Here is a 72089-nt window from a genome sequence, read left to right as displayed (position 1 = left end):
GTCACCGGTGGCACCCGCAAAAGGAACGTAACCAAGCTGCTCGCCTGGCACAACGCTTCCTTTCAGCCCTCGTTGCTTCCACTGAGACGACCGGCCAATGAGACAGATAAAAAATAGCTTCCGTTTCTTTGCTGCCCCCCCCCCCCCCCCCCTTCATAGAAGATTTTCTCATCACTAAGCCGCTATGGTTCTAGCGTGCTTCGCCATACTTTGTTTTTACCTTCGGCAACGTTTGATTTCTTTTCTAAAATAGAAACCACAGTATGGATTCGCGTCAGTTCAATCTTCCTTGCTTACTCCTTTCCTTGTGAAGTTCTTAGACCAGTAGAATCGCTTTTCCGGCTATTGCGTCGAGCGGTGCAGTTTATATCTTCGCTTGTTTCTGATGCACTCATGGTCCAGAGGCGATTACTGCGAAGAGTGACGCATAAAATGCAAAAATAAATTTCAACAAAAAGGAATAGTCACACTGCGAGAAAAAAATGCAATAAATTAAAATTTTTTCTGCTCAGACATTCCCTATGCTCCTAGATTACGAGAGAATAAAATGAGTAGGGTTTTATCATATTTAAAACGAGCAGACGTGCGAAAGCATGTGTTTAGCTTAACTTAGCTTAGTTTATTAATTAATTAATTTACTTAGGTTAGACTTCAGTGGTGAAGCAGCTTTTCAGCTTTGGCCGCGAAGTACAATGTTCTGAAAGACAGAATTATATGGATAAAATACATCAGTCACAACCCAAGGGACGCCAATAATACTCTCGTCAAGTGCGTAAAATAAAGTGCACTTACAGAGATTTTGCTTCGTCCCCTCGAGTGTACTTCGAGCTAAGTGGTGTTAAATTGTAAAGCAGAGTGCGCTGGTTGATGCGAAAATGGCGGCTGGCTAAAAACGATACTTTCGAAAGGGAGATAAGTAAGCGTAATTACCTTCAGAATTATGCTCGTTTAGAGAAGTAATGAACATAAAAATGAACATAACCTAACTTTTTGCCATGCTCGCTTTAAATTTGTTTTATGGTAGCAGAGCAAGAGTAGAGACAAGTTCCAGTACATCCAGAATCCGGAAAACATAAAACCCGGCGGACTACAGCAGTGCCCGTTGTGATCTGTTGTTTTGCTCGTTGCCATCGTGAAACCACTGCGGAAGTCAAAAGAATATTTATATAGCAGATAAAGTCAGCTTGTATGAGCATTTTGTTAGACATTGCGCATTTTGCTCAAAAATAACTGTCGTCGAGACTGCATAATCGGTCCCCAGATCTTGTTCGGTGAAAGCACTCTGACCTTAGAGCGAAATTCGGGGAGTGCTCTTATGTTACGCCAATTCGTTGTGCTAGACTGCACTTTTCGCAAGTGACAATCTTTGCAAGCGCACTTTATTTTGCGCGATTGGCCGATATTTAAGTTAGACTGAATAAAAATACCTAAAATGACTACGTTCACATATAGAAAAATCAAAGATAAATTTGAATAATGATATTGTTACGTAGCCGTTGGGGCTCGTAACCGAAATGCTTTAATGGTTGACGAGGACGGCACCGGAGGAAAATAACAAGAAAAATAACATTACCATTATACAAATATCAAACACGGTTGCTATGTGTGGCCCAGAAGGATACAAATATAACAAAGCGCATGCTTTCGAGGAAGGGAAATCGAAAAAAACCCCAAAAACATAACAAATTGCAAATTCTTATATTCATCTATCTCAATAAAAAGTGCAACGTCGGTTTTTAGGTGGTCCCTTTTTTTATTCCCAGTCTGGCCATGTGGCATAAGAAGTGGCAGTCGATAGGATAGTGTAGTTCGTGGGGCCTATTTTCTTCTAGAAAACATATCGCGCTCCGGCTTTCAGCGTTCTCGTTAGGCACAAAGACAGGTGTTTCTCCCTTGCAAGTCCAACTTATAGTACTCGTCTTCTCGTGTCCTGCGCTCCTGGGCAAGTCTAGAAAGCGCGGCGAAGATGACAAGTGGCATGGTGAAGAAGGTGGCGTCTGGTTGGTTTTTCTTCAGCTTTTATTAATCTCTCATTGATGAAAACCACAAATTAAAAAAAAGACGTTCTCTATGCTCCTTAGTTTCGGTGACTGTTGGCTTCCGTCGTGTATGTCATAACGAGCATATCTTTCAACTCCCTTTTCTGCTGAGTAGCTTAATGAGGGCCTCGAATCTGGCGGTCTTGATGCCATAGGCAGCATAAGAGCGTTCTCGCACAACTTCCGCTCTCACCGTTCGATCAAGATCCTACGTGTAACTCGCGGAAATACACGACGTACTATGTCCCCCGCTATGAAGGAGTATAGTGCAGATGAATACTCTGAAGGTTCGGTAAAACTACGCATAAATACCCCCGAAAGCAAAACATTGAACAGCCACCACCGAAATGCATTTGGTAGAACACTGGACGCGAAATTCAGAGGTCGTGGGTCCGGATCCCACCTGCGGAATGGGGTTGCTTTTATTATTCTCCCATTGTTGAAAACAACAAATAAAAAAAGTCTTCCCCTATGCTTCTTTGCTTCGGTGACTGTTTGCTTCCGTCATGTATACTTACAGAGGGTAATTTTTCACAAACTCCATTAAATTACGAGTAACGAACAGCTCCATACCAAGTGTGTTCGAGTGGTTAGAGACATATTCCTGGTGTGAGATTAACTCGGAATCTCCACGGCTTGTACTGGCTGTTCATTGCCCTTTCTCTGTAACCGACGCGTCCATATAAGCTATGCACATTCCTGGACTTGTATCAACCGCCTTTGCTTTTCTGGACTTTGCTTTAGGATGGAGCTTGGTCGTCTTGTTTTTGGTCATGGTCGTGTATTCCCACGTACGGGGGTCTATCATTTTCTGTGACTGTGCTGTCACCTCACTGTGTAAAGCTGCAAAGGGGTCTCTTGTTGCCTCTCGCTGTTTGTTACGTTTAGTCAGTGTGCTGAACTGTGCATATTCCTGGAGAATCTGGCTTGGCTTAGGCTTCGGCAAGGCCGTGAAGGTGAGAACTGTGTTCCCATTGATTGTTTCTACCGCAACCTGATGCCGTCTCTTGAGTCGATGTTATTGAGCCTGGTAAAGTATCCTTGCCAGAAGGACCAAACTTACAAGATGTCTGGCCACTTCATTCCGGGCTCTTTCACCCGTAGACGAGATGCATTTCATCAAGTGCAGCTTATTCCCTGCTACTATTTTTGTTCTGTGGAGCAGTTGTGTTCCTTTGCTTGACAAACGTATGTCTTGCCCAAGGACTCTCAGTTCATCCACGTGTTGCAATTTCTGGTTAAAAATATTGAGCGTGAATCCAGTAGCCTGAATTTTCTTTCCTCCTTTAATGTTACCCTCCTGAATACAGTCGCCACTTCTGTGGCGACTGTTCCAAGCGCGCTTCTCGGACTTGCTCCTCTACTGTGTTCAGGACCTCATGTAAATGTTATTACTGCGTCTGGGTTGTTTATGAGTCGACTATACCGTCATATCATCTGCCTAAATCATGAATTCTATAGGTGGTATTTCTGCTAATTTCAAGGCTAATTAGATGAAAGCTATAGAGGTGTTATGTAGCAATGGGGCTAGGACTTAGCCTTCTGGTACTCCGCTATCTGAGCTGTATTTACCAATTTCTTCCCCGAATAAATAATGACCCGAATAAATAATGTGTTGTGCTTAACCAGGTTGTGTACTAATTCAATAATCTGCGCAGGAATGCCCATATCTTCTATGTTTTAAGGAGCTACACGTGCGACACGTTATGTTATGCTCGCGCCACCTCCATAGCCACCACCGTGTGTGAGTATGGTTATGATGCGCCGATTGTACCACGTCTGAAGCCAGTATAGGCAATCGTCACTCGGTGCCGATGTTTGACCTGAACCCAGTTTTTTTCGGATGGCGCTTTTGCTCATTTCCAAGCCACCACAATAAATGCGTGGACACTACCTTCTCATAAATTTGTAATTTATCATCATTGTGAGATTAATAAAAGCAGAAAAAAAACTAGCACATGCAACCGGTGGGATTCGAAACCATGACTTCCAAATTAGGCTTGCAGTGTTCTAACACTTGACCTACTGCGACGGCTGCCCAATCTGCTGCGTTCGGTGGTATTTATGTGTAGTGCAAGCGAACCTTAAAAAATGTTCGCCAGCGCCACCCTCGTGCAGAGAGCCAGACGTAATACGTCTTGTGTTATCGCGAGTGCCACGTAGGAACGTGACCGAACGGCTAGGGCGGGAGGGTTCTCGGATAGCTCCCGCCCTCTCCTTTGGACCCCTCCCCCTCACACACACACACACACACACACACACACACACACACACACACACACACACACACACACACACACACACACACACACACACACACACACACACACACACACACACACACACACACACACACGCACGCACGCACACACACACGCACGCACGCACGCACGCACGCACACACACACGCACGCACGCACGCACGCACGCACGCGCACACACACACACACACACACACACACACGCACGCACACACACACACACGCACACACACACACGCACGCACGCATGCACGGGCACACACACATATATGTAAAGCACCGCCTGTGTCTTGGCCCCTCCCCCGTAGTGGGTGCGTGCCATTTTATTTGAGGCCAACCAACCAACCAACCCTGCCCACCGCGTCAGGCGGCAGCGCCTGCTATAGAAGGTCAGTGGCGCATTGCTCGGATGTTGCAGCACTGCGGAAGTGGTGGGGACTCCCAGGGATCTCTGGATGGAGAGAATGACCAATTCCGCATATATGAGTATTAACACACTATCGCTATCCGAGCAACTTCCATCCGTGAACAGTTGATCTGAACACCAGAACCGAAGGGAAAACCGAAGTCGTAGCGCACCCCTTAGCAAAAACTAATACATTTATAATATGATGTGGGCAATTTAAATTGTATTTTAAACATATTTTGTATTCATCAATTAACCAAAAATATGTAGAAAATACGTTCCTAAAATTTCATGCTTGGTATTCGAAATACATTCGTAAAATATGCCATAAATACCTCACTTAAAGCATACTTCGAGCACTTTTGAAATGCATGAAAAAACACTTATGCAATTTTAGCATCTTGTCATTGTATTAAAAGTGTATTTTCGGAAATATGAAATTAATTCATCCAAAAATACTTCAATTCTAAAAAACGGGCAGTCCTTGTAAACGTATGTGTATGCAGTTTTAGCATCTTGTCAATGTATTAAAAGTGTACTTTCGTAAATATGAAATTAATTCATCCGAAGTATACTTCAATTCTAACAAACGGGCAGTCTTTTTAAAAGTATTTGCAGCACACTTCTAGCTGCCGTTGAACAGTCGAGTGCTCGAAATCGCGTTTCGAGAAATGGCATTTGCGTGTTGTCAACGTATTTGAAGTGTACTTCCGTAAATATGCAATTAATTCGTCCAAAGAATATTTAAATTCCAGCAAATTGGCAGTCCGCCTTAGCATATTTGCAGCACACTTCAAGCTGCCGTTGAACAACCTAATGCTCGAAATCGACTTTCGTGAAATCGCATTTTGGGGTTGGCAATGTTTTTAAAGTCTACTTTCGTAAATACGCAATTAATCCGTCCAAGTATACTTAAATTCTAACAAATGGGCCGTGCACGTAAACATATTTGCATTACGCTTCAAGCTACCGAGGAGCAATCTAGAGCTCGAAATGACGTTTCAGGGAAGATCCCTTACCTGTCGTCCTTTCGTTGCAACACAGTAATCATAGCGCGGGAACAACGCAGGACAAAAGACGAGACGGGACGAGAACGCCTGCGTTGTTCCGGCTCTATGATTACTGTGTTGCAATGAATAACCAACCTGCACAGGCCTTTTCTGTTCTGGAGCCCTTTCGTTTATGGTAACTTCTAGCAGGAAGGTAATCACTTATTTGCACTACGTGCGGAGAACGTGACAGCATGATACCGGCAAAGGCGCCTTCGGTATTTCCGGGCCGAAATATGCCGGCGAAAAGGACCACGACTGCCAATGCCGACCGGCTCCCTTAGACGCCCGTGTATCTGTTGGTGACAGTTCGACTCCTGACCTAATCTTGACGCAAGTTTCGACGAGCACTTCGGTTGTAGACCACCCCCCGATTTGAACGCAACCAGTAGGGCACTTATGGAATAATTTGTGGGCCCACCGTATTTGCGCAAAAAGACGCTTCACCGGGCATGATAGTGCGTCGCTCTCGGTGGGTATATATAAGGCAAGCCAAGCATGGCGCTTCTAGGAGCATTTCTTGTAGTTGTGTAGGTATCTTTGCCGTTCCCATTCTGTCTCGTTATGTGCATCGTGATCAATGATAAGTGCGGTTGTATAATTTGTTCTGCAGTTGAAGCATTTGTTCTACAGTTGCAGCATTAACCTGTCTCATTCTGTGAAGCCGACCAGTAGACTTCGGCTTTTTTAAGCCGAAGTGAATATATTTTTAATGTATAAAATTTATATTTTAGTGCATTTCTAATATAAACTAATGTATTTAATGTACATTTTTAGTATATTTTTAATGTATTAAAAATATGCTAAGCGGGCAAAAATGCACTTTTCACGTATTTTAAAGAACGTTCAAAACATGATTCCTAGTATACTTCGAAAGCATTCGTATGCAGTTTAAGCATAGGGACAAAAAATGCGAAATAAATATGAAACTTACAATATGTTTGAAACGCATTTTAAGCATATCCTGTTTTTCTCTAAGGGACCTAATTCGCATTTGGCCATACTACGCAAATCAACCACAATTTATTTTTTTTTAAATATAGCGGATCAGTGAACCAACATATGATGAGAAAACGGGTCGAAAAGCGAAACTTAGATTTATCATCAAGTCCGCACGATGGGTTTTTCTATCCCAGAAGTTTGAGAAAAGCGGTTTTTTCAACTACTTGTGCTTAAACCATTAAACGCATGCATTTTGAATGGAGCAATAATTTTTAATTGAAGTTTTACAGTTGCAGTGATGGCTATATTGCGTGCTTTTTTAACATAAAGACAAAAAAATATTTTGATGGCCATGCCACTAGCACTGGAAGTGAGATCACGCTTTAAAAAGAAACTTAACGTACCTTTTTATCCCTTTCTTTCCTTGTGCGATCGAGAGCCAGACTATAATCACTATTCGCACTCCTTTCAATCACTGCCAAAAAATCTCGTTCACTTTGCCCGAGAAATAAACTAAATTATTCACTAACAGTTTTTTTCCGCCTTGAAGAGATGCAGCGGTGGCGTGTTGATAGAGTCCCCGTGTTTGCATGACGCCGGCGTCTTTCTTCCTTGCGATGTGTATTTTTGGTTCTTTCTATTGCATTTCCCGAAAAAGAAGAGCGCAGAATTTCTTGGGAGCAGCGTGATCGTGTTTTATCGATCGGTGCTCCATTTTATCATGTTTGAGGGATCCCTAGTAGTTTTTTCAGGAGTTTCGTGTCGTCGCCCATGGAGCCCTTCTATCCCCTGCTGAACTTCTTTGCGCTTCCTCGGAGCAGCGTCGATGTGATGCTGATGCAACCTGGCCTGAAGATTCTTCGAATGGTTCGAAGGAAATAGGAAACTTTTTCCAGGCTTTCACTGATCGAAAAAAAAAATTCATTGCTGAAAGTTAAAAAACAATGCGCCTGCAACCATACGACCAGCTGTGATTTACCTCGAAATCACTGCTTAAAATAAACCTTTCAAAGAATGCTCCAAGCGTATCGCCGCATCGAGTATCATGATTTGCGAAATATCTGCAACTACCTCCTGCTCGTAGGATGCAAGACGTTCCGGCAGAAAGCTCGCGCAGGTTCTCGTCCCAAATTGAATACAAGTTTTGTGATGACCGCGAAATGGTCTTTACAGCAGAGTCTATTGCTTCAAAGGTTAACCTTACGACGGCTGAAGTACACCGGCAAAAAAAAAAAATTCTTGTCATTTTGCCTCTCTTAGGTTTCTACAGTACGGGGCTCTTTAACCCGGCTTTGCACAGAGAAAAGCATAGAAGAAAGCTGTTCTTTTTTTTTACTTTCCGTTAAGATGCTGTAAGAAATAAAGTTTCAGTGTTGCATGAAAAGCTGCTGAAAGACCGCAAAAATGAGAAGGAACATAAACACACCCATTGTGAGCCGTCATATGTCCTAGGGAAGATAAGCCGCCACAGACGATGCCGAAGCCTCGACGTATACGAGTGGCGCGCGCAAGGAGTGTAGCGCAAGCTACATAGAGATACGTGTCGTTTCACTGATGCAGCACGTCGGGGCTGTCAACCTATTCACTTGGGAATCGTAGGACTTCCGGCAGTGGCCACTTGAATATGTTTCGGCCTGTCTGGCCGCCTTCGTTGTTTTTAGAGTCGGAGACATAGCCACAGCACCGAAGTAAAGGTAATGATCACGTTAGCTTTCGCTCCATAAAATCTGTTCCTTGCCAGTGATGATGACCCCGTGGCAAATAGACAGACAGGTAGGTGGCCCTGTAAGGAGAGATTATTGCGAGATACGATGATTTAGTTATGTCGGTCGATATATGACAAAAAAGAAATTGATAGTGGGTGTACTTTCAACTTACAGCGTTCAACTAACAGACAACAGGATTGAGCCGGTTAGTTCGTTCATGACTTTGGAAAGTATTCACGCTTAAGGAAGGACAACAAAGGACGGTTTTCCTGCTTGCGGCTCTTTCCGTTGTGGTCTTTACTGAAAGATAAATGTTTTCCAGAAGAGAGTTCAACACAATCTAACGCAATGCGACGCGGGCTTCAGCGGGCGCTGTATACGTAAGGACGACTTGGAACTATGTGTGTGGAAGAAGTATGTGTTCCGGTATGGAGGAATCGAAGGCTGTTGTTGGACTGTGGTCGGCAACCACCAGTTAAACGTGTCGATGCAGAGGTTTTAGTTCGCCGTCGTACTGTTACCTACCAGGGCGTACGACAGGCTCAACCGCATGTGTCATTTAAAGGGTAACGACGGGTGTTTCATTTTGAAGGGCGGTTCATTCTCTTGTGTGTGTGTTCATGTTTTAATAACAAGTCTGATGTGGTTTTCGGTAGAGCGCATATTGATGACGTCATTAAATGTGGTCGATGGCAATGACGTGAAAAGGCTGGGTCTGGCAATAATAGCTTGTGCTTTAAAACCATGCTCGGTAGAAACATTATTTGCGAGAAAACTGACAGAGCCCTTTTTGAAGAGAAAAGATGTCCGAATTGGAGCCACTAGAGCAAGCTGCAGCGAGAATACATGGTACCTAGCCTTTTTCGGTACTAGCGCGTTACATGCCGTTCCTACAGTAAGGACTTCTACAACTTAATGCTAAAACGACGTCGCAACATCAATCTAATCTCGGAACGTCAATCTGGCTCCGTCGTGACTTTCACAGGTAGACCACAAGTGTCAACCTCAAGTATGTGAGAGATGGAACTCTGAGATACAGAGAAGAAAAACTCGTTTTGATTCTGTCTTAAACCAGACTCGAAGTGAAATGGGCAAATGAAAGTTCTCTCGCTCTTTCTTTTGGGCTTTAAGTGCAGCAGCTCTGGCGGGCGGGCGCTCCACATGGAGTGGCGGGTTCGATTCTCGACTGTGCAACGGTTTTTTCTATATATACCAATGAAAATGGCACAGAGACATAACCAGATAGAATAGAGGACACCTGCCCTCCATATGAAAACGCTAATCCTGCCTTCGCCATTCACACTAGAAATATATCCGCGCTAAACAACGTAATTACTGAAAGAAATTTCTGCAAGTTACAGAACAAAGTAGAGTCGCAGAATTTAGTTAGAAACCAGATTGGCTAAAAGTAATGTTTCATTCAGAGAATTTTTCCTCTGTAATGGATTTATCTGCCCAAAACTGAGCCTACACTGTAAAAAATTTCACACCTTTAAAGGGAACATACTGACTAACACACCCTCGCACCCGACAAAATAGGAGTTTCTGTTACTCGTGCACCCGTCCTGCACCCGTCTTGCAACCTAGCATTTTAGGGGCGGGTGCATATGGCCGAAATACCCCCCAGTGCAGGCAAGGGTGTTCCTTTAAAAAATGTAAAGCTGGCTTCACCTCAGTTATGCATGCCGGACTAATTGGGGAAGGGAAATGTAAAAAAAACATAAAATATAGCTGTAGCTCGTGTGTTTTATGGGACAAAATATGTTGGCGTGGTTCCTGTGACAACAACACGTGCACGTGTGAAGCAGTAACATGCGTTTTCGGCATTTTATCCACGTTTCACTGATGCATCGACGCGATTGTTAAGGCAACATTCCACATGGCGATCCCAACTTAACTAATTTTAAAGGCTGTACAAACGCTCTGACGGGGGCGATAGTATGCACTTTTGAGGATTGCACTTTGAGGCATGGTTTACATCTTTCGCGCCCGAGAACATACATGCAGCGGCGAGAAAAATATTGGTTCACTCGCAGCTGAAAAAAAAAGGGTTATTGATTTTATTACAAATGCCAATAAAAATTGCTGGAATAATACCTATGCCACGAATGTGGGTGCTAATTGCTTGTTTTGATAATAACGTGCTCCTGTACTGAATCCATATCAAGGTGAAGCAGTTACGACTGCATCGCAGTGAATAGAGAAATCATAACGTTAAAGTGTTGCGATAATACGGGGTGTTTCACGTAACTTGAACCAAGTGTTTAGAAAAAGCGGTTAACCGCAGCCCGCTGAAACCAACGATACATTGTTCGCCATCATGGGGCGCTGCTCAGAATGTTTTCTATTGCGCTTAATTAGTTGATTAACTAAGATTAATTATGCAAAATATGCAAGATTAATTATGCAAGTGAACGGCTGCCGCGCCGGTGCGGAAAGTGCTGACGCACTGTCAAGCCGCTGCTAAGTGCGGCGGCCGTTCACTTCACCACGGTCAGCGGGCACGCTCAGTTTGCTCGAAACGCCGTTGAGAGCGTTGCAATTTGGTAGCGCACGAGCGTAGTCACGTGGTATTTTTTCATATTTCGCGGGCTTTCTTTAGATGCCGGAAAAAAGGACCCCGTAGGAGATACAATGCTACAATAAACTGGATTCGTTGTTTATAAACCTGCTCTACAACATAACGTAACGGTTTTGGTACTAAAGTGAATATATGAAAAATTGGATAATTCATCTTAGTTAATTAACTAATTAAACGCAATAAAAAATATTCTGAGGAGCGCCACATGATGGCGAACAATGCATCGTTGGTTTCAGCTGGCTGCGGTGTACCGCTTTTTTTAAATCCTTGGTTCAAGTTACGTGAAACACCCTGCATATTTTTCAAACAGAGTTCTGTCAGCGCGAAATCATTCTACTTTACGCACGAAACTACGCGCAAAAAACAAGACCAAAATTAGCAATTTCTTGAAACAACCTCTGTGTCAACTGGAAGAAAGGTAACGATGGAGACCTGAAGTTAATTAGGGTCCCAGAAGAGCTTCAGAAGCTCAAAGAGCAAAGGGAAGAAAACAAAAATTTTATTTTGCCCCGACCTACGTAGCTCTCCAAAACTGAGCGAGTAGCAGACGGTACCTGTGCAAACTCATTACAAAAAAAGTTTAATGTCTGAAAGCTAAACCTGAGCTATCGGAGACACCGTAGTGGAGGACTCCATACCATTTTAGGCAATCGTGGGTCCTTTAACGTGCACTGACATTCGCACAACACACGGACAATTTAGGCAATTAGTGCTTCCAGTTTCCGTTCTGGACAAACTACATCGTCTACGCACAGCAGCGCACAGGACAGAGAACATGAGCTAGAACTTTTAGAACCTTAAGCGAACATTTCCATCCTCCCGCTTATCCCGTAACAGGCGCGCCGCGAGTGGAAGCACACTGTGCGGGCCCATGAGAGCGCCAAGGGAGCCGAAGGTCTACTGGACCGCAGAAAACTCTGTCGCGATCAGATCTTCCAGTCCGCATTCGGCCTTATGCGTTGCTCTCAATCACCGCTGCGTTTTGTTGATTAATTTAAGATTATGAAGAGCAATGCAACAGGCCTAGTGGCATTATGCCTATCCATCATAGCATAGCGCCCTCCCGCCCATCTTCTACCTCTGAGCCACCTCACCACGAATGCCGTGGCACCGTCCCTGTGCGGCCCTTCGAAGGTGTCGCTTGACGGTGGGGGTGCCGTCCTAAATGTGCTACGCCGTGACTGCCATACATTTCATGCTCCCTCCACTTTCGACTTTTTTTACATATATTTCGCCACCATCGAAATGCAGCCGCTGGAATGAACGTAAAAAGAAAAAAACGGCAAGGGGGCCAATTCATGGTAACTTTTGAATCCGAAGAAATATATCTAATTTAATCACTTCGCATTTTCCGTAACTGGTAACGGTCGGCAATCGTTGCGTATGCTGTTCCAATGCTGCAAATACATGCATTCTAGCTTCCGTACGCACTGTAAAAAGCCCAATAAACTGAATTCAAAACTGAAAGTGAAACTACATTTCCGCCGCTAGGCGGCCACCGGTACCGTCGGGCCTTGGTTGATTTTTTCCCGCCGGTTGTGTGTGGTATGGCGTCGCGTCGTGGTGTGCGGATTTCATGGAGGAATTTCAACGGTTGACGTGAACTGCGTTTTCGACCGCATTTTTCGAGGTACCGCGTTGAACTGAAGTGTTTTTTGTGCATATATAACTGGAGTAGTGCGTAGGTTCGTTCACTGCTGTCCAAGTACGCGTATCTCACGTATCGGAACAGAAGCACTCTTTGGAGGCTCTGCCGAATGCGTTTCTTTGTTGTAGATTGGCAGAAAGGCCGGCGCTCGCTCACGTTTTAAAGGTTTGATATCAGCAATCACGGGCGAAGTTATAATGTGCGCTTGTTTATGCACCAGAATGCATTTTGTAATGTAGAAACGTCCTGAAGTCGGCGTTAATGAAAAACGAGCGTTGCCGTGATTTGGAGACGTACTTCATCAGCTCGGCACGACTACGCACCTGCCTCGCATGGTAAGCAACACTATGTCTTCATGCATGCTTGTTTGTATTATTCATAGCATATTTTATGGAAGAGCGGCCTCAAGGCTTGCCGCTTCTAGTACCAAAGTGCCAAGATCTGCAGACAGGCAGCTCTTTCCGTGTATCCAAGAAGAGAAGCAGCACTGAACAGAGTTCGCCGAGAATGATTCTACTCAGAGCTGTTTTTGTTTTGACGAAACGAATGTTGCAGAGTACTGCCTCATGCTACTTAAGAGCTCTAGTATGTGTGTTCTGTCAAATGTAAAGCCGTTTAAAGCTATTTCGTCAAATTCCTTGTCCTACGGTTTATCTGCACGTGGTAATTTTTCCTCCTGTGCGTAAGGTCTATCCGTATCTCTGCGTAAAATGCGTTGCGTCAGCGTGACGTCTGAGATAAGCTTTCAGTTTTGTGTGCTGCAGGCGCTGACCGCTGGTCGTTTTTGCATCAGGCCAGGTTTTTGCAAAAATTTGTTGACGCTGCTATCTATTTTGGTTCTTTAATTGTTTTTGTTTTTAGAACGGCATCCAGATTAAAGCATCCTGTGCTGTGCCAGCTAGGTATATTTAGCTTGCTTTTTCAAGTTTTTAAAAGCTTCATTGTTTGGCCATGGTGACCCAATTTCTGAATTTTGGCGGTCTGTAATCGTGATGGTATTAAATGGATGTCTGCAGGGGGAAACATCTACATCCACATGGGAGTCCACAGCGACAGCTTGCACCTTGTTGCCACTGGGCAATATTCATGAGCAGTATGGAAGCAAAGGTGCGTTTTAGTTCTTGCTGCAAGCTTCTTTTTATGTTGCATGCTTGGTTCTCTTTTGGGCCATTTTCCCTTCTTTCCTTCACCAAGCTGCTTCATGAAACAGGGTACATAGCCTAACCATGCCCTCATTTATTTGTACATCCTTGCTAGTTCGTTGTCAGCATAGGGTTATTGCTAACCAGTTTGAGTGTTGTTGAACGTAGTTTTCTCGTCATCATCATCATCCTGATTACACCCACTGCAGGGCAAAGGACTGCCTTTGCCAGCTGCGGCTACCATATCCCTGCGAACTTGGTACTAGCATTTGTTGATAAAAAGTGTGCTACCGCATAATGTCTTTCCCTTATCCACCCACCTAACTTCCTGCCGCCCACTGCTACGTTTGCCTTCTCTTGGAATCCACTCCGTTACACTTGAGCCCGTGTACTGTGCGATGTCAATGCACGTTAAAGAACCCCAGGTGGTCGAAATTTCCGGAGCCCTTCACTACGGCGTCTCTCATAGCCTTAGTCGCTTTGGGACGTTAAACCTCATAAGCCAACCAACCAACACTTGAGGACCAACGGAGTGGATTCCAAGAGAAGGCAAACGAAGTGCCAAATGTGTGGATGGGTTTGTTTTGTATGATGTGAATGGGATTAGGACAAAAGCTAGAGCTTCTTGGTGCATCTTTATTTGTGTGTCACGAAGTTGGGAATTTCTAAACATTGTCGTTATCAGTTGTTGATAATGGAAAATGGGTTGTTACAAAAAGTGCTGCAAAATAAAATCCTACAGAACCCCTACTCACTGGGTGCTCACTTTAAGACTTGCTTTTGTATCTAAATATATGTGGGCATATGTAAGGGTCTCAGTATGACAAATATAATGCAGGTGCACTCATTTAAATAAGCCAGTCAGAAGCCCAATGCAGAAGCAGGTATGAATACTTAGACAACGAAGAGTGATAATTAAAAAAAATACCTAGACCCTTACTGTAGCATCGCATTCAAGTTAGTTAGCTGCAGCTAGGATCAACTAAAAGCCATTGATAACGGTGGCATAGAAAGCCTAGAGGGTTAGTTTGTGGGACATCTGGCACCAAGAGCACACTTACAGATGTAGGCAAGAGCAAGCGGAATGGCTTTTTGGCTTTAATACATCTTCCATTTCCTGTACAGTCACTTATGCCAGTCCGGTCTATGTTAAAGCAGAATAGCCAACTGTGTGACTCATAACCCCACTGTTTCTTTTTTTGAGGTAGCAGTAGCTGGCATCACAATTATTTCAACTGCGCAGAGCATGGGCCGCAGTGTAATCAGTAGCAATTACTTGCTGCTCCTAATCCAGCATGTCTGTGACTTGCAAGCAGAGTAGTATATTTCACCTCACCACTTCTTGCAGTGCATTAGAAGTTGTTAGTGAAAGGCAACGTCTTCCACCTAACATGGCCAGTCACAGTTTCGGAAGCTGTTGCCTCACTAGCATAGGTTCGGCTCCATTTTACGAAGGTGTGAAATGGAACATACTAGAAGTGTAGCTAAAATGTCACTCTGGTTGTTTAAAATAAGTGTTTTCTCTCGGGTATAAGCATGCATTTGGGAGGTAGCTGCCTATCTGACTAGTGTAATGGTAGCCACTGTGTAGATTGTTTTTTTTTTTTTCAATTAATGCTGTTGTTTGTCGCTTTTGTTTCTTGTGTCTGTGTACAAAGCCTGCAGTATGATAGTGGATATAGCACTTGTGTTCATATTGCCTTGTGATTACACACATTGGCAGTAAAGTACGTGGAGCACATGTGATCATTCCCAAGGAACAGGTGGAAGTCAACAAACGGTCTCTGATCACTTTTGGGGAGCTCATGGTTAATCTTTAAGGTTTCTTTAAGCTTAGCCTTTGGTATGCAATGAATTTTCATGCTGCTGTCAGGTGCCTGCAGAACTGCATTATTTTACATTCTAGTACACTCACGTTTGTGATTCCTTAACGATTATTGATGTCTGTTTTGACTGAAGTAGTACCAAAAATGTTTCATTACATTGTGAAGCTATCACTTAAAGGTACAGTGCTGACTCACTACTGATCTTTATTGCTGTTAAGCAGTAAATAGATGAAAAACGAGCACTACCGACACGTGGCACTGCATCAAAGATTGACTACATAAAGCAAAACTAACATTGGCGAATAAAAACAAAAAGAATAAAAAATGTTGAAAAAATCACTATTCTGCCTTCTAAGCTGCTAAGGTAGCCTATAGTCGGGGACAGCTTTCTGTGGCTATGCAGTGGAAGGTACGAGCACGCACCGCCAGCTTAACCACCTCTCTCTGTCCCTCGTGACGGTGTGATAAGAGGCACGCTTGTAAAAGCCTTGCCTTCATAGCTTCCACTGCATAGCCACAGAAAGCTGACCCCAAGTATAGTTCTTTTCGTGTGAGCACAACAGAATGTTTGCTGACACACTTGTCTTGCTCCTGACGGATCAAACGCATCAACAACAATCTCGTACAACTTGAAAAGAATAGGAGCTAGGGCCGGTGTGCGAGTAGTATTCTCAGCTGCAAGCAAATTGCAACGTCTCTGCAAGAGTGTCAGCTGTGAAGGGTTGCCACCCGCAGAATGCGAAAAGAACCAAGAATTCTCTTATGTACAAGTGCCCCAAAAATGTGGCGCACAGAAGTGAGCTATCCCGCGTAACGGGCTGTATCAGTCAAACAGGAGATGCCTAAACGACTGTCTGAACGAACACAAGAGCTCCTTAAAACCACCTCCCGAAAGCAATATAGTTATATATTGGCTGTCGTGTGAAAACTGCGCCTCTGCTTTCAGCCAACCATACTGTGCACTTACATAAGGACCAGCACACGCGGGAGATTGTTCTTGATGCGTTTGATCCGTCAGGAGCAAGACAAATGCATCAGCAAACCTACTGTTGTGCTCACATGCAAAGAACTAGGCTACCTCAGCAGTTAAGACGGCAGAGTAATGGTTTTTTCTACATTTTTAACACTTTTTTTGTTTTTATTCGCCAGGGTTTTTGCCCTTCGCAGACAATCGTTAATGCAGTGCCACATGTTTTGCAAGCAGGCAAACTGTTGCAAAAAAATGTTGGTTGTGCCCTTTTTTCACTTGTTTATTGTGTGGCAGCAATAAAAATCAGTCAGCGCCGAGTCTGTCTAGTTCTTTCATCCCATTACTGTCATGCTGTGCCCTTCATGCTGACGAACATGTACCGACTAGTTCAAGAAAGTAACTTTTTACATTGTGAAGCCATTTTACCAATTGCATTTGCATGGTTTGAATGAATGACCATTCAGATTGCTATTGCATCTTTTTGGAAACGAGCGAGCTTAAATTGTGCAAGCTTACCAAACTCTTAGGATGCTTATGTTTGTTATTAGCCGCATTAAGTCTCCTTTGCTGCTCACGTCTACAGAAGGCAAAATGCTCGACTAGGTATGATAATGCGGGGACCATATTTGGTAGACTGGCAGGAACAATGCCACCATCCAAGTAGGGGAGTGGGAGTTCTCAGTGTCAGGGTTATACATCTGTACAATGTAAAGATTCAGATTGGTGTCCTCTTTGTAACTTGCAATTGTAATTTTTCTAGTGTTACAGAAGCCTCTTAAAGTCCAGCCAATATATTGACCTATATGGAAGCTGCTATATGCCTGGTGATAAGTAGGCTGTGTATTTTGTTCCTGTGCAATACTGAATAAGGTGATTCCAAGCCACCTTATCCAGACTTTTGCACTCGACTCCACTTGATTTCTTAAAGAAACAAAAAAATCATGGCTTATTTTATTACCATGACAAAGATTTTTCCATCATGTTCTTGGCAGAGAAAAAGAAGTTTCATGTCGTGGCCACCGTCCTATGTTTACAAGCAATAGCAAAGCTAAGTCTTGCAAAAAAACATGTTAAAAATAAATGCTTTACGCATGACTGAAACTTTTTCATATAAATGAAGGATGTGCTTTCATATCCAATAAATTGGACTCATGTATAAAACGTGAAAGAAGGTACAAAAATATTGGAAATTGATATATGTTATCCAATTTATGTTCTCATAACAGTCATTTAAACCATTTTTCTGGGTTATCCAAAAGGCAAAGGATGGAATAAAAGTGTTTCAGAGATGAAAAAAACGCGAGGCATGTCAGTCAGCTAAAAAAAAATTATATTTTCGAGGCATATTCAGCCACCAGTTGCACAGTGAGGTTGGCCTCATTTATTTTCTAATGGCTGTGACATTTCTAAAATTTTAATTGGAGCAATTTTCGTTTTAGGAGAGAAAATAATTTTGCAATTTGAGTCTACCTTCAACCGCAGCATTGCTGGCTGCTTGCTCGACACTGCGGTGCATGCTAGAGCCGGCATCAAGGAGACACAAAGCTTTGCTGCACGGTACTCCATGTGGATGCTCCTCATATTTTGGTTTTGAGAAGTCTGCTGGCATATTCGCTCAAATTTTGTCAGTTTAAACTCAAGCATGACTTAAGTCCAGCGTGCACCATTGAGAGAGATAAAAAAGGCTTGATGTGGTGAAAAATGGGTATTCCTTGTAATGGTAGCACTCTTGTAAACCGCCTAGTGAGTTCACTTTTGTTTTCTTGAATATTTTGTTGGAGCACCCAGAGGGCTACGACAATCTTAATGGTTGTCTCCGCCCATGTAAATAGCTTATTCAAGAACAGTATTTGACCTTTCTATGGCCTCTGAATGCTTGCTGTTGCTGCAGGGGGCCTCACACTTCCACCAATGCTGTCAGAAGCACTCCTCCCATGTGATGTGGTGAAGAAGTCCATTCCACTGAAAAGTTTAAATAATTTTCATGGTAGTAGAGGTTTTAACTCTGATTGGTCAGACCGCAAGAGTGCTTCCCGGCTGAGTACTGTTTGTGCTGAGGCACGAGAGTCGTTCTGCCATGTGGCCACTTCAGTTTTACTTCTTGTAAATCTATCCTTCAGCAGATTTCTTTATTGCCGAAGCTGGTGCCATCGAAGACCAGCACACCATTGTATTCGTGCAGCGGAGTGCTGGTTTTGTGTAATTTACAGCCGGTGGCAAAGTGTGCTGGAGTGAAAAGGAAGCACTGTGCAGTGTCAATGTTGAACGCTGGGACTCAACTTGCAAGATTGTTTTCTCGCTTAAAACAAAAAAAGAGCTCCAATTGAACTAAAAATGCCATTAAATGGTGCTGTTTAACTTTCTATCTTTCATAATTTAATTAAGATCACCTTATTATGTAGTAGACTACTGAATATGTCACATAAAGCAAATTTTCTCGACTTTAGAATCCTTTCGCTGACTTGCCTTACTTGTTTTGCTCTCTGAAACATTTTTGTCACCTTTGCCTTCTCGACAGCGTAGAAAATAGAATAATACTGTGAGAACATAAAATTTGATAAAATATCTCAAATTTTCATATTTTGTACTTCTTACATGTTTTATTTAAAACAAAATAAGTTCAATTTACTGCATTGGATATGTAATACCTTTAATTTATATAACAGAAACTTCATAGTCCTGCGTAAGAATGTTTCTTTTTACAAATTTTTTTGCAAGGTTAGGTTTGGCTATCGCTTACAAACGTGAGATGGTGGCCACGATGGGAAAAAATTATTCTGCCTAAAACAAGCTGGGATAATGTTTGCCTAAGTAATGCAATAAGCCATGAATTTTTTTAAAGAAATCGAAGATTCAGTGGTAAGCCTGGAACAGTTGGCATGGAATGATCCAATGACATATAAATGCCAACTGTGTGCTGGTTTGAAAAAGCCTTTATGATATTTTTGTAACTCAATTAATATTGCAGTGTAGGTTGAGTGCAATTTTTTCTGCTTGCATAATTGGAATGGTTCCATATCATGCCGTTTATTTCGCATCTTGTATGCGAACTTATATTGCATTGCCAATATTTTTTCCTGAAAGCATTCACCCCATATAGATATTGCTGCTCCTGAGCAGCGTACTCAACTGATCCACTGGAATGGTATCACTGTGTATACCTTTCGTAAATTTCTGGGAAAAATGTATGCATTCACCTAGGTGCTTGGTATTTTCATGTTTCATTTGTAATGGCAGATGAAATGCAGATCTGTCCTAAGGATGAATGTGGCCATTTGTTAACACCATTTTACAGTAGTGATATTTGCCAAATGATTTATTCTATTTATCTACTTTGTACTTTTGTTCACTACATGGTGCATGTATGCCTCAAAGAAAGGGAACGCAAACCAGAAAGGAAACAGCTTGGAACCCCTTGTGGTCTTTTTCCAGATGTAGATAGTCTATTAGTCTAGACAAAGCAGCGTGCAGGGTAACAGGACACTGACAGGAAGACGCAGATACTGCGCTGACTAACAATTGAGGAATTTATTGCTTTGCTCACTATAGATACAGGAGATATGTTAACTTAGCACTGTTGCCTGCTTTTCAAGATGTCACTTGCTTGGTATAATAATGAATGCATGCTTTGCGTTAGTTGCAGCCGACCACTCATGGAAGGGATCGTATTGCTGACTTTGATCAGATACTGTGCTTTCTGTTACAGTGAATGTTGCACATTACTTGTCGTTCGGTTTATTGTAAAGCATTTTGAAGTGCTCTATTTTCGCCTTTGTTGTCATGGTGTTTTGTGCCTTTTATAGTAAGTTTACCCGCCAGGCAGGCCAGTGGTTTGCACTAGCTTGTAGCAGTTCGTGCAGAATTAATTGCATGGCCTGACCACCTTTATTCTATTTCATAACATCTAGCTTTTTAGCTAAAACATTGTTTATATAATGCCGCTTAGAGCTATTTTTTCTAAACCACAGTGGCCTTTTTGGAATGGTTCAAAAGATAACAGCTGGCGCTTGCTTGCCACTTGGGCAGATTTTCTTCTTTCTGTTAGCGTTAGCATGCATTATAAAACACATTGTTAATGAGCAATATGTTGGCGTTTATAAGGACCATTGAGCAGTGTAAACTGATGTGAAATATTTTACTGTTTTTGTCTGAAATGCAGACTCACACCATGTATGCTCTTCACCGAAGGCAATCCTGAGGTGGCTGAGAACCTGTTCGTCGAGGGAGGATGACTACTCAGCAGGCTTACCACTGCGGCTCACTCCACAACTGCCATAATGTCAGGAATATGCGTGTTCAGCATAAGCTGCCTTAAGTTTGCTTTTTTGCTTATTCCTGGGAGTTAGTGTCACAGTCCAAGCCTTCTTCAGGCTGGTATAGAAGGCTGCACAGGCATGAATTTTTCATCGTTTGCTCTGGAAAATTAGGAGGTAGGGTAAGTGCAATGGAACCTTATTCTTGCAGCACCATAAACCCAATAACGGCAGGTATGGTGCTGTTGTACCTTAAAATTTTAAGTTCCTTGGATGGCAGTGAGGAATTCATTGGAGAAGCTTCTTGTGCATTGTTTTATGGATGTTTTGTTCTAATAAAAATTTTCAACATTTCTGCAGTTTTGTGAGTTTTGTCAATAAACGTTTTTCTTAGGTGCATACAGCCTGTTTACTGCTATGAAGAGCTCCAGTAACACAGGTATATTGCAATACATAGGCATTATAATGGTAAATTTAAAGAACGCTTAAGAAAAGTAATAAAAGCGGGAACAAATTATGAACCCATTGCATGCTTTTTCCTGAAGGGTGTAGGGGTGTAAGAAGCATAAAACTCCTGTGGCTCGGTGGTAAAGTGTGTGATACACCTCAACACCTTTGGGTCAAGTTATATCATTTTCGGGTTGGTTTTTTCATGAAACACCCCATGTGAAAGGTGTATTGAAATTACAAAACACCCTTCTGGGCCGGGTGCAAGGGTGCGAGTTATAGACACCTGGAAACTCCTTTAAGGGTGTTTTATTTTTTACAGTGTAGAGCGAAAATCTAATCGTCGTGATTTATTAGCGAATTTAAGAGAAGAGAATACGAGTGGAATTGCCACAACAGGGGTAAAGACCGCTTAATAGGAAAGGCTGCAAAGCCGGCTGTTCAAATGAGGAAAAATAATGGATGAAACTACGGAATCGATTTAGTGTGAAGCGCCATTCCTTACGGCCCCCTTCAAACCTTCCAAAAGTGTGGGATTCGTACTAATGTGACTGCAAATTTTTCTTGTGCGCCCTTATATTTAATAGAGCTATGAAAATGATTTTATGACAACATGCATGCGGTGATCCCGGTCTGCCCACTATCGTTCCTGGGTAGCTGATTTGGCACACCGATTGCCTCACACAGGCAGTGATCCCAGATGGGATCCACGAAGGGGGTGGATCTTTTCTCAACTAAAAACTTTCTGCAAAATTTTTCTAGTTTTCGTTTGTAGCCACATGGCGTCACTTTGCGGATGCTAAAGGGGAATTAGTTCTTTTTCTCGTATGCAACGCGTCGCTACTCTCGTATTCCCGCTGGGCGCTAATAAAGCGCTGTTTCTGTTGGCATCTTTCGCACGATGCCGCTGCATTGGTGACGTGCGATAGGCTAGCTGAACAGATTAATCGCATGTTATCGATTCAAGTGTTTAGTTGGGCGACATAAACTGGATTCCGAACTCAAATTGTTACTTTTTTTCAATTTCAATACCTAGGAAGAGTACCACTACAAATGAAAGACCAAATTGGGAGCCAAAATCGTCATGTTGTACAACATGAATGATTCAAAAGAAAACATTCGACAGAAGTCTGTCTGGTTGGAAAATTTAATGTTAGGAGAAGGTAAGTGACGCCAACCAAGTAAAATACAGGAAAAACACGACGTTTCGGGACCGGCTCGGCCCGTTGCTCGCCGCGCACTCGAAAACGACCAAACGCTGCACGAGAGAACTCCACTCAACGTCGATGAGGTATGTCGCCTTCTCGACCTCTGTCTGCGCAGTACCTTTTTCACCTACAACGGAGAATTTTTCAAGCAAACAACCGGAACTGCTATGGGGGCATCAATTTCAGTCACAGTGGCTAACCTAACCATGGAAGACGTCGAAAGCCGGGCCCTCTCCTCCTTTAATCCCAAGCCAAAGTTATTCCTCCGTTATGTAGACGACTGCTTTTGTGTGGTGAAAACCTCAGAGATAGAAAACCTCCAGAGTCATCTAAATTCAGTTGAACCGGCCATACAATTTACTGTTGAACATGAACAGCAGGGCAGCCTGCCTTTTCTGGATGTCCTACTTACAAGGCACGACAAAGGCCTGCAGTCCTCGGTGCACAGGAAGCCAACCCACACAGGACGGTACCTACATTTCGATTCGAACCATCCCATCCCGCACAAAGCATCTGTCGTGACGTCATTACTGAAGAGAGCCGACTCCATATGTTCCTCAAGTGAAGATAAAAGGAAGGAGAAGAACCGAGTCATTTCTGACCTCCAAAAGAACGGCTACCCAAGCTCATTCATCCGGCGCATTATCAGGAAACAAGAAAGGCAAAACAAAATCCGGTCTATTATTTCCTCAGACGCATGCCAGAAGCGGAAACGTGTTTGCATCCCCTACGTGAGAGGCGTGAGCGAGACGCTCGGTCGCATTCTCGGAAAAGAAGGGGTGCTGACAACGCACAAACCGACCAGCACTATCGGTCGCCTTCTCCCCCGCCCAAAAAACCGGCAGCCCAGAGAAAAGGCCCAGGGCGTCGTGTACAAAATTCCGTGTTCCGTCTGCCCGGCGTCGTACATAGGGGAAACGAAGAACTTCGCGGAAAGGATGAACCAACACAAAGCGGACGTCCGTCACATGAATCGTCAACGCAGCGCCGTGGCCGAACACTGTGAAGGGTGTGACCACCCAATTGACTTCGACAGCACCATTGTATTGGAAACGGAAGCTAACCCACGCAGGAGGCTTCTACTCGAGTCGTGGCACATACAGCAAACACGAGAGAATGTTAATCGTTCCCTGGGGACTCTCCCCTCATCCTACGTCCATGGGCTGCGGCCATTGACCCGCAGGTCCTCCACACAGGGGCTTAAAAAGCCAAGCTGCGCTCGCCCGTAGTCACACCGTGAAGAAGGGGCCGAGCCGGTCCCGAAACGTCGTGTTTTTCCTGTATTTTACTTGGTTGGCGTCACTTACCTTCTCCTAACATGAATGATGACCGATTTTGGTCAGAAATAGTACGAGTGTCAAGTGAAGCAGCACTAAGGCACTGGCCACGAGAAGAAGAATGAATGGGCAAACACAGCGTTCGCTGTGTTTGTCTTTTGGTCTCCTCTTGATCTCATGCCCTGGCACCTCCTTCATTTGATACTATGTCATGTTGAGCTAGCCATTTTTTGGGATATAGAAGTCCAGTTTCAGATGGCAGTTAATCCAATAATCATTTACGTCCTTATTTCCTTTTCTTTTTTTAGTGATTGCATTTTGATTGAATAAAGGTAAAACTGGATTTTTCGTAACTTTTTATGCTGACATGTAGAACCGCCTGTCCTAAATGTGCGCTGTGGAACAACCGAAATAAAACAAAAACAAGCACATCATGTAGTACTTACGAAATTCATGAACTCTAGCATTTATTAACCTCGCCGTGCAGCACAGACTCAAAAAAACTATGGAACGTCCCCCCAAAAAATGCAAGAATTCTCCTATTGCAGCAAACAAAACGTGCCCGAAACAAGAAATTTTCTAAGTCAGCAATTTTTCGCTTGCGACAACTATCATCACTGGAATCAAAGGAACAGGCACTTACTGCCTTAGCAGCAGCCAAATTAGCCCTTTCATATAACCGATGACAGAGGTGAGAAGCCGTGTAGAAGCCGTTTTGCGGAATAATAAAATCGGGCTGCGACAAACTTTTTCCGGTCCAGGGAATGCTTTTCTTCTAGAGCAGGGCTCTCCTACTCCTCTCGCTACGTACGCTCATCCCCTGAACCCCAGACCAGTGTTTAGAAAGAGAAAATAATGTAGGGAAAAGGCAATACCACTTTCATGTGACTTTGAATGTAACGAAGGACGAAGGCTGCTCGAAAGTTGCTGAAGGGGTTGAAGATTAGGGAAAGTTTGGACAGTGGTAGATTTCATCGGCAGAGAGAATACCCCTTGTCGGTGGTCTGTAAGGAAACCGCAGAGCGCCATCGGCCTGTGCAAAGCTGTCAACAGCGATGAGAGGTGCCGTACTGATGGAATGGAAACCGGGATATCAATTGCATAGGTATGTGCGAACAAAGGTTAAAATCTTTAAGCCATGTTGCCCACAGAAAAAGGTGAGAGTCCCGCGCGCGTCCTACTTCAGAGCTCGGATCCGGGATTTATGAGATACATGGATAACCATCCTAAATTGTGCATCGATGACCGCATGAAAAGGAGCATTGGCCTCTGACTGCGTTGCACTGTCGTACAGATTTTTGCAAGTCGGCGCTAAGTCATTAATTAACAAAACTTTGTAGGTTATCATTTTCTGAGAAAGCTTCGTGAAGATATTACATAGCAGTTTTTCTCCTCATATTTATTTAAACTGTAGTAGGTTTGCTCACTGAGACAAAAGCAATATATATGTGAGAGAGACTCACAAACATTCAAGTAGGCGCCTTTGAAAGAGATTTCTCGCGCCAAAAGCAGAGATTTATTTGTCTTATCATTATTCCTTTGTCTTTCCCTGAATTAGGCGAGAACACTTCCACTACCAGTAATGTTTCCTAATATATATATCTTGACAGTTCCATACTTTTATTGGATATTTTCTGTTAGGGTAGAAACGCCATCTCGTCATATTCCACCTCTTGTTGTTCCTGTAAAAATACAACAAATTTAGGCGCCAAGCTTATGACAAACTGATGTGGGCTGGTGCGTGGTGCTTCTGGGCCTCTTTTTTCTACAATTTCCGTGCTTAAAGATTAATGCGCTTGACGAAAAATTCGCACAATCTTCTAAGTAACCTAGTTCATGCCTAGGGTAGGCTCTTAGTTCCGCAAAATGAATCGCAAGTAAGTATACGGCAAAGAAAAGAGAGATATTGCTTTGCTTTCTTTCCAATTTTCGGTTTAGCAACAACTCAATAATGCTAGTTCAACAGCAGCGACGCAGCCAGCATTAAATTTATACAGACAAAACCACAAGCAAGTTAGTATATTAGCTGACCACTTACAGTTCTAATACTAACAAGTAGTGGTTACGCAATTATGTTAGAAATAATCAATAGTAGCACCAGTGAAAAAAATGGAGAACTAGAGCACCTATGGCCATGCCGTAAAGGTACAAGAATAAGTACCGTAAATGTTTTTTCATAGTAACGTAAAATAACGACAGCAAGAGTGCAGCTGGAAAACAGCGTCCTGCATATAACTAAATTTTGAAATAACCCTAAGCTATATGAGCAATGTGATTACGCTTTATGTAGCTCATCAGGGATCAAGAGAAATTTTTGGGAGTGGCTATTACTTATTGTGTGCATTGTTTAAACCGTTTAAGTAAATAGTGGTGCACGACCCGAGTGTATGTTTTCAATTTACAAAAGCGCTCGCGCACAATCTACTCCACAGGTTGAAGTCAAACATTACGCGCGTACGGATGACACGTCTATACTTGACTATCTATAACTCTGTTATGAGGAATTTGATCTAGCCTTTGAACGTGAATACGCTGAGCATTTTTGGCAATGGTTTAAAAACACAATAAAAATTTTTGTACTGATAATTTTATTCCATTGTAGCGCAAAAAATACAAAAACACAGTCCATGGATACCAAGAGATATTATTCACATAAACTGCAGAATAAAGAGATTACGTAAGAAGAAAGGTGATCGTACTGTCCTGTTGGAAGTACGCGACAGGCGTAAAACTGCTCTGTCAGTTTCAAAGCAACGCTTTTTTGATCAAACATTGACGACTATCTGAAAGCTTCTCCCCAAAACATTCTGGAATTTTCTCGGCAAAACGAATCGTAGTATAAATCAAATCGCATCGGACACAAAGAATTTGACTGAAAAGTCTCAAGATAGCGGACGGCTTTAATCCTTTTTTTTTTCAAGAAAGCACGTTGTTGGGCGAGTCGGTCGTACATACTTAAAGAAGGGAATTGCGCTAAAAAAGACACGGACGAGAAAGGACATGGACGGGCGCAAACTCGCGACTGATTTGATTTTATTTTACTGATCCTTTTTTTTGAGACAGTATTCATGAGGTCTGCCTGGAAGTGCAATCATGGTGACGGGGACCCCGCACGTGCTGGTACATATTACATGGAAGGCATCTCGTTCACACAGGAGGGCGTTTCTCAGCGATTACTTACATTAGATGCCAAGAAGGCTAGCGTCGTGATGGTGTACCAAGAGCATTCCTGAATACATATGTCGACTGGGGGTCTTTCGGCCTTGTTCGTATTTTTAAAAAATCGTTACTGACTCATTCCGTGCCGCAAGATTCGCGCTGTGCTGCCGTTATTCCCATATTGAAAAAAAGTAATTGCTAACTGATTACCAATTATAGATCCGTGCCTCTGACTTCAATTTGCTGCAAACTGATGGAACACACATTCTAGTTTTGTATATTATTGTTTATCTCGAGGACAATAAATTACTTTCTGAACATCAATACGGCTTCCGCCGAGTGCTTTCGACCACACAACTTAAAGAAACCATTCATGATTTTGCCAAAGGATTACATGATCTTCAGCAGATCGATATCATTTGCGTTGATTTTGTCAAAGCCTCTGGCAAGGTGCCACTCAGAAATTTTTTTTAACTGCGCGAAACAGGAATTAATTCTGAGGTCTTGAAATGGATAGCAGCCTATCTCACCAGCCGTACACAGGTTTCATGATTTGACGGTTGTAAATCTGGTTTCTTGAATGTGTACTCTGGCGTGCCTCAGGGCTGTGTGCTTGGGCTTCTGCTATTTCTGATCTACATTAATGATGTAGTGACCATCGTGCACCCGCCTGTACAAATCAAACATTTGCTGATCATTGTTTAATTTAAGGATCAGTAACTTCTATCGATGGCCAAGTAATAATTAACAAGTGTCTTAGTGCATTCAGCGAGTCCTGTCAGAAATGGGGAATTCGACTAAATTATTGCAAAACCCCTTTTACATATATCACCAGAAAAAAAGAATCCACTTTCGTTGCAGTACCCTATTTGTAATTATTCCTTGACAAATGTAAGCAGCTTTAAATATATAGGGATAGCTATTGCACATGATCTGAATTGGCGTAAGAATGTAGAATCTGTATCAACAGCAAAATTTAAAAACTGTGTTTCTTGAGGGAAAGGTTGTGAAAAGTCCCGACGGACATCAAATTATTGGCCTATAAAACATTCATTCGAACAATTTTGAAGTATGCTTCATTTATTTATTTATTTATTTATAAAGTACTGCAGGCCTTGGAGTGGCCCAAGCACTAGGTGCAAATAACAATAATACAGCAGATCAATATTGCAGAGATACAAATGGACATATAATTCACAACGGTATGATAATGTAAATAATATAGATGCTCAGTAGAACCAATAATGGTTTGGTTGGTTTGGTTTATGCGGTTTAACGTCCCAAAGCGACTAAGGCTATGAGAGACGCCGTAGTGGAGGGCTCCGGAAATTTCGACCACCTGGGGTTCTTTAACGTGCACTGACATCGCACAGTACACGGATCTCTAGAATTTCTCCTCCAAAGAAATTCTAGCCGCCGCGATCGGGATCGAACCCGCGTCTTTTGGGTCAGCAGCCGAGCACCATAGCCGCTGAGCCACCGCGGCGGCTAGAACCAATAATGGTTAGTTGCGACTGAGGTAAATTGTTCCAATAGTGCATGAAAAAAAAATATTTAAAGACGTTAGTTCTGCCATTGTAGAGAATTAGAGAGTCAGCGTGACGATGTCGTGTTCGGCATGCCGTCATTGACGTGACATAAAGCTCGGGAGACACAGCAAGGAGGTTATTTTTAAGAAGGAAAAGAAATTGCAGCCGTTGGATTTTTCTTCTCATTTCCAGCGTCTGAATGTCATGTTGCTTCATAACAGCTGTCGGGGAATCTGTCAAGCGTTACTTCGAAAAAATAAATCTGACCGCTTTACGCTGAAATATTTCTAATGCATCTATGCTAGTTTTGGTGTAAGTGTCCCATACTACACATGAGTACTCAAGTTTTGTACTTATTAGTGATGTATAGGCTAAAAGTTTAGTTTCAGGAGGAGCTTGTTTATGTTTATGGAGTCGAAGGCAGAGTTTACGGAAAGCCGAGGCACATGCGTTAATTATGTGGTTTTCCAGTTTAGGGTATTTGTTATTGTGATACGAAGATAATTATATTCCCTGATGTCCGTTAGTAGTGAAGACACGAGGGTATAAGGAAAAGATAGACTGTTTAATTTCTTCGTTATTTTCAAATGCGCTGTTTTGTTAGCATTGAGTTCCATATCCCAACGACTGCACCAAGCGAGTAGATTTTGAAGGTTATTTTTCAGGGTTATCTGATCAACGTGGCCGGTTACTTCACTGAACAGTACGCCGTCCTCTGCTAACAGTCTGATCAGAACGAGTTCCGTAATTACACTCACAATATCATTAATATATATTAAGAATAATGAAGGCCCTAAAACGCTACCCTGAGGGACACCCGATGTAAATGGGAGTTCATGGGAACGGTGAGTGTCGACACTAACAACCTGTTTTCGATTAGTGAGACACGCAGAAACCCAATTAACAACGAAGGAAGGACGGTTAATAAGTCGAAGCTTTTCAATAAGTTTGGAGTGTGAGAAAAGGTCAAATGATTTCCTGAAATGTAGAAATATTATAACCGCATGGCTAGATTGGTCAAGAATAGACGCAAGGTAATGGATAGCCGATGTTAATTGGGTGACCGTGAAAAATCATTTTCGAAAACCGCGCTGCGCAGGAGAAAGTAGACTGTTATCATTGAAGAACTTAGTAATGAAATTGGCTATGATGTGTTCTAGCATCTTACAACACGATGATATTAGCGATATTGGACGATAATTACTTATCAATGTTAGGTCACCCTTTTTCAGAACTCGTACTACACGTGCAGTTCAAGAATAGTCTTCTGGCGGGCTAGTTGGTTCTTTTCGTTCATGGTTAAACTGCGCGAAGGAAACAAGGACAGAGACAGAAACACACGTACACACTGAGCGCAGAACTTCCAACTTTTATTCGAAAAACGCTTCGGGCATTACCTTTTATACGCTCTAAACAACCACCACATGACACAGCCGGGATAAACACCGATAAGTATTGACAGTAACGTGTCCATTAATAAAAGTTGGAAGTTCTGCGCTCAGTGTGTACGTGTGTTTCTGTCTCTGTCCTTGTTTCCTTCGCGCAGTTTAACCATGAAAATGCAGTTCGCCAGTCAGTCGGAAGCTTGCTATAGATAATGATGTACGAAGTATGATCACTAAAAACTGGGACAGCATTTCCGTGTATCGACGAAAAAAAAACATTGGTTTGGTTTGGTTTATGGGGTTTAACGTCCCAAAGCGACTAAGGCTATGAGAGACGCCGTAGTGGAGGGCTCCGGAAATTTCGACCACCTGGGGTTCTTTAACGTGCACTGACATCGCACAGTACACGGGCCTCTAGAATTTCTCCTCCAAAGAAATTCCAGCCGCCGCGGCCGGGATCGAACCCGCGTCTTTCGGGACAGCAGCCGAGCACCATAGCCACTGAGCCACCGCGGCGGCAAAAAAAAAAAAAAAACATTGAGTATGTTGTCGGGGCCAGATGTAGATTTGGTTTCAGGTTGTGAAGCGTGGAAAGTACGCCCGGCCAAATCTTTAACTGGCTCGGGTGGTGCATCGCTAAATGCACGTTATAAAAGGTTCGTTTCGGCTACACCGCTCGCGTATTCATGCTGTAATTTGCCGTGTGAAGTGGCATTTCGTGGTTCCTTTTTGTTCACATAATGTTTGAGTGGAGTACTTGGGTGTTTAGATCAAAATTATCAAAATATTCATCGCCTGCCACTATGAAGAGCCGAAACAACCGGCATACGCAGCAATGGTTGTCGTGGAGCATTTCCGCTTACTCTGGGTAAACTTGTCCGCTGTGAAATGAGTAGTAGTTTACTCAGAGCAGGAGGCCATATCGACCAGAACCATTGCTGCGTATTTCGCCTGTTTCGGCTCATCGCAGTGGCAGACGATGAACATTTCTGATGACTTTGATCTAAACACGCAAGTACTCCATTAGAACATTAAATAAACCAAAAGGAACCACGAAATTACAGTTAAATTACGGCATGAATATGCCAGCGGTGTAGCCGAAAGGCACCTTTTTACAAGGTGCATTTAGTGATGCAACACCAGAGCCAGTTAAAGATTTGGTCGGGTGTACACCCGGCACAGATACGGGCTCCAAGTTTGCAGTGAACAGTGGCGAAATAGGAATTGAAGGGACATTAGTTTTGGTGAAAACACTGTGAAAGTATGCGTTGAAATGCTCTGCAATACTTTGCTTTTCTAAGGTAAAGAATCGTGACCAACAAACGTTAAAATCTGATCTAGAGAGGATTAAAGACTTGCCGCTTGTTTTATCTCTGGTGTATATAGGAGGACTGATTCGGTAACTGAAATGTAGCAGTCCTGCAACCTTGAGCTGTCAGAGCCGAGGAGAAAAAAACAATGTTAGAAATTTTTATACCAGATACCCTATGTGGAATTATTAACAGACACAGGTACCTGCATACTTCAGCCAAACGTAGCGCCCGGCTGAATCATGATTTCACAATACGTCATTACTTTGTACGCACTGACGTCTTTCGTTCATCCTTCTTTCCTGGTGCGATACAGCCGCGGAATAAACTGCCTACTCATGTTGCACATAGAGTCTGCATGACATCTTTTATATCAAATCTTCACCAATATTTTAATCAGATCTATCCTGCCTTTTTGTATGCGCCATTTGTGGTATTTGTCTTTTTTTACGTGTTATTAGCTCTGTCGTCAAAGTATTTGTATTTGAATCTTTTTTTGCACTACTGACTAGAAATGTTCGTAGTTATATTAAATCATATTTGAGGTTTCGGCATGAATTAGTGCTTTGAACAAATTCTTTCTGTTCCCTCCCTGTCACGACCCTCAAATGAGGGTTAGCAGTATGGTTAAATAAATAAGTAAATATAAGTTGTGACGGAGCAGTATATTATAGTTGCTGTTAGCTTCATGACGATGACAGCTAATTGCCTCGGTGGAGGGCGAAGAACAGAATCACCGCCGCGCTCCGTGATGCTCAATTTCAAGGTAATAAAGAAGATTTCAGCGAAGGTGTTAAATGCAATATGAACATCGAAAAACGGATGACCAGTTGCAGGTGGCTACAAATATGCGAGGAGAATCTGGTCCTACCTCTCATCAGAGAGAAAAGTGATGAAGTCGCGTTCCCGGGGCTTTAAGCATGAAGAAACAAACATAAAATGCTTTGTGGCAATATTTGTAGCTAAAGGTGAATATGACCGTTAGGGCTAGTCATACACCCGGCTTCAGAGGCACAAACAAAAGGTGGAGAACGGTGCAGTTGATACCAGTTCGAAAAGCATTTTATTACGGCTCTTTTCGAGTTTTTTCAATAAGCAGTTTCCACTTCCTCTTGAAGAATGTTTAACGCGCGCTCTGTTTCCAAGACAACCGCCAAAAGGATTCCAAAATAAGGCTGGAGTGGTGGTAAGTATTGAAGCCATTGGTGCCGTCTTCCCTCGGAGATCGAATTCGTACTGTCGGTGATTTTTGTTCGATTAATTATTAACAATATTGCACGACTCGTTCACGTCGGCCACGTTTGTGTTCATGTTAAGAAAAATAACGCGTCAAAAACGAGGACAAACGGAGAAGTGGACAGGCGTAGAAAGCTGGGATAGTTGGTTGCTAGTGAAATTGTGAAACATTGCAGTGGCTAAACAAGACACGGTCGAAGGCAGACGAGACAGGACGAACGCCGAACTGGTCTTGCTCAAATATTTAGTAAAGCAAGGAAAAGGAAACCAAACGCGCAGTGAGTGGCACGTGCGATGTTCCATACTTCAGCCATCATTAATCTTGACGAACTCCAATAAATAATGAAAAGAGCTTTTTCAAGGAAGTCAGGAAAAATAGAGGCGTATTTCTAAATCGAGGATCAAAAGACATCGAAAGAGAAGTTTTTCAGAGGAATTCCGCTTCCGGGATGGAACATAACAGTCCACGCAGGAATACTTAGAAGGATGGGTTGTAGGCCAGTTGGCAGGACATCGTGAGGAGCAAAACCGCAGAACAGGAGGGGACAGATGCAGGCGACAAGAAAAGGCTGTACTTGCAGCTGAACGTTTATAGAAGAGTAGCAGAGCTTTTATCGAACAGTCGCGCGTGTAATCTGGCAAGGAATCTAAAAATGAAAATGTATCATGAGAAAACAACTCGATGGCAACCATGACGAAAGCAATGAGTACGTGGAAGGGAAGAAACCGAGCAAGAATGGCGCAATCAATCTGCGCTAAGCCAAACAAAAAAGAACATAGAGATACACAAACAGAAACCATAATTCTTTCTGGAAAATGGACACAGAACGCGTGTTGACATGCATATTTGGCTCTGATCTCGAGAGGGCAAGAGCCTCGACAATTATCCTTTCCAACTGCCCCTTTCTTCGTCCTTGATCTGTGTGCAGTTCAATTTAGGACAGCAGTCTTGACAACTGCATCAGTGAACGGGCACTCAAGGTCCTCCGGGCCTACTCAGGGAACGCGCATGCTCTTGCAAGAGAATGTTTAAACATGAACCAGTTTGGCCGATATAAAATCGACCGCAGCTGAGGGGAATCTTATACACCGCCCCCGCTGGCCATGAGACATACTTTTTCGAATGCCTCGTGCCGCAAATTACAGGCTTCGAAGTCTGCTTCCCCAACAAATTACAGAATTTAGAAAGCTAACATGACGCAGACATGACCACAACAACTCTATATCTGCCTGAAATCTTCTTAGTATTATGGGAAATCTGATGAAGATATAGTACCGTATTTTCCGGTGTATAAGACGCGGCTTTTTTTCAAAAATCTTGCTGGTGCGTCCTATACAAGGGTGCGTCTTATATGCGAACTTTTCGCCTTTTTTTTGCGAGTTCAGAAATGACTCAGGTTCATGTTCAAGCTTTTTTCACCGCAAAAATATCGCTACCAATAACGCGGTTGTAAACGGCTATAATACGGGGACCGCCGTGCGCAACTTCTTTAGGTGAACTTTATTATGAAACAGCGGGGATGATGACTTGCGGGATCATATACACACGGCTGTTTCGGAGGCCCCAAACAAAAGTAATGTGAAATGCCAAAAGATGGCGACAATCGCGCTTTTCGCCATTGTCAAGACAAGCCAAGACAAACCGGCATTTTTTGTTTAGCCTCCCTTTGCAACTTTGTTTGCTCTCTACGTAGTACGCGCGTTGTGCAAAGAGAATGTTTCAGCTGCATTGCCTCCAGACACGGGCAAAATTTTTGATAGCGCATGGGAAGATGAAGACTTCGAAGGTTTTAAGTAAAAATAAAATGTTCTTATGGACATAAGGAGAGTTCTTTCGTATTTTTTTTTTTTGCTAAGACGTGGGCGGGTATGGCATGAGTGTTGTCTTATCGATCCCTCAGCGTTGCTTAAGAACTCACAGGTACGGTGCATTTCACGATGGTCCCACAAGCATGTTTAATTAAGCCTCACTAGCCTGACTGGGTAAATTGGGGTGCGTCTTATACACGGGTGCGTCTTATATACCAACTTTTTCAATGACAGCCTGCATATATGGCAGGTGCGTCTTATACAAGGGTGCGTCTTATACACCGGAAAATACGGTATTTGAGCAGAGCAAGCTGCCGGGCTAGTTAGTGAAGCATCTAGTGATGCAAAACGAACAAGGAGCAGAAGAAAAGACACCTAAGCAATCGTGAGTGTCTTATGTGTCCTTCCTTCTGTTCCTTGTCTGTTTTTTGCGCTAACTTCTTATAAAAAAAAACACAATGTGGTATAACTACATACTTATTTCGGGAAGCTGGCTGATGAGAAAATGCGCCTTTGTTTTGGAGTCTTCCGAAGCTTTTTGAGTAGGTTTTCGGCCAAAGATCTTAACAGTGAACTCGGAAAACCCGCCTTGAAGATAAAAACTGCGATGCACTCTGTGACGGCATGATTTCAGAAGCGCACACCTAAGGCACTAAGAGGCCATAGCCCATATGTCAAGCTTTTAATACGATAGGTCGAAGGGCAATAGAGCTTTCTTCGATATCGACTGAAAAGTCCAGCAAACATGATCATGTGGATTAAAATACAACCTTAAGTCTAGAAACTGGATTGACCCATCTTGCGTAAGCTCAAAAGTAATATTGAGAGAATGTAAACTACTGGAAAACACAGCCGGAAGCTAATCTCTCATCTCAGCTAAGACATTGTTAGATGGAAGTTCTAAAATGATAAGGAAATAATCTACATATCCAAAAATACTAGAAACGAAGACATGGGTCAACTTACACTTGAGCACTCGACTTAAATTGGCAACAAAGATTTCGCACAGCAGTGGTGCGGCGCTGGAGTCAATACAGATTCATTTTCTTTCAACATGAAATTTACCATCAAATGAGACAATGGTTGATATTGAATAAAATTTAAACGGCTACAAACAGGAAACAACAGACACACCGCAAGAGTTCTAGAAATCAACCAAGTCTCCCGCTTCGATGAGCTCCCTTACAGCACTGAAAAGTTATCCATGCTGAACAGAATAAAACAAAAACGCTTGTTCGCCGTATTGGATTATTATGCGCCCTTCGCCAATTTATCTTTCAATCCTGCCGCCGCGGTGGCTCAGTGGCTATGGTGCTCGGCTACTGACCCGAAAGACGTGGGTTCGATCCCGGCCGCGGCGGCTGGAATTTCTTTGGAGGAGAAATTCTAGAGGCCCGTGTACTGTGCGATGTCAGTGCACGTTAAAGAACCCCAGGTGGTCGAAATTTCCGGAGCCCTCCACTACGGCGTCTCTCATAGCCTTAGTCGCTTTGGGACGTTAAACTCCATAAACCAAACCAAACCAAACCTTCAATCCTATTTCCTGTTTCCATTGCACAAAATATGTAATTTAAAGCACGCTATCATCCTTGCGTTCCTTTACACCCATCTGTTCGCTTGTCTGCCCGAGCCTATGTGAGTACAACGCTTTCCAAGAAAACCATCGTGCCTACTGCAATCTGGTTCACTTAACCTGCTCAGTACTTTCACGCGAACACTGATTCGGCATTAGACGTCGCTTTTATGTCACACTTATGTGTGGAGCGCTAATTACACGTGACACAAAGCAGGTGAAATTCACCCTTTAGGACGCGAATCTCGAATACTACGCCCGCGGGAAGCGTGCACACTGTGAGACCATGCGCTGTGCGATAGCCTCCAAGCTTTCACCCACGGTTCCAGAAGCAGCGTCCTATTAATGTGACGTTTGTTTTCATTCACATCAAAACTTTTATTTCAGTTTACTTCTGACACTAACTGGTAGTGCACACTGGCATACTTGTAAGAGAGATCGTAGAACATACCTTGTGCTCAAATCAACAGGTGGTAATCTGCCTTCCCATTACTAGAAACTTTGAGGAAATTTTCCACGTCCGCTGCCTCTGAGTTGGTGGAAGAATTTCAGCTCTCCCAGTTTCTATAAAAGGTGAGCTGCTCCCTCTGTTTTTTCTCTTCTGCTTTCCGAAAAAGGGGTGGCGGCAGACAAAAAAATTTCTCTAATTCAACCCTCATGTCGAATTGCGTTTTAAACCCCTGCTTTAGAAGTTTTGGTTACGTATTTGGTTGGCATTCTACGATAGCTATAGAGAAATGCTCTAATCGAATGGATTTCAGTTTCTATGCAACATTCCCAAGTCGGAACAGTTCATGTTTTTGCACCGTGCTGTTCAAAGCGAGAAAAGCGAGTTGTCATAGAAAGACCCCTGGACCGCTCTCTACTTGCTTTTCCGTAAAAGCACACGCTGACAGTTGCTTCAAACATATACAGCATAGTAGCGTACTGAGAAAGCGAATGTATTAAAAAACAAAGCTATGCCACGTGTTTCTCCAGCCAAGCTTGAAGCTCTACTCCTCGGTTTTAACTTCAGCATTCGCTCCGCACTGGTTGCCAGAATCTCGTGGACGTCGTAGCATATTTAATTCCACGACGGCACTGCGTGAAAGCACCCACTTCCAAAACGCGCGCTTGCTTTTTCTTCCGCGGTCTATATACTTCTTTCTTTTAATTTATTTGCCAGTCGCTACTGAATGCTTTGCGACAGCTCGTGGAAGAGGCGCGAGAGCAAATGAACGAACTAAAGCTGGTGTCAAGCCCTGCAAGTCACCGCCGATGGCCGGGACCTAGGGGACATTCACCTCCGGATCCATCCTACGAATAACACATTCACCGTCGCTACCCACCAGGAGACAACCGCCCTGCACCTCGTCCAACTCAAGGAAGTGGTGCTCCAAGGAACCAGTTACCCTATCGCCGCCTACATCGCACCGCCGCCAGCAGCGGTACGTGGAGTCATCTCGCAGGCCTACTGGGCGGAAACCCCGGAGCAGATGCTACGAGACCTCCAGACCCGCAACCCGGACGCTGATATTATCGCAGCACGCAGAATGGGGAGGACGCTCTCCATATTAATCACTTTTGCGCATGGACCAGTCCCTCATACCATACTCTACATGAGTGTGGTTCATAGATGCACGGCGTACAAGGGCAGTCCAGATGCCTGCACCAACTGTCGCCGACCGGGCCACAGATATGATGTCTGCCCCCACCCCAAAACTGGTCTCTGCACGCGGTGCGGGGACAAGCATGACCCGCAAGCTGTTCCTTCCTGCATCCCGATCTGCATTCTGTGTGGGGGCGAGCACCTCACGGGTACCGGCTCATGCAAGGCAAGACACACATTTCCGAAACAACGCAGCCCGCCGCCACAGAAAACAAAGCCCTTTAGCAAGAAGGACTTTCCCCCGCTGCAAACGAGCCTTCCCACTACCTCTACGTGGGCCTCCAAGGCCGCCAGGACTCATTCGCCGACCTCCCAGGACCACGAAGTGACTGCTCTGCGGGAAGAGATAAGGCAGCTCAAGGCAGCCATCTCTACCTCCACCCGCGCTGTACCCCCAACTCCTCCACCCTCATCCTCTCCACCCACCTCGCCACCTGTCGAACCTCCTTCGAAAAAGAGGAGGCCTGATGAGACGCCAGCACAACCCATAGACTTGGAAGCAAAATTTCAGGACTTCGCCAAAAACTTAGAAGCTAGGCTCGCAGAGCGCATTACTGCACAGGTCACTGCACAGTGCCAAATTCTGATTGAAACTACCATTACCCGTTTAATGGATACTGTCATAACTAGCATCATGGCCAAGGTAGAGGAGCGTTTACCTCTCCTTGTTCATAGCCTCTCACCGGCCTCTCCTCCCACAGTGCCACCCTCCACACCCCTCCTTCGCCCCTCCACCCTACAGCATGGCCCCTCCGACGGACCATAATTCTTTACATATTATTCAATGGAACTGCAGGGGCTTTCGGCGTAAGCGCGATCCTCTGCAGCAGATTATCGCTACCTCCTCATCCCCACCAGACATCATCGCAATTCAGGACGCAAACGTTTGCAAACAACTTCCAGGATACCTCGGACTCTACTGATCTTCCTCGGGTGGTCACATACGTCTGCAACTCTTTGCATTACATGGAACACACAATTACCACACCTATCGCTCACACCTTCATCGAAATTTTACCTCCAACCCCTGCTCAATCTCCCTTGTTCGTTCTTAACTGCTATCTTCTACCACGACAGCCAGTTAATCTACTCCCTCCACTCCTCAAATACGTGACGCAATTGGCTGGATCAAATCCCCTACTCATTGCCGGTGACTTCAACTGCGCACACGTGGACTGGGGCTATCGGCGCACAAACCACAGAGGCACAGTTCTCTGCAATGAAATGATGGTTCTTCACTTGTCCATCTTTAATGATTTCAGCCTGCCTACGCGGGTTGGTAACAGTGTTACTACAGATACCAGCCCAGATCTCACGCTTGGAAGAAATGTGGCCCACCTGCAGTGGGAAAGAACCCAAACCACACTAGGCAGCGACCACCACCTAATTCGCATAACACTAAGCTATCGCCGCCCTCAGCGCAAATTTACCGTTAGACAAACTAATTGGGACCAGCTACGAAAATTTCGCCAGGAACATGTACAGTCAACACAGGTACCCTTCGACCTAGACACCTGGACTACCCAGTTACAGGAGGACATTCGCCAACATACCCAAACGCTAGACACTACCCCAGACACCCCCGTAATTGACAGTAAGCTCGCGCACCTCCTTCAAGCTCAAGAACGCATAACACACAGATGGAAAACTCAAAAACACAATAGGAAACTAAAACTCAAACTGGCACAGCTTCAGACCCAAATAGAACACCACAGTACCACTCTTTGCAAAGCTAACTGGAATCAGATTTGTGACAATCTCCGCGGCAATCTCTCCACAACCCGTGCCTGGCACCTCTTACGCCACATGCTAGACCCCACGAAATCTAAAACCCAGACACGCCTTAGCATTCGCCGCCTTACTCATAACCACAGGCAGGACACGAACGCCTTCCTCGCGCAGGTGAAATCAACATATACCACCCCAGGTGACCCTTGCAAGCACCCCGAGTACACGGGTCCACCTCAACCCCAGCTTGACGCCCCTATTACAGAGGCGGAATTTCGGGCAGCCCTTTTGAAATTACGCAATACTGCACCCGGGGAAGATCAAATTACCAATGCTGCCATCCGAAACCTTGACGATGCCTCCATATCTCATCTAGTCACCCACTTTAACGAGTGCTGGAAGTCAGGTACACTCCCTGCCACCTGGAAGCATGGAAAAATCATATTTATTCCTAAACCCCACAAACCCATCAACATAGAGAATATCCGACCAATTTCTCTGACATCTTGTCTCGGCAAGGCATTTGAAAACATAATTCTTGCCCGACTAACCACGTACATGGAAGACAACCACCTTTTTCCGCACAGCATGGTGGGCTTTCGTGCGCATCTATCAGCACAGGATGCCCTACTACAAATTACACATGACGTGCTTGATGACACGATCCCCCACCTCACTAAAGCTATTCTGGCGGTTGACCTCACAAAGGCATTTGACAGGATTCGACACGATGCCATTTTGCGAGAACTACAGGCACTACAGGTAGGCTCAAATACCTACAACTACGTTCGCGCCTTTCTCTCGGGCCGCACTGCCTCCCTGCACATAGCTGAGCTGAGCACACCACCTTATACACTCGGCGAGCTTGGAACACCCCAAGGCGCGGTCCTCTCCCCCCTTCTATTTAATATTGCTCTCATCCCCCTAGCTCATAAACTCGCTCTCATCCCACACCTAAGGCATACCTTGTACGCTGATGATATTACGGCATGGACCACTCACGGATCTGATGGAGAAATTGAGGAAACTCTTCAATTAGCAGCTGACACCATCTCCGCTCATGCGTCATCTATTGGGCTCGAATGCTCCCCCTCTAAATCCGCGCTTCTCCTCATAAGACCGAAATCTGCAGCTAATTCGCCCATTCAAATCACTTTACAAGGAACCCCTATCCCCGTCACCCCCACCCTCCGTATCCTTGGCCTTTACTTGCAGGATTCCGGACGCAATGATCATACCCTTAAAACACTCAAGGCCTCCACGCAATCCGTGTTGCAGCTTCTACGCCGCGTATCCTCCCTGCACAAAGGTTTAGACGAAGCGGATAGCATGAAAGTAGTGCATGCTTTTACACTTAGCCGCATTTTATACGCCACCCCATATCTTAAGCTGAACCGCATAGAAACAGAGCGAGTGAACGCCATGATTCGTCTAGCAACCAAGGCAGCCTTAAACCTACCCCGCAGCACTAGCACAGCCAAGCTCCTTGAATTAGGCATGCATAACACCATTCAGGAACTAGTAGACGCGCACCTTCAGACACAGTATCTAAGACTTGCCGCGAGCGCAACTGGCAGGCATATCCTCGCTTCCCTTCGCATCAACATTCCCGCTAATCAGACATCCCTTATAGCCATTCCTCGACACATTCATACCCCCCTCGTTGTGAAACCCCTTCCCCGGAACATTCATCCCCAGTACCACATCCCTCGCCGCATGGCTCGCGCTAAGGCCCTACACAAGTATTACGGACAAGCCCAGGACGCCATTTGGGTAGACGCCGCGTGCACAACTCATGAAGCGGTAGCAGTTGGTTACAATCCAGCCCTTGCACAGCCCCTCACACACCGCCTTCCCTCGGGCTGTACGTCTGAGGAGGCAGAGGAAACCGCCATCGCCCTAGCCCTTGTACATTCCAATGCAAACTACATCTTTAGCGACTCCAAAACGGCTCTGTTCAACTTCGCGAGAGGCAGGATTCACGCCCCTGCTTGGAAGTTGTTGAACACCCCCTCCAAAAACTTACCACGCAGGGTAGAGCTCCAGTGGGTGCCGGCTCACTCTGGGAATCCAGGAAACGAGGCTGCCGATAAATTGGCCCGAGGTTTGATTTGCCGGGCTCAGGACGGCCTCGGTCCAGGTTTCTCGAGAGAGCGGGCGCACACCTTTGCAGAGCTCACGCAAATGCCCCGCTTGGACCGTCGGACTTACCCTCCTCCACACCCCTCCCTTACCCATTCCCAACAGATCCTCTGGAGACGCCTCCAGACCCGCTCTCTCTCATCCCCTCAGCTGCTATCTCTCTACTGTGGCACCTCCCCTGCATGCACCCTGTGCGGCGACCCTCAAGCCACACTCTCCCACATCCTTTTCGGCTGCCCTGCTGATCGTCCCCCGCAGGGACAGCCCGCGTTATCAAGTTGGGAGGACTGGGAGGTTGTGCTCTCGTCTCCGGACCCGCCATCGCAGCTTGCTGCGGTGCTTCGGGGTGCCGACGTCATGGACAAACACCGCATGAACGTTACGACGTAGAGTGGGACCGTGCGGTGGTCCAGGGACCCAAGGGGGGTCTAAACACACTTGCCATGATAAAGTTTTTCTCTCTCTCTCTAAAGCTGGTGTGACAACAAAAGAAGAATAGTGTGCCGCGAGCGCTTTGTTGTATAGAAGGAAATAAAGCTTCCTTGCTTGCTTTCTCGGTTTTCCGAAATATTTCGTGCGTTGCCCTTTCCTGACTACTGCAAAGCAAACAGGCGAGTGAGCGTGAATGGAAGCCACTTTGACTGAAGACCCGCAGACGCAGTGCTTTTGAACTTCACACCCTCTTCTTCGCTTTGGTAAATTTAAATCTGCGTTTCGCTTCCACTGAGATCTCCAGAGCAGAGTATGAACCCGCTTCAGGCACAGACATGGTGAGACCGCAAGAATCCAGTTGGGTCAGAAGTTTTTGGAATACATTATAAAGTCACCGATTGCTTGGTCCGTCACGCTTGAACTTTTTTAATAAGATCATATTTTGGTACATATTCACAATTATATACACATTTACGTTTGTTGTTCGTTGTGTTGCTTCGCTTTGTCGTGTCTTAAGCAAGAATATGCAAAATGCACGATAATTAGCGTTAACAGGCCTGTGGACGAGCAGCAAGTTTGTAAACATGAAGGCGTTGTAACAGCCTCAGAGTCTCTCCGGAACGCAGTAAGTAAGCCTGGCTACCACGGCAGGCTCCAGTTTAAGTTTATTCCGACAAATATTACTGTTTTGCTCGTTTTATGGTACCGTTACTTATATTTCTGACGCCGCAGAGTCCTAAGAGCTTTATGATCATGTTTAATTTTTTAAGCTGTTATGCGGGCTGTGCAGAAGAACCGCAATAAGCGCGACTGCCACACGGCGCCTTTTCATCACGACAGCCTAGTGAGTGACCTGAAAGCGGAAACTCTAAAAGAAAGAGGAGAAATAAAGTTACTTTGACGTTTTGACACTTCTGACAAAGAATTTTCCGGCTCGTAAGCATTATGCTAAGACGTGCTGTTGCGCTCAACTGAAGACGCTGCTGCGTTTTTAACTTAGTTTTCTCAGGCGGCGGCGCCTGAGCAATCCGTGGTCGGGGTGATCTAGGCTTGAAAACGATTGCTACATCAATCGCTCAGTTTTAGTATTCGACTCATTCAGGCTTTCCGTTTGAGTGGAAGAAAGGTCACTTGCTAAAACGAGAAGTTGCGCACTTTCAGTAGAGGTTCTGGCTCCGAGCTGGCCACCAAATGAAAGGTTGACTTTGATTCAGCTTGAGGTCTTTGCTCTTTTGGGTGCATTATGCAAAATAAAATGCGATAACTTGTGTTGACCACAAAAGAAGCTACTCAGATCGATAGTTTTGAAAAGGCCAATATTATAATTTGTGCTACTAGTCTCTCCATGTGATATTTCAAATATTGAGAAATTCATTTCTAAGTTTTCAGCGCTCGTAGTAGTAAACTTAGCTTATGTTTTCAGCAACGCAGTTACTATGCGTACTGTCACGCCGGAATGAAACGCGGACGCGCATGTGGTCCACGTTTCTACTTCGCTGAGAGATATTCTCTCCAACCGGTTTAAGAGTATGCACTTAGGCACACTCGTTAACAAGGGACACTAGTCAAGTTGCACACTACATCTCTGAATACACAGGTGGAACAGTTCGTTTTGTTCACAGGCACTCTTCGCGTTTCATTAAAGCTAACGGTACCTGTGAGGATTATACTGGGCTAGTAACACCTGATTGCTAGATTTCATTGCCTCTATAAACACCAGTGTACTGTGTGTGAAAATTTTTACTGCCTAAGCAGACGGTGCACCTTGCACCAGTAGCGCGTGGCCCAGTGACCATTTTAAACACATGAGAACAGTTCGTGATCGGCTGTTTTCAGTTCGCTGACCTTAATACCCCAACGCTGTCAGTAAAGCTGCACGACAGTCAGGCAATGTTATAATGAGTTAAAATCATTCACAACTCGTCCTCTCAATTGCTACCATTTTGTTGCATCTTCCACTTCAGTGCAGATAAAAATTAAGGTACACCACTGCCTGCTTTTTCTCCTACCTGCGAAACACGGCTGCGCGGGGGGCATTCGTGTAGCAATCGCTGTGCCTTTCGAGGCGAGTGCTTGAAATGTGCTACCTTACTGAGTGCTATAGATTTAGACGTTCTACGGGACACTTGTCCGCTGGCATCCTATGCGAAAACAGAATGTTGTCTGCTGGACCAAGCCTTCCTGTATCGTACATTCTGTTCGTGGATTTTTGTTTTCTGAAATACTGATAACATCTGCACAAGAAAAAGATCAGGAATGCAGAAGTAATTACGTCCAACCTGCCTTAGAACTTCTGTCACTGAGGTCTATTTTCCTGAGGAGCCGAAAGAAGAGCGCAATAGAAATGCAAAAGATGGCCTTTAGAGTTACGTATCTTGCTAGCCACACTCAGTGAGCAGCGGCCAAAAACTTCGCTTCTCTTTAAGAAGCTAAACTGTTCACTTTCTATTGCTTCTTGTAAACCATACATGTATTTCTCTCGGTGTGTGAATTTTACATTATTTTACATATCGTTTCATACATTGGAGTTTTGAGCCTGTAACTTCTTTCCATCGACGCGTTTTTAAAAAAGAGGACAAAAGTTTTAATTTCGGCTCGAAAAAACAGACTAAATGTGTAAATACATTTTAGTCGCAAGACAGCACTTTATCCTTATAATTACCGACTGCCCTTGACATCTCAGGCACTACGAGAGACGTTGTATGTTTCGAGAGTTCTGCACATTTCATTTCGTTTTGTGTAAGGGCAGCGGGATAAAACAGCAAATGCTTCTCTTTCTCGCGTTGTCTGCGTTCAGCCCGCTTCTCTGCTCTCTTAGTGACAAGAAAAGAACTGTGTTTGAATTCGCAGTGACAAATATACCCAATACTTCTTTTCGAGTCTACGAATACAACTACATGAAACATGGCGCTGTGGATGTAATAAATCGGTATGTGCAGTGTTGCTAGTCCCGTAGTTTGACTGCGCGCGGAAAGAAAAATAGAGCGGCGAAGTTGGTTCCGGTGCTACTCGGTGCTATATTCATGGTCTTTCTTCCGTGGCGCTCAGTGTCTGCTCCGGCGGCAATAGCAGCGCATGCTTTTTCAAAGAACTCAAATGGCTGAAACTTCAGACAGCGACAGCAGTTCACGTGTGGACTTAGCAAGGCAATGTCATCGGCTAATCACAGATTAATTAGGTATTTTACCTTAACTCTTATCCTCAACTGTTCACAGTCCAGGCCTCGGAGTACCACCTGTAAACAGACGGCGAATAACATTGGCGAGATCGTGTCTCCCTGCCTGACACCCTTCCTTATTAGAATTTTGTTGCTGCCTTTATGGAGGACTGTGGTAGCTGTGCATTCGTTGTAGGTATCTTCCATTACTTTCACATAAGACTTTCTACACCCCGATTCTGCAGTGCCTGCATGACTGCTGAAGTTTCCACTGGGTCAAATGCTTTCTCGCAGTCAATGAGGACTATGTATAGAGGTTGGTTATAATCTGCGCATTTCTCTATCACCTCCCTGATAGTGTGAATATGGTGTATTGGCGAGTATCCTTTACGAAACCATGGCTGATCATTCGATTGATTGAGATCTAAGGTTATTCTGACTCTATTAGAGATTACCCCAGCAAACGGCTTGTAGACAACGTACAGTAAGCTAACCGGTGTCTAATTTTTTCAACTCCTTGACGTCTCCTTTCTTAGGAATTAAGATAATGTTAGCGTTCTTCCAAGCTTCTGGTACACTCGAGGTCATAACGCATTGCATATACACAGTGGCTAGTTGTTATAGCCCCATCTCCTCTCCGTCCTTCAAGAGATCTGCTGCTACCTGATTCTCACCAGCTGATTTCCCTCTCTGCATTGCTTCTGAGGCTTTCTTTACTTCCTCTTTCGTTAGTGGCGGGATGTGCCATTGCTGTGCTAAACCACCTCTATCATTACCAGAAATACTGATTAATCTCATGTGAACACTTCTAGCCATGCCAAAATAGTGCTATGAATGGGCCGTCGCTGCGCTATATATCGCTATTCCTTGCGACATGTAACAACTAGTGCCTTCTGCACTGACAAACATCGAGGGCTTTATAAGGGCCTGTTGATGTGATTTCAATAGAGTCGAATTAGCGATGTAGCTTCAAATATAGCAGACCTGAACGGTCTCAAAAAGTGTAAAAAAGAAACCTGCCGATCGGTGGCTTTGTCCTTGTCATTTGACGCATGCGTCTTTCGGCACTTCTTATGTGTTGGTAGCTTTTTTCCCTGAATAGTTCCAATATCATTTGTGTTATGAGCGCGTGAAGCCATTCTTGCTCTTAAGTACGCCACCAGACACACTGCGGAGCGTTCGTACCTCCGTTTTTTTTTTATTTTCAATATCTAAATGCCTCGAACTGAACACTTTTTTATTCTGCTGAACTAAGAGGCAAGAACTATTTATAACGGCAAACGCAACGCGGCTTCGTCTGAGTACGCCTATAGCAAATCCCCAGTCCTAAGCAGCTAGAGAAAAAAACCGCGCATACCACGAAGGGCGTCGCGCAATTTCTCTCTGCGGCTACGCTACACATCTGGCAGATGACTCGTGTATTAAGTTAATCGCATAAGACGTGGTGGACTCCACATGTCATCCCAAGGCCGAGGCCAACACTCGCACAAAATTTCGTTTTTCTCGAAATTTGAGTAGCGTTGTTATATTTGGTCTCTACATCCGGAAGGTGTTACACCTTGACATGTTTCATAGGCATTAACGCCTGAAAGCATAGAGCAAGCAAATCGTGTTTTTCCGAGCCAATTTTTATGCTAGTGCTAGGGTTACAACTGCAGCAGAGCGCTGTGCGAAGGGTCCGTTTTTGTTACCATTCGCCAAATATTGGAAAATAGCGGATGGCACGAATTTTCCGAAGGCAAGGGCACACTCTTGCCGCAAATGCCTGCATTTCGCGATTCCCCAGAGGCGCCGACTCTCACAGGACACTTTCCACAGAAGCTTTACTTAAGTGCACTCTCCAGTTTATTATGGCTTACGATTGTCAATGATATCAGTGAATTGCAAGTAATCGAATATGTAATCTGAAGTGTCGTCATGAGGTTTATGATTGTTTTCTTCGCCCTATTTTATGGTCGTTTTGTTTTTTTCAGCAAACGCTTTCGTGCATTATCAAATATAAGATATTCGAAACAGAAAGAAATTCTTTGGAAGAAGAAAGTGGGAGCCTTGCCTGATGTGAGTTATCCTGGAAATAAAGGCCATCAGTTTACCTAAATAAAATTTACTAATTACGCCTTTAAAGAACATAGTTTGGTAGGTAGGTGAAAATGACGTCTCCAAACGAAGAAGAGTTCCTCCGAACCCCTGAAGATGGTTTCTGTGATAAAAAAAAAAAAAAAAAACTAACCGCGTCAGGCGCGCTGGAAGTTTACTGCAAACACAGTGGCCGCACGGGACTTGGGGCAGCTCGACGCTTGGGGCAGCTTGGGGAAGCTCGAGGGGCAGCTCGACGCCATCTGTGCTCAGTTCACAATGCTCTGCGGCGACGAAAGTTTGCGTACTCTGCAATCGATTACGTACTCTGTACTCTGCGATACTGGACGGCCTTCAGCGAACCACAGAGCGCTTACAGAGACTGATAGCTACAGATCTTCGGGTGTGTTTGGGCGTGCTGCAAGCGGGTCCAAGCTCTCCAGTTATTGTAGAGGCACGGCAGCCTACATTCCAAGCTCTGCGAGCAACTGAAATTTGCAGCCACCTTTTCTCTATAATGTCGCAACATTGAAAATAACCGTTACTTTCTGTGCTACAGGATAGGGATGGAAGCGAACTTCATCAAGCGTTTCTGGAACACCGACAGCACCTTCCAAATTATGCGTATGGGACGGGAGATATAACGTACCCCTCATGGCACCTGTTGACCCCTAACCTCGAGTTGTCTGTCGAAGGCACAATCAGAAAACTCGACATGACGTAACTTCCTGCTAGCCAATTAGCCTTGTACCAAATATACATGTGGTATCCTGTCCACTTTGATATCTACACTGATGTCCCAAGCGCTAAATATTAAATTACATCTACATTCGTAATTCCAGTGCCGAATGAACGGCAAACAGTTAAACTGGATCACGCAGCAGTGTCAACGACAGCTGAGTAATATGCAGCTTATTTGGCACTATAGTCCATAATACCCGTAAGATATCAGCGCAGGGGGAGGGGGGGGGGGGTGATATTCAGGGACTTGCAGGCTGCGCTAAAATTACTCGACAGCCCAAGTTCTGTGGCGTGGAAGGCACGTTTGGCTTACAGAACGCTTGAAGAATTCTCCAAGGCATCAAAGATGCAGCATTTAGTTGTATTTCCATGGTTACTTGAGCATTGCCTTATTCAAGAAAACACTGCAGCAGATGGAGCGGCCAGGAAAGCTCATCCTACTGGTTCAAATTTTGGCCTGCTTTTACCAGGATGTGAAATCCGCCGTATATTAAGAGACATGCGAGTGAGCGTGTGCAAAGAAAAAAAATGGTCCCTGCCGCCTTATATGACATCGAACCTTTATAAAACTGACCCTTATTTACGGTTTACAATCCCAGTGTAACTGAGCAGGTCTAGAAACTCTCGTTAACAGCTTACCATTGATAACAGCCTACACGAAACATTTCCTACGGAGGATTGGACGTGCAGACAATCAACGATGTGCATGCATGTGGTCAAGAGGATATGGATGCACCTCATCTGCTACTCTATTGTCCAGAGCGTAGCACTTTCCGGAGACGACTGAAGAGGGACTTGACCACTTCTCATCAAAGGCCTTTCAATATTCAAAAGGTGTTAGGTCCATGGCCGACTCATGCGCTACAAGAACAGCCTATTATAGCACTGAAATCTTTCCACCAGGACAGTGGTACCTTCAGGAAGTACTAGATATTGCTTGTGTGAAGTCTGTGATTGTTCGCCTCGGTCTATGCTCTGCAGTCATCATTTATACTAAATATACATCATTTATATCTTGTATATGATATCATATGATCAGGTATCATTTATGTGTTCTCCTATGTGTGCATGTAATGTCATTATTGTTGCAGCTCACTTTCTTTTTTGTTTCATATATTTGTTGTAAACCCTTACTGTGATTAGTACATATCATTGCTGATAGCATATCCTCATTCCACGTCACTATATAGTATCATCATCATCATTTGTTATTTATTTTCTCTTAAAGACCCCAATGGGGATTAAATACGGGGATCATTATCTATAGCAAATTTTTCCATTTTATGTTCGCATTTCTGGCGTGTCCATTGTATTCTTTGTGCTGTGAATTGCGTGTGTTGTAGCTGCGCTTTGTTGAACGTTATGTCGCCAGTTCAAGTGTTTTGCTTCAATTATGCGCAAAGGAGCAGCTGGCCTCGTATTCAGATACCAACATCACCTTTCATGCACATGTCAATAAAACTATAATGAACTCATCCCCCTCAATGGCACAAACATGAATTGGATTTCCATCACCCTTTAATCGTTAGCGTTCATTGCTTCTTCATATCACCACTTCGCGAGGCGGAAAGGAAGCATACCAGGCGGGAATTTAACAGGAGAGCAGCGCTACGCTATCAGGATAGATTTGTCTGCCTCAAGGCCTTTAGGTTTTATCTAGCATTCCGCCCTTTTACAAACTTTTGTACACTGGAGGACTTGGAGTGTACGTTGTTTTCTTTTTCTGGTGTGGCCTTATCTCAAGTAAACTTCACTGGCAAGAATAATTTAATGTCGGTCCAACAATAGCACGAAAAGACCAACTCTTGTTTTCCACACAACTTCACTCAGCAAAAAAGAAGATTGCTTCCCGCCTTTCAAGTGCCTGTCTCGATGTCGTCTCAATCCAGAGCTGCGATACGTCTGGGAGTTGGCAGCTGCTACAGTATTAAGAAATAAAAAGCCTGTCAAAAAATATAAGTGAACAAATGGAGCCTTATCGCCAAGCTATAACGTCCTTAGAGTAGAGCTTTGAAGCATGCTCCTTCATTACGAAGCTACTTGTCTATAGAGGAAAGAGTGCGCCGTAATGTTCACACTCAGATAAGGAAGCTTACAACACGTCTTTAAGCTGCGCAGTAAAACCCTGTACACAGGCGCCGTCGAAACAAAGAAGAATGCCGCCGCGGTGGCTCAGCGGTTACGGTGCTCGGCTGCTGACCCGAAAGACGCGGGTTCGATCCCGGCCGCGGCGGCTGGAATTTCTTTGGAGGAGAAATTCTAGAGGCCCGTGTACTGTGCGATGTCAGTGCACGTTAAAGAACCCCAGGTGGTCGAAATTTCCGGAGCCCTCCACTACGGCGTCTCTCATAGCCTTAGTCGCTTTGGGACGTTAAACCCCATAAACCAAACCAAACCAAACAAAGAAGATTTGCGATGGGTACCCTTTGTCTACTATCCAGTGATCTATGGCACCTTTCGCCGTCGCAAACTTCTTGCCGTTCATCATTTTCGCTCATGGGGAATAACCGCTAAGTCCTTGAAATGGAACCATCAATTTTAATGGGCTGTTTACGTCGCGGGTGAAAGAAACACCGCAGGATTCGAAGGCGAAAAAGAGGAGAATCAGTTCGGAAAGCAAAGAGAAGCGTTTCCCTGGCCTCTGCCATCTTGGTGGATTTATCTCTTCGATTTTTCTTTTCGGTCTTTGCAGGCCTGTCCTCAATTTTTGGATGAAAATATTCCATGAAAATGCAAAAAACTGCGCGATAAAAATTACAGCTTGTCGCTAAAAGAATACGTATCAGTGGTTCTTGAGCACGGTATAATAACTAAGCGTAGACATTTTTTGACGAATGAGGCTTTGTGCAACATTTCACAACTTATGATAACTCAAGCATAACCGATTTTTCTTCGATGCTCATTGCTCTGAACCTGTCCGATAAATAATGCACGAGTGTTGCCCCAAAAGATCAGATCAAAGTAAGTGGAATCGACAAAGTGAAATAACTATTGCGCACAGTATTCGTAATTCCTCAAAATAGTTCGAGGAAGAGGTTAAGATCTGTGAATAAAACAAGCGCGGCAAGCACAGACCCAGCAATTACTCGCAACTGAAGGGTTTAGTAGGAAGCTTCAGCACGCACATACACACACACACACACACACGCACGCACACGCACGCACACGCACGCACATACACACACGCACACGCACGCACGCACACACACACACACACGCACGCACAACCCACGCACACGCACACACACGCACACACACACACACACACACACACGCGCGCACGCACGCACGCACGGACGCGCGCACGCAAGCACACACAACCCAGAGCATTAACTTGTCAATGCGCAGAAAACTTGCATAGCATTCGTTATCCGTGTGTCTAAAAATCTATCGCTCCACCGGAAAGGCAGACCGATGGATCGCTAACACAAGACGTCGCGTATTTTGATATGAAAAGCGCTGCCAGTGCGTCCCCTTTACCGACTTGCTCAGTTATATGCCTTGATGTTAGGATCTGTCTGCACAAGTCTAATTGCATGCAAACTACGAATAGTCCCGCACTCTCGACAACACGCTCCACTTAGTTGCCCTGTCCTTAAGTTTCACTTGCGTAACATATTTAGCTCGCAAATCTGTGCATATTACGCTGTGCTGCGAATTAACATTAAAATAATGGCGTTTGGCGCCCGGCCACATCACCATTCAATCTTTCTTAATTTTACAATTTTGGTGCGCGCTTTTAAGCTCATCATACGCATATGGCGAAGATAATGATAGAATATCGGTCATTGAGCGAATTGGTCATTGAACGAAGTTATCCTTACAGCTAATAGAATGAGACCACTTCCAGAAGTTTTTATTTCATCTGATTGAGCCCACTAACGAGGGTTAACCCTTATACCCAACATGCTGTTGCAGCTAGGTTATTACTTACTGCACGCATCAAAGACGTCTGGGAGAAAGAACAACTAGATCCAGTTACCTTGTATTTCGCCTCTTTGCGTTCTATCAGTCAGTGCTCTCTACTAAGTATATTCCTCACTTGAATATAGGTCGCTTTTTGTCTCCCACTGCGCGTCTTAGCTTCCCACATGCCTGTGATCCTTCCGCAGGTTTGCACAGTAATGCTTTTCGCTGTTATACAGGCGTATATGACGCGAAACTGCCATCTTTTGTTTGACTAACTCAGCTACATTTTCCATGTCGACAGTTCTTGCGATAGCACCCAATTTTCCGAATCCCGATCTCTGGCCGTGTGCATAACATACGCCTAATAAATTGCCGCTCAGAATTAGATGTCAATAGACAACATGCAGTCTCATAAAGATTCCCCTACACCCGGTAAATACTAAGGGTCTCGTCCGCATTGTACCAAGCTCATGAGTTCTGACGGACAGAACCAATCTTATTCTAGTTGCAGTTAACCACAGCCTGATGTGTTTTATGCGATAGTCATATTTTCCCCTCCTCTCGCTTTAGTATTCAAACTATCTTAAAAGTTTCCAACAGGCAACGGCAGAAATTGGAAGTTGTTCCCAAATAATATTTCGCAAGCTTTCAAAGCACCCAGTCCAAAAATTAAAAATTTAATTGCACCGCCCGCGTTCCTTTGGAGTCTATATAATTAATGTTTCTCGCTGCGCGAAGAATTTTGAACAGATTAGAACTAGCGCGTCTGCCATGCACAGTGCTTAGTGAACAAAACGAGAATTAATTCCTCGCCATGAACATACCGTTAACAATAAAGTCATGAAAAATTACGGCAGCAATATTTTTGGTGTTTTCCCGACGGCCAGGGCAAAGCCCCAATTGTCGACTTTCAAACTTTGTTACCTAGCGGTATTGCGTTAGAAAGTGTTTGCTCCATTCTGTAGAACTTTATATCTCTCGCGTTTCAAAGCTGACCGTGTTTCTTTGTTGCATACAGGAAGCGTTGGCCGTTAGCAACGGCTGTTCTCTATTTCTCTGGCCCACGCTAGGCCTGCGGCGAGCCAAACTTACTTCTGGTAACTGCGGACCTTTTAGATAAGGCTGCAAAGTTCGGTGGATATTTCAAAATTATAGTTTCTTCCTCTTTTTAGCGAAAAGAAAAGGCTGTTTATACCAGGAGAACAGATGCGGACGCACAATAATATAAGTTTTCCACTACCAAGGGGCGTTAGAAAGAACGGTCGGCTGACTTTTGAACCGTGGGTGGTGCAAGTGGCTTTTATGCTTTGCACTGTACGGCGAGCATTCCCCTTTGCCGCGTTCTCTAGCTTTCTTTGGGAACGTGCAATAGCTGGGCTATTCGGAGACGTTTTTTTTTTGTTATTCAACGCAGGCTGTCGTCGCTCTGTCGTCGCTCGGTGCATGGAAGCATGATGAACCGGTCCTGTCGCTGGGTTCGCAAATTGCCGATATATTCTTTGGTCGTTTGCCTCTTCTTGTTGATGTTTCTAGAAAATAAACGCTGCATCCAAGCAGAACGCAGCAGCACACCGTTATATTACTGCACAGAGAAGGACTGAGAATGCAGCGGAGTGACTATATACCGTATCTATGAAAGCCGCGACACTGCTTCTGCAATAATATACTGGCGTTCACAATACATTTTTTGAACCTTCTTCGAGCCCTATGGACGCTGCTGTTACCGTAACTTGGGACACAGGATTTGTCTGTGTTTTCTAAAAAGTAGCAAAACGCCGGCACTACAACGCGTGGAATTTTTTTCTCTGATTCTCTTTGTGAAAGGCACCGATCGCCAGATGAGGATAACGGGTGCTTGACTACAGTTGCTTCTGTTCGCTGGCAAGTTGAAGTTGTGCACTGGAAGAAACACATATTTCAGCTCGTCAATCAAGTGCATACATTGTTTAATGCTGCCAAAATATTGTAGTAATACCACTTACCATACTGTTGATTCTGTAATAATCACTTCATGGACTCTGGCCAGAACGATGATTTCGTGAATGTTGGCTGACTGCAAACGCTGCAGGGAAATTGCCTGTATATTATCTTATCTAGCGTGCGCATTAAAATTTGGGGGCGTCACAGCGCACTGACGTGAGATACCGGGAAGGGAGCGTGCAGGATCTTTTGGGGCTTGCTTGGCGTCAACTGCGAGAGAAAAGTCGACGGCAAAGGAAAACGTTCTACACGGATGGGCCGCACAGGCTGCAGACAGACACAGGCGCTGGCCGTACTGTTCCTTACTCGGTTTTCGCGTTTTTTTTTTGTGCAGCTAACCAAGCACCGAACTAAACCAACTGGGCCAACATTCGTTTGCAGCGTAATTACTCATAGCAAGGACGCTTCAGAGACAATATTTCCGCTCCGCGAAACAGATTGAGCACTGACAAAGATGGAGTATGTCGTGTCCTCAATTAACGCAAGAAATATGGCACGCGCTAACCTCCCTTTATCATGATATCAACTCAGAACCGCTTCTTATCAACGGAGACTCTGCTCTCAATCCCACCCGCACACGTAGCACTGTGCAGGCAATTCCCGTATTTTTTTTAACCAACACGCAGCATTTCTATAACCACAAATGATATGCCAGCGTAACATGCACCCGAGCCAAACCACCAGCCTCTGTTGTGTCAGACCTTTCCCATCAGGCTAATCAAGTTGCAAAGCGGTAACTAATTGCGGGCTTGAAGAAAACCACGTTGTGGGCGCATTTCCACTACAGTCCGTAAAATCCAGGCGCAGCCACATAAGCCCAATATGGTTGCCCTAATGAGCTCAAGCGCCGAGGGCACAAAGCACTCCACTGGCGTCCTCATTATGTGGCCGACAAAGCGATACCAGGAGATCGTGCCCCAGAGGCAGCAACGGCGTGGCGTGAAAGGGCGTTTAGCCGAACACTGGTTCTACTTCCTGGTGATCGCACCGCAAAAGTGAACACACTCATTATTTTGAAGTGGGCCGGGAAAGCGCAATTCTTACCTTCCGGCGAAAACAGCCAGCTTTGGAACGAATAAAACTTGAGCACTATTGTAGTAACACCCCCGCCCTCTCTTCTCTTTTCTGTTTTTTTTTTTCCTTGAAACATTAAAGTATGATGGCGGTCAAACAGCTTGGAACACCGTAAAGCCATCGCAGTTCCCAACCGGAAATGCTGACATAAGCAAGGCAGGGTTGGTGAGGAAGGCGAGATTGGTAAACAGTGTGGTATATTAGGGAAATTCGGCTTGATTAAGAAAAATGAGGCTTGTCTCGACAGCTTTCCTTCACATTTATATTTTTTTGTAGAGGGAGGGCGGAATCTAGGTTTCCCGACCATGTGTTTTCACCACACAGTCGGCAAACGCTTACCCATACGCAGAAGTTAACGCTATTCGTTACTTTTGGCTGTGGCTATTTATGGTTTGGCACTTTCGGATTGTCAGAATCTCTCTATTAATGACAGAGTATTCATGGGGACATGATTTAGTTAAAGAAAACGTAATTTTCACCCTCCACGGTAAGCTTCATTTTCGTGTCTGAGCGCACCGGGTTTGGTTAAAAACTGTGAAAGAGGGTACATCGAAGTTCGTCCACTGCGCAAATAAAATTGACTGCTTTTCGGCGCGTTCCTCCCATTTTATATTTTTTCTTTGTTATATACAGAATGGGAACAAATTTTTTGCATATTCATGCGAAAATGGGATCAGTATCACGAAAGCCAATAGTTTAGTTTTAGTAGCGAGTGTCTCAGCGCGCAGGTGTCATCTAGAATGGAAATATTGTTCAAATGCCCCTTCTTAAAAATATAGTGCACGAAGAAAGAAAAGAAACCACAAGCGCTGAATCTGAACTGCGAGTTTGCTCAAAAAATGCAGAAAACGTGTAAAACAACTACAAAACTAAAGACGTGATTCGGGCACAACCGTGTATGTGAACTCTCTTGCATTTCAACTGATGGGAGTTACTAACCCACGTGTGCTTGTCCTAACACAATGGCAGGCCTCCTTCAATGCTTTTATTGCAACGTCATCGATGCAATGCTGTTGAGAGCTTTCTCCTATTAATGGTCACGAGGCGACGTCAATCCAAGGTTGTCATGCTAAGAAAACAGGCAAATAAGTTGGTGTTTTTATTTTTAAATATAATCAGGATCGCGCGCGCGCACGCACGCACGCACGCGCACACGCACACGCACACACACACGCACACGCACACGCGTGCACACACGCACGCACACACACACACGCACGCACACACGCACACACACACACAACCCAGAGCACTTGTCAACCAATGCGCGGAAAACTTGCGTTGCATTCGTTATCCGTCTGTCTCAAAATCTATCTCTCTACCGAAAAGACCGACCGATGGATCGCTAACACAAGACGACCCGTATTTTGACATGAAAAACGCTTCCACCATGCCCCCTTTACGAACTTGTTCAGTTATCTGCCTAGCCGCCACGGTAGCTCAGTGGTTATGGTGCTCGGCTGCTGACCCGAAAGACGCGGGTTCGATCCCGGCCGCGGCGGTTGAATTTCTTTGGAGGAGAAATTCCAGAGGCCCGTGTACTGTGCGATGTCAGTGCACGTTAAAGAACCCCAGATGGTCGAAATTTCCGGAGCCCTCCACTACGGCGTCTCTCATAGCCTTAGTCGCTTTGGGACGTTAAACCCCATAAACCAAACCAAACCAATCAGTTATCTGCCTTGTTGCTAAGATCTGTCTGTACGAGTTTCATTGCATGCAAAGTACAAATAGCCCCGCATTCTCGACAACACGCTCCACTTAGTGGCCCTGTCCTTAAGCTTAACTGGCGTTACCTATTTACCACGCAAATCTATGTATATCACTCTATGCTGCGAAATAGCATTAAAATATTGGCGTTTGGCGCCCGGGCACATCACCAATTAATGTTTCTTGATTTTAGAAGTTTGGTGCGCGCTTTTCAGTTCATCATACGCATGTGGCGAAGATAATAATAGAATATCGGTCATTGAGCGAAGTGTTCAGCAGATTTTTATTCGATATGCTAAGTGTTAATCATTACAGCTAATTGAATGAGACCACTTCCAGTAGTTTTTATTTGATCTGATTGAGACCACTAACGAAACTTAACCATTATACCCGACATGCTGTTACAGCTAGGTTATTATCAAAGACGTCCGGGCGACGTAGAGCAACTGGGTTGAGGTAGCTTGTATTTCGCCTCTTTGCGATATTGTCGTCAGTGTTCTTAACTAAGTATACTGCTCACTTCGATATAGGTTGCTTTTTGTCTCCCACCGCGTGTCTTAGCTTCCCACAAGCCTATGATTCTTCCACATGATTTCCCAGTAATGCTTTTCGCTGTTATACGGGCGTATAATGACGCGAAACTGCAATCCCTGGACACCTAACTCAGCTCCATTTTTCGTGTCGCCAGTTCTTGGGATAGTACCAAATTTTCCGAATCACGATCTCTGGCCGTGTGTTGAACATGCGCTTAATAAATTCCCGCTCTGAATTAGATGTTAATTTAAAACATGAATTCTCATAAAGGTTCCCCTACACCCGGTAAATACTAATGGTCTCCTCCGCATTGTATCAAGCTCACGAGTACTGACGGACAGAACCAATCTTACTCTAGTTGGAATTAACCTCAGCTGATGTGTTTTATGCGATTGTCATATTTTTCCCAGCTCTCGCTTTAGTCTTCAAACTATCTGAAAAGCTTCCAACAGACAACGGCAGAAATTGGCAGATGTTCCCAAATAATATTTCGCAAGCTTTCAAAGCACGCGATCCAAAAATAAAAAAATTAATTGCACCATCCGCGTTCCTTCGGAGTCTATGTAATTAATGTTTCTCGCTGCGCGGAGAATTTCGACCAGATTAGAACTAGCGCGTCTGCCATGTACAGCACTTAGTGAAAAAAACAAAAATGAACTCTTCGGTAAGAACATTGCGTTAAAAAAAAAGAGTGTTTGAAAACTACGGCACCTATATTTTTCGTGTTTTCCCGATGGCGAGGGCAAAGCACAATTGTCGACTTTCATACTTTTTTACCTAGAGCTATTGCGTTAGAGAGTGTTTGCTTCATCCTGTAGAACTTTATTCCTCTCGAGTTTCCAGACAGGCTGTGTTTTTTGTTGCATACTTTAACTTTGCTCGTTAGCTACGGCTGTTATCTGTTTTCCAGGCCCACGCTAAACCTGCGGCGAGTCGAACTTACTTCTGGTAACTGCGGATATATTAGATGAGGCTTCAGAGTTTCTGTGGGTATTTTAAAATTAATATTTCTTCCCCTTTTTAACGCACAGAGAATACTGTTTAAATCTGGAGTGCACATGAAGACGCGCAACAATATATGTTTTGCACTATCAGGAAGCGTTGAAGGTGGTGGCCGGCTGACTGTTGAACCGTGGGTGACGCTCGCGGCTTTTATGCTTTGCACTGCAGCACGAGCACTGCCCCTTGTGGCCTTCACTGGCTTTATTTGAGAACTGGCAATAGATGGGCTATACGGAGATGTTTTTTTATTATTCAATGCAGGCTGTCGTACCCGTGGAGTCACCGCTCAGTGCTTGGAAGCATGATGCACTACTCCTATCTCTGGCGTTCGCAAATTGCCGACATATTCTTTGGGGATTTGCCTCCTCATGTCGATCTTCTCAGAAAGTAAACACTGCAGCCAAGCAGAGCGCAGTAGCCCACCGTTATATTACTACGGTGAAAAGGACTGAGAATGCACCGGAGTGACTGCATACCGAATTTTTTTTTATTGTGATGTTGATTGCCTCAGGGCATAAAACGGTGTGTAATGATAGATGAGGATGCCTAAATAAATGAGTAAAGGTTCGCTTATCTAATGAAGTCGAGCAGTGAACGATGGTGAGATTCTTGTGAACAAGCGGTGTATGAAGCACAATTGTCGGGCGAAAGACCCGCTGCCGCCAGGTGCCGAATTCCTGTCGGTTTCAACGCCGGGCAAACCCACAGCAGGTGGCGAATGTCGGCCTCAAGATTTCGGTTCTTGAAGACTGGACACCCGGGGCGGGGAAATACACCTTCGAATTGCGGCCACTTTCGTGTAACGGCAGGTGTGAGGGCAACCCCGACCCGGATCGTTCGAAGCGCAACCTCCTCTGCACGGGTAAGACCACGGGGAGGGTTACCGCACACGGAGGGATTAGAGCATGTGTGCGGCGCAGGAGGTGTTCCTTCTTTGTTAAAAGGAGGGAGGTGTCTTCCAGTGTTAGGACTCGAGGCGAAGACGAAGTTGCGGTCACAAGGTGGGTCGCAGAATCTGCACGGCTTTGAGAACTCAGGACGTCTCGTCGGACCCACTAAATTCTGATTGGCTGCAGTATAAGTGACGCGAGACGATGGATGTCCTGACAAATGCCTGGGGTGCGACTGACCGTCGTAGTAGGCGTATTGCGTGAAGGGCGTCGGTGCGAATGAGAATGCGAGCCGTAGGTAGTAGGGGAACGGCGGCCACTGAGCAAAGTGCCTCTTGAACGACAAGCATAATGTGAGCGATAATACCGATCCCTGGGGTACGCCGCGAATTTATGGAAGCCGCGTCGCTGCCTCTGCAGTAAAATAGTCGCGTTCACGTTACATTTTTTGAAGCTTCTTCGAGCCTATTGGCGCTGCTTTTGCAGAAACTTGGGATACAATAGCTGTCTGTGTTTTCTAAATAGGATCACAGCACCGGCACTACTGCGCGAGGAATTTTGATCACTGATTTTCATTGTGAAAGGCGCCGATCGCCGAATGAGGATAACTGGCTCTTTGCCACAGCTGCTTCTGTTCGCCGGCAAGTTGAAATTGTTCACTACAAATAAACGTGTAGGTTAGCTGGTCAAGCGAGAGGAGTATACATTTTTTTAATGCTTGCACAATTATTTCAGTCATACCACTTAGCGTACTGTTGACTGCGTGCTACGACTTCATGGACTCTAGCCTGACCGATGCTTTCGGGAAATTTCTCCGATTGCAAAGGGTGCGGAGAAATTGCCTGTATGTTATCTTATCTAGAATGCGCATTAAAATTTAGGGTCGTTGCAGCTCACTGACATTAGATACTGGGAAGAGAGTGCGCGGAATCTTTTCGGGCTTGATTTTTGCCAACTGCGAGAAAAAAGACGACGACAAAGGAAAATGTTATACACGGGCGGGCCACACGGGCTCCAGACGGATACAGGCACAAGCCGTACTTTTACTTACTCCGTTCTTTTGTTTTTTCGCCCAGTTGAAACCAAGCACGGAAATGAATCAACTATGCCGAGATGTCGTTTGCAGCGTAATTATTCATAGCAAGAATGCTTGAGAGACAAGATTTCCACTCCACGAAACAGATTGAGCACTGTCAAAGATGGAGTATGTCGTAGTCTCAATTAACGCAAGAAACATGGCACGCGCTGACATCTCTTTATGATGATATCAACTAAAACCGCTTCTTATCAACGGAGACTCTGCTCTCAATTCCACCCGTACACATAGCACTGTGCCGGCTATTCCCGTATTTTTTTTAACCAACATGCACTATTCCCTTCACCATAAACGAGATGCCAGCGTAAAATAAGGCTCAGCCAAACCACCACCCTTTGTTGTGACAGCCCTTTCTCATCAGGATAATCAAATGGTAAAGCGGTAACTAATGGCGGGCTTGAAGAAAACCATGCTCTGGGCGTATTTCCACGACCATCCGTAAAAGCCAGGCGCAGCCTCACAAGCCCAACACGGTTGCCCTAATGAGCTCAAGTGCAGAGGGCACAAAACGCTCCACTGGCGTCCTCTTCATGCGGCCGACGGAGCGATACCAGGAGATCGTGCCCCAGAGGCAGCAACGGCGTGACATGCAAGGCTCTTTAGCCGGACGCTGGTTATACTTCCTGGCGACCGCACCGCAAAAGTAAACACTTTAATTGTCTTTATGTGTTCCGGGAAAGCCCAATTCTTAGCTTCCGGCGAAAACAGCCAGCTTTGGACCGAATAAAACTTGAGCGCCATTGCGGTAACACCCCCGCCCCCTATTTTCTCTCTTTTCGGTTCAAACATGAACGTATGGTGGCGGTCGAACAGCTTGGAACATCGTAAAGCCATTGCTGTTCCCAACCGGAAATGCTGACATAAGCCAGGCAGGGCTGGTGAGGAAGGCGAGCTTGGCGAACAGTGCGGTAAATTAGGGAAATTCGGCCTTATTATGAAAAACGGGGCTTGTCACGTCAGCTTTCCTTAACATGCATGTTTTTCTTTTTTTTTTACGGCGGTGGAAGGGGGGGGGGGAGAGAACTAGGTTTCCCGAGAAGTGTTTTGCACCACAGAGGCGACAAACACGTACCCATGCGCTGAAGTTACCGCAATTTGTTCCTTTTGGCTATGATATTTATTGCTTTGGCACTTTGGGATTGTCAGAATCTTTATTTTAATGTGAGAATATTTATGCGGATGTGATTTAGTTAAGGAAGACGTAATTTTCACCATCCACGGTAGGCTTTATTTTCGTGACTGAGCGCGCCAGCTGTGCTTAAAAATTTCGAAAGAGGGTAAGTGGAAGTTCGTTCATTGTACAAATAAAAATGACTGCTTTTTGTTGCGTTCGTTTTATTTTTCACTTTTTATAACGGGAACCAATTTTTGGCATATTCAGGTGAAAATCTGATCAGTATCTTGAAAGCCAGCAGTTTAGTTGCAAGTGTCTAGGCGCGTAGGTGTCATCTAGAATCGAACTAGTGTTAAAATGCCCCTTCTTAATAAAAATAGTTCACGAAGAAAGAAAAGAAACCAGAAACGCTGAATTTGAACTGAGAGTTTACTCAAAAAATGCAGAGGAACGTGTAAGACAACAACCAAACAAAAGAGGCAAATCAGACACCACCGGATATATGAACTCTAATGCACGACAACTGATGGGTTACTAACAGACGTGTGCTTGTACTAACATAATAGCACATCTCCTTCAGTGCTTTTATTCAAACGCCATTGATGCAGTATTTTTCAGGGGTTTCTCCTGTCAATGCTCGCGAGGCAGTATATACAAAGTCTCCATGCGAATAAAATAGGCAAATAAGTTGGTTTTTATAGTTAATACAGTCAAAATCTTTGTTCTTTCATGGCTTTTAAACATTTGGCAGCTTTCTAACAGGCTGCAAACTGATCTTCAGGAGCTATCAGCATTTAGTGGTTGTCAAAGACAGTTTCTGCGCTTGTAAGATTAAAATATTCAGCAAAAAGCCGTCTATTCACTTGGCCCTCCGTAAGCAGGGACTTGAAGGGAATGGGAAGTATAATAATGCTTCAATCGCTTTCCGTGAGCATGTCGAGTGTGGAAGATGGTAATGTGGCTAACGCGTGAGCGAGGAGGTATCAGTTCTAGTTAAGGGACACTTTGACGCCCTCTAAATAAAATCTGATGAGCCCAGATATCTTATCTCGCTTACTCTAATATGTTTCGGCTTGGATAGATTATAATCAGTAACTACTCTCTTGCCTTATTCCTTTGTTTATCTTACAATCTGTACTGGATAAAGCAGGATGTGTTGAGTGAAGCAGCCTAATAATAGTTGAGCCCCCTCTGCTGAATTTGAGCCGGAAGACAGATCCCATACTTTCATGTTCTTGGTTAGCAGTGGAAAGTTCAGATACTATTCAATAGCCTCGAATGCAAGGATAGTTAATGAAAATGACCTCATGTTAACAGCTTACCATTCGCTTTATGACTGGAACACAGCTTAGCTATTTTCGCTCTGTGAGATTAATATGCTGGTGAATACAACTGCTTAAAAACCAAGCTCGAAATGTCCTATTTCTGGCTGAGTGCCTAATATGTGTTTGACATTATTAACGAATTTAGGGATCCTTATCGGTGAATTCTATATCACCAGTAGTGAAAATGTACTGTTAATGCAGGATAAACTGGCAAGGTAAAAGTCTCTTTGGAAAGTTTGTTACAGTAAGCGCGCAATGTGTCAGTCAGGGAGGTCAAATGAAAACTTTGTCGCACGGCAGCAAATGGGGTACTCGGCGCATGTTTCCGCGTTAGTAGAGTGCATTGAACGCCGCTTCTTCTATAATGAACCTCAGAATATTGACTGTCGTAGTGATGCTATGTTCAACTGGAAGGATTTTTCCTCTTTCAGGAAATTTCAGAGAAAATGTTCTGAAAATGGGAATTTTAGCATAGTTTAAGGAATTTTGAAAAACCGAAACTGTCTCATTTTTCGCGAATAGGCGGAATGTCCAAGCTCTTCAAGGAAAATAGGACCCTGAATTTTAGATTTTTGGGGCTGGCTGAGGGAATTTTTAGTTGCGGCATAAAATACTACCCCTCCCCCTGTCCTTTCTACTATACACTCACCTCCTTCTTTTCAATTCTACGTACTGGCTGCTATCCTTTATTTCCACTGCCCCAGCTCAGGTGCTTCCAGCCGCGATAGCAGATGCCGGGTTAGCAAAAATTATTTTACCTTCCATATTAAATACAAATAAAGGCACTACTACTACTACGAAAATACCACAGCCTTCAAACTGCTTTTGAACTTTTTTATTAAACATGTGCGACTGATCGGCAAAGTTTTTCACCATGGCAACTTTTAAGAGCATTGTTTTCGAATTTTAGTTGCAATCTTGGTCTTGTATGGGATTGCATTTTTTTGCACTCACAGCGCTGCAGATATCAACACAGTGCTGACGCGAGTTTAATCAAGCGCCCGAACGCAGACGCCTTGTTTAAGCGCGCTCTAAAGATTTCGTTTTCCCTGTTGCTGGTAGTGAACCTTAAAAAACCTGCGAACGGCGCCTGATGGGTTGGAACGTTATTTTTTCTATTGTAAGAAAGCCTCAAACTTCTCTTCAACATGGCATTCATCGCCACGTTCTCACGGCTACTGCAATTTTCTGGTCCAGAAGTGAGAAGAACGGGGACACGCCGTGCTGAGCCTTGCCTATTAGCGCACTTTAATCAAAAACTACGCTCAATCCTATTTTGAACGAAGTTTTTTGCGCGCGTAAAAAAGTTGGTTCTTGATAGTGCATCTCTGTACAATATTGCAAAAAACATATTAGGTTGTACTATAAAGAGAGTTGTTCAAAACTGCAGCAGTTTTGAGCAGTTTTCATCTAGCGTTCCATATAAAACGAGGGGTTAGTGGCTGCACTCTGTGCATATCCACTGGCATGTCACGACTGAAAAAGCTCGTTTCCAGCATGCTTAATTCACTACAGCAGACACGGAAGCCTCTCCTCGCGCTATGACAGGCGACACCGCCACAATACTTGCGTTGCAGTGCTAGACAGCCTGGCCTTGCAGTATTACTTCAAAGCGTGAGCGAAATTCATGCGTAACGATTGACGCAAGGCGGTTGTTGATGGAGCTCGCTCTAGTTCTCGCCTGGGCGGTTCGACTCGCGCCTAGTTAGATACTGCCTGAAAAATGTTCACATTCGGCAATCAAAATATCTTTACACTAACGACTGATGGTGCAAGTTGGGAACACATCCGATGCCACAGAATGTATAATAATGGCCTACAGACGCTGGAACTTCACAGCTACTGGGTGATTTTCATTGCGCTCGTCCTTGCGCTCTTCGCGTCCATGTTTGTGTTGCGCAGTCGATGGTTTAATTTAAATATTTTCACTAAGCGCTCAAAATCCTAATATGGATGGCGTTTAGCCGCGTTTTGAGAGATTCCTGCGCAGATTCCTGCTTCAAGCCTAGAACCGCCTTTTTTTGCGTACATGAACATTTTAGGAGAGATTCATGCCTGACAAGGATGCCGGCTAATCATTCTCACATGGCGGAAGAAATGGTACGAAAAGTTATGGTATAAATTTGAAGAAAAAGTGTTACACAACACAATGCCCAAAGCAGAAAACACAATGTAAACAGCAGAAATTCTAGCAGTAAACTGAATAGAGACACTCAGCAATGAAGAAGCATAATCACAGTAAATTGAAAATGAACACTAAGAAGTAGCATCATAAGCACACGCGCCTATGGATGAAACGCAAAAACATTTCTTGGACAACTACTGCAACCCTGAAATAATAATGTAAGCATAGAAAAGCAAACACTGTATGGAAGGGTGTTAGCCAGGTAGGGAGTCAAAAACGGTAAAGCTCCCAAGGATGTCGCGGTCCTCGAGGAAAGATCTCGTTGCTATCATTTGTGGTTTTATAGTGCAAGCGCAGGCCACGGGACTATAGCTTTCGAGCATTGAAGGGCTTTTCATAAAAGTTATTCGAATCCCTCTTCAGTCGTGTCTTCAAATTGTCAAGTCTTACGGAAAGGCGTAATATAGGCTGTTGGTGTGGATGTTTTGTGTAAGAGAAATGAGCCATATTAAGCCTGCTAGCATTCTCTGATTTCCGTCTGTCACCTTTTATTGCTGCGGCATGCGCAGTCTGTCGAAATCTGAACACCGGGGACGACAAAGGAATCTGAGGCGTAGAATGCCTTGTGAAGCGCCCAATAATTGCTCTTTGCTTTGGCATAGTTCCAATAGTTCAGAGTTCGCCTGGCGACACCTCCAAATGCCGTGCATACACAAGGTAAAATGGGGCAGAAAGAGGTACCTGCTTGCGTCCACTTCAAGCCAGGTGCCTAAAATCTCCGCCATTTCCCACGAAACTAGCAAGTTCTGCGCAAGGAATTTGGGGAACTGCACGTTCTCTGTGTGAGATCTCGTGAATATTTAAAATAAAATACCACTTAATGCAGAGCCCTAAAAACAAAGAGAGTGCTCGACATATGTTATGTCTTTTTTCGTACCGTTCACAGTTTGGCCAATTGGACACGGTTCACAAGTGACGTATCTACGCCATGGGATACTTCTGACCTCTCAAAAACTTCTGTGCATTCTACACGTTGTATTATAAGGTCTAAGAAGTCATTGATTTCCTTTTTTTTTAGAAACAGTTAGGACCTATGCCAAGAAGGATTAAAATGTGATGCTGGTGCGAAGTTCCTGATGAGAAGTGCTTTTCTGTTGAAAGTTCTGAAATATCGAAGATCCTCGAGCGCCTGTGAAGGGAACAACCTGGTTCAGAATTAAGACTTTTCTATTGAGGAGGAGACAGCTTAGCTTTTTTCAGAAACGCTCCACGTAGGTTGCAACTTCAGCCTCTCTCTTTCACAGCTGCGCCGATTACACGGCCTGCTGTTTTCGTGCAACGATTATTGCTCCTGCACGTCATCTAGCAGAGCCCGTGTGATGGCGCGTGCAATTAGACACGTATTTACCGCATGATTTCGAAGGGCTCTCTTCATGTTTTAATTATTCAGAACGTCCATACGTCTTTCATGAGTATTCTTATCAGCCGAGAAAAACAAATTTTGCAGCCAACTCAATTTACCTTCGTATACTGTATTGGTGTGTTTTCCTTTGTCTCTCCTTTAGAAAGAAGTTCGCGAATATTAAATTTCTGCCATCTTCCATACAAGCCTGCCTGCGCCGTACGGGCCCAGTGCCTCTAAGTTCGCGCTTTCGCCCACGGCCCAAACTAACAGTTTTCGAGAGGCGGGAGGCCCCTGTACTAACGCAGGCGCTTGCTCATACGCTTGTGCAGTGTGCTCGGCCGGCGTCTGTGTAATGCGGCTCAGGGGCTGCCTCACAGCTAAAGCTGCCGACTACACTGCGCCAGCGGCGTTTGCAAATGAGCCGAGGCGGACCGGATGTGCGAGGCCTCGTGGAGCAGGAGCTCTTCTAGGACGGGGAGGCGGGGGAATTCCGTGCCGCTTCCCCCTCGTTGCCCACGGCTTAATGCGCGATTACTGCCTAGTGCAAGGACAGGGCAGCACCTAGCTCGGCTCGCGATGATTAACGACTCGGTGCACGAAAGTTAGGACCAGGGAAAAAAAAATAGAACAACTTTTTGCATCTCTCCGTCGACTATAAAATAAGCATTATCCTAAACGGCCCTGCGAGCAGTGCTTTGCCCGAGACCTGAGTTTATATAAAGGAAGCGAAATATCGCAGTTTAATTTGTGCCTGGCGTAGCTTAAACTTGCCGGTAGCGTCCTATGCGACTTTAAGGAGTGTGTTAAAGAAATGCGCTTGTGTACGTGCAAGTAATTTAGTTCGACGACTAACGGTAGCGCATACCTTCTCAGCCACACGAAAGGGGGCGGATAATCGCCAATTTTGAGAAAATACCAAAGCAGCGAAACCGAGCGTCCTGCATGCGAGGCAGAATACTGGTGCGTAACGGAGTTAGGGAAGCGAAAGGACATCTGCCTCTACAGAGGCCAAAACACGTGCCTAGAACTACCGAACTGTGTGTTCCGCTGCTCCTGTAGCCGCTGCGACCAGGAAGGCAAAAAATTTCGATGAAATCCTACGAGTTTAACTGCCCGTGGTTGCATCCAGGCCATCTTTCACCAAACGTTATCTCTAGGTATCGCGTGTTCAGCCCGAAACACGCCCAGAACGTGTTCTAGACAAGCTTTTTGCACTCTGAATATAGCGGTTAGTTAGTTGAAACAGCGCTTCCGCCGTGAGTACCGGCATTAGATACTTTTAGCATAGCGCATACCGCTTACAGCGTACCGCGCCTCGCCACGGCGCACGCGCTGATTGGTCCCGACGCGGCGGGCTGTTGCCGGGAAAGTGGCGCCTTCTAGCGGCCTCGGATGGATCTGCGGACGAGCACTGACGGCGCAAGGCACGCGGTAAACGATAGCGATAGCGCTGTGCGCTATGATAAAGGTATCTAATGCAAAGGCGGGTGATCGTCTCTGAGGCCAGCCATGCGTTTTCATATTACTCTGCCAGCATTTCATTAATTTTTCAACGAATCCTAGATGGGAGAGCAGGGGTAAACATCGTTGAGAAAATACGACCAATTCCACCAGGCCAGAATGAAAATAGCAGGGCAGATGAAAACGAGCATAATTGGACAGCTACCATGCAGCCACTTTCATAAACACGTGGCAAAATAAAGATAATCCTGTAAATATAAATACACAAGTAAGGCATATCGAGTAAAGTGGAATAAGTGTTGCGCAGGCAATTCGATAAGTAAAGGAGCACGAACATAGAACGGCCTCACGATGGAATAGCTTGAGTAGATTCACATACACTCTGAGCTCTTGGAGAGATGTTTTTGCGTTGTATTATGTATAGCCGAGGTGCAAAGCCAAGGTTCTCCGCTGTTTGCATTTGTTTTAATCGCGCACTTACTTCAGTGGCAGAAGAAAGACGCTACTAGAGTCTTCCGTGATGCATTCAAGGATGAGTGTAACGTCTTTCTCATGCGACCCAGGTAAATGCACGATCAAAAGAAATTCGAGCAGCCGAGCGCGTAGGTGCCGCGTTGTTCGTGTTTCTTTCCATCGCGATAGTACATGTTCCACATTGCAAAAACCTTATACACGTGGCTCACCCACTTTTGTTTTTTAAACAGAAGAAAGTCGCTATCCTATGTATGCAGAGAAGACGGAACCATTTTCGATGGGCGATGGAGCAACTAGAATAACCAAACACACACACGCCCCTTACAGCTAGCTGGCGAAGAAACTTACACGTCTCTTCTGAGCGTGCCAATACAGCCAGGCACGAGGCTTTCCATCGGTCTGCCCTATCGCCAAGCCTGCGTCGCGTCCCGTGTTCATCGAGCTCAGAACGAGATGGCTTCCGACAGCTTTGCCTTCCGTTTTGTTTTCGCACCTCATGCTTTTGCTGCATTTTTTCACGTCCTAGATTACTGGGTACATGTCCGGCTTGTCAGCCGACCGCCAACACTAGGGACGTACTCGAGGCCACCTGCACGAAGGAGAAGGCTTGTCTGGTGTCCGTTGGAAGCCACGGCGCACTCTTCTCTTCATTCGTTTTATCCGGGCTCATCTCAGGCTCACTCCGCTCCTTCCGACGATTGGCCTCAGCGTCTTGTTTTATTTTCTTGCGAGCGTCTAATCACGGAGACACGGCGCATCGCGAGATTAGCCGAGGGATTGTGCCCGGTAGCGCTTTGAAGCGTCGGAGCGTGACGCCCCTGGGATCAATGGCGCCACGTCGCCACAGTGAAGATTCTTTGATACATGTGCGCGCAGGATGAGGAGGTACGGTGAGAGAAGAGGTGGAAGGAGGGGGTGATGCTTGCAGTTCGGGATTTCTCGTACTGCTCTGAGAGGGATCTCCACGGCCGACTTACACGGATGGCTGCTTGGGAGGAGCTGGGCTTTTGCGGCATCATCCAAAGTCATGGACGCTCATAAGAGGTGACGGAGTGAAATGGTTCTCTGCTGGTGTAGCGATCATGCTTTCTATTCTTTCATTTCCCGCAGAACTAGGCTACAAATAAATATGGCTCTTGGTGTGCTCATTTCAAAACAGTAGGCTTCCAGATGTTTCTTGTACACACGCTTTGAAAAGTAAATAAAGTGCCCGATTTTCACCCACAAAGGGAATGGAAACTCTAGGATGCTGTTATTAACGCAACATAAATGATATCTTGGCTCCTGAGGCCTCAAGGATTGAATGGCACACTGAAGCACAGCTACTTATGAAGTTTTAGAGGGCACTATCTTCACGGGCAAGTGGTACGAGATACGTTCACTTTTTCTTTTCTTTTCAGCAACAACCACTGATGAGAAACATGCAGTAATTCCAAACCATTGCAAAGCTTTTTGTCCAAAAATTCTAAACATTACCAAATTATAACTTATTGTTATCGACATATTGAAGGTAATGTTCCAATCTTCTGATATGTATCCCAATTTTTCTTTTAAGAATATCACATCACCTGCGTGGAACAGTTAATACAGCCATAAAATGCCAATAGGGATCAGTTTTGACAATCCCAAAATCGTTTATAGCAAAAAAATGTTTGCCTGCCGACAGGATAACTGCGGATATATTGATTGTTATAATGAAATATTGCTGTATTTTCCTAGTCAAAAATGCTTTTGTCCTTAATTGTTGGCCGTCGTGGTGCATATAAGGTTATTCTTAGCTGTCATAATACTCCCGCGCCAGCACCAATAAATTATTTTCATTATTTCCAGCGCGCTGACTGCTAGGTATTCATATTACTCATACGTTCAGCAGTTACATGAATTTCTAACAATTTTTGGGACGATATTTTGATTTTGTTTTTTACCGGTTGTCACAGATCAAGAAGGACTGAATCGAATTAGTCCGTGCACCTGGGGTCTTTTCAGCATCTATTCGCGAACAAATTCAACTGCAGGGGCACTGCGAAGTCTGGCAACATGGCACGAGTGGAGGTCCAGGCATAGCTCATCGCTTGAGAATGTATGGGCGTTATTTGCATGTGTCGAAATTCGCGCTGTTTTGTGGGATCTGATCTCGTCTTTGACGCTGACAACTTAATTATGACAATGTCTAAGGACACCAGAGGCTATGATACCAAATTTGTGGCGACAGCGTTTCAGTGGATCCTTGCAAAATCAAGCTAACAGGCGAACTACTCTACGGAATCTACCGTGGAGAAAGCATAATGTTCCTGTGTCGCTGATGTCTCTGATAAACGGAAACGTGTTGGCACCGTGCTTCTCCACAACCACCGGGAAGGACCTTGGTGACTCTGCCATTATTTAGCGGGCAAGCAGGGCTGCGTTCGGCGAAGGTGACTCCGTCATTGATCTTTTTATTAGGGGTGTGCGAATATCAAATTTTAAGCATGAAATGCTTTTAGCTCCCGTTGTCGGCAGTGTGGTGACGTCACGTCGAGGCCGAGAGCCATCATCCGGGCACTGAAATCCACTCATCCGGGCACTGAAATCCACTCATCCGGGCACTGAATTCCAGTCATCCGGGCACTGAATTCCAGTCATCCGGGCACTGAAATCCACTCATCCGGGCTCTGAAACGAGAACATCCGGGCACCGTACGAGACTTAACGAGATTTAACGAGACTCTCTAAGCCCTCCTACGCGACCGGCATGCAAGCGCCGGTTGGTCTCCAAACGAGACAAAAAATAACTGCTGCCAGTGCCTTCTCATTGTTTATCAAGATATCAGTGGAGCTGTGGGTTTGATAATGCACGGAATTATAATTTTCGATTTCTAATAACGCGTGCAAAAAGCACATAAATGCCACGTTACACTTCGTTGACATACGTGATCTCTTAGGGGCTTCGCGCATCGAAGCAAAGCCGCGCAGGCGCACAGGGGCCCGGGGGAGAAGCGCAGCGTTCAAAGGGCAAGGCATCGCGCCGAACGGGTGGTGGCGTTCCTCCCTTCCTTTACGGTGCGGTTCGGGTGTCCACCGAGATGGCAGAGAATTACTGCGCCATTTCCTTTCCTCAAAAAACCTTGCGTTCAAATGGCAAGGTATCGCGCTGAACGGGTGGTGGCGTTCCTCCCTTCCTGTACGGTGCGGTTCGGGTGTCCACCGAGATGACATTAGGCCCGTAAACATTTCATGCTTACTCTACTCTCGTTTACGGGAGAGGCAGAGATTTTTTCGAATACGAATACTTGGTTCCGAATATCGAATCGAATATCGAATAATCAAGGAAAGACGCATTTAACCACTACAAAACATTTATTTAAGCACCCAAGAACATCACAGTTCAACTATCAGTGAAGAAATGAGCACAAAGGGTGTGTGTGGCTGCACAAAAAGTATCAAAGTCTCGAACTTTGTTCTTAGAAGAGTGGAAATAGTCGAAATATCAGAGAAGATGGCTAGTAGACAGCATTGATCAAGGCTAGCTTGCCATAAGCACAAAAGCGTGTTGCTGGGATGAACATAAAAGGTTGTCGTTAAGGAAAAAACGGCTGCTCCACATGGTCAGGCAGAAGTAGTTCCCTTCTACCTGAAACGACTTCTCCAGCCAAAGAAAATGCCCTCTCAATTGGCACTGAACTGACACGTATTGCGAGATATTTCGTGCACAGCTCTGACTATACCAGCTTCGCAGGTATAGCCACAAAGAAGTTCACCAGCGCGGGCTCTCTGTGGCTACGTGGGAGCTGCCCTCAACACCCGGTGCCTAGCCGAGTGTCCTTCAGGACCCCTACTATGGGAAATAAAGTTTTACCACCACCACCACCAGTCAGCTCTACTGCATGGCCCAACGTTACGCATTGCTCTGGGCGCCGCCATGTTGTTATGTCTCTGTCGATAGGACTTGCGGACCGAAATGAACGCTGGTGCTCGCAATAGAATATTCGGCTAGATACGAATATTCGCGTCGTGTCGAGTATTCGAAACAACACGAATACCTGGATTTCGAATCGAATACGAATACTAAAAATATAATATTCGAATTATATTCGAAAATTTCGAATATTCGCACACCCTTACTTTTTATGTGCCGCATTTGGTGCCACTAAGTTCTTGGTATCAATCTGTAATGAACACGTCGAGTCGACGGCATGCTGGGTTCTCAGTTGAGGCTATGCTGCTATCTGTGGCGAGAAGCGGCAGCAGAATAAGTCGGGATGTGAACATTAGCAACACGATCACGCATAGATAGATATTCTTTCGAAGAGATTCCGCCTTACGAATGGATATAGC

At 44.7% G+C, this 72089-nt stretch overlaps 1 protein-coding gene across 1 annotated transcript; it reads left to right on the top strand.

Annotated features, from left to right (window-relative positions):
* The first annotated feature begins 37003 nt into the window (after positions 1 to 37003).
* LOC149343889 (uncharacterized) lies at positions 37004 to 41664 on the top strand. The gene is made up of 2 exons (XM_089542518.1): positions 37004 to 37748; positions 41531 to 41664. Exons 1-2 carry the CDS (start codon positions 37232 to 37234, stop codon positions 41662 to 41664), a joined length of 651 nt encoding a protein of 216 aa, XP_089398644.1. The 5' UTR covers positions 37004 to 37231.
* Positions 41665 to 72089: the final 30425 nt, after the last annotated feature.

This window comes from Amblyomma mixtum, chromosome 5 (assembly GCF_055824585.1).
Source record: "Amblyomma mixtum isolate Tamu chromosome 5, ASM5582458v1, whole genome shotgun sequence".
NCBI lineage: Eukaryota > Metazoa > Arthropoda > Arachnida > Ixodida > Ixodidae > Amblyomma > Amblyomma mixtum.
Note: the sequence above shows the minus strand (reverse complement) of the source record. Positions and strands in the feature narration are given on the sequence as shown.

Excerpts from the sequence above, each read along its gene's own strand:
- LOC149343889 (XM_089542518.1), top strand. The coding sequence starts at position 37,232 with ATGCTACGAGACCTCCAGACCCGCAACCCGGACGCTGATATTATCGCA. Across the intron at positions 37,749-41,530 it reads AGTGACTGCTCTGCGGGAAG|AGGGACAGCCCGCGTTATCA; the intron begins AGATAAGGCAGC and ends ATCGTCCCCCGC.